We start from the raw sequence: 72,089 nt of genomic DNA, 5'->3' as shown, positions 1-72,089 counted from the left end.
TGCATTATATATTATATACAGATATGTGTGTGTGTATATATATATATATATATATATATATATATACACACATATATATATATAATATATAACGCATGAATTATAATTGAATCAATAATATAATTTTATATATATATATATATATATATATATATATATATATGTGTGTGTGTGTGTGCATATTATATATATATATATATATATATATATATATATATATATATATATATATATATATATATATGCATATGCATATATATATATATATATATATATGCATGCATATATATATATATATGCATATATATATATAATATAATATAAAGTGTGTTTTGTGTAACGTTTTTTTTTTTTTTTTTGAATTTCCCTCCCTAGTTCCGCTCCCATGCAGCATTGCTGCTGCAGGGAACGGAACTAGGAAGTGATCGTACCGACGGAGGGACGGAGGAGCGGCGGGACTCTCGGCTGGCGGTCGCAGCAATGAGAGATCATCGCTGGATCGCCAGGATAAGGTAAGAGAAGCTCCGCTGCGCTCTCTGCAATCCACCCCGAGCGTGACTCGGGGTTACCGTTCCTGCAATGAAAAATCAACCCCGAGTCACGCTCGGGATTACCGCTAAGGCGGTTAAAGTGTTACTAAACCCATAACAGTAAAATGAGTCTGTATATGCAATAAAGCATGCTTGTTATGCTTACTGTGGAACCCAAGGGATTAATCATCTGCATTGTGTAAAAAAGGCTGTTTGATCCTGTCTTCTCTGATCCTCACCTTCTTCCACTGTCCCCGATCCATCTCCTGATAGAACAGAACCTTGCACATGCTCAGTATGGTGTGTATTGTTGGAGGTTTTTTTTTTTTCTTTTTCTTGGGAGAGTGCATGTGATCAGCACAGAGCCAGTTAGCACTGTCCAGACAGAGGATCAGGGGTCCTGCAGCCTCATAGGACAGCCAGAGTAGAATGAAAACTCCTCCCACAAGCTTTAACCAGACACTGATAGAAGTCACAAGACTTTATACTGCTGATGAGAAAAGGTATTTAGCAGTGTTATATTTACTAAAATAATTGCATTTCCATGTTCTGTGTACTGTGGGAGACCAGATACAGGTGGTTCCCAGGTTACAAACAACATAGGATCTGTAAGTTTGTACTTAAAGCGGTAGTATACCGCTTTTTGTAACTTTTAACTACAGGTAAGCCTATAATAAGGCTTACCTGTAGGTACAATTAATATCTCCTAAACCTGCATGGTTTAGGAGATATTTGCACTGCATGCAGCCGCTGACGTGAGCGGCGCATGCGCTCTGAAGGTCCGGCGGACCTTCAGAGTTTCCTTGCCGAGAAGTGCTGGAAAATGACTCCCACGCGCATGCGTGGGAGGGACGTCATCGCGGCTCTGGCCACTCACAGCGCCGGAGCCGGAAGAGATGCCAAGGGATCATGTCCCACAGCGGTGTCCGGGGGTCCATGTCGGGGCTTTGGTCTAAGGTAAGTATTTCATAATGAGCTAGTATGCGATGCATACTAGCTCATTATGCCTTTGTCTTGCAGGGTTTTTTTTTTGTTTTTTTAGTATACTACCTCTTTAAGTTGGATTTGTTTGTAAGTCGGAATAGGTAACTTTTTTTAAGTATAGCTACAGCCAAAAAACATTTTTTAACATTTTTTTGGATAGCACAGGGAATGGTTAACATCCCAGCAAGGTTGGTTTTGCTGTCTGTGCCCCATTTCAGAAGATTTCACCTCACTTTCTGTCCCTATGGCAATTGGATTTTGAAAATTTTGGGTTGTTGTGGAAACCAGGATTGGTGATAAACCTCTATTGGAGACACCTTTTTCCCATGATAACTCTTCCACTAGTGAATTTCCCTCCCTAGGAGTAGATTTCTCCTCTCTTCCTGTTGTCTCCCTCCATTTATAAGTAGAAGTTGTTTGTAAGTTGGATGTTTGTAACCCGGGGACCGCCTGTATAGTGAATGCAGGGTCCTGGGTTTAGTAACACTTTAAGTGGTTTTGTTTTAGCTAATTATTAAGTGAAGAGAAGGCCATACATTTTGCAAAAAAGTACATTTATAGGTTCTCCCAATGAGGTCTATAGGGGTCACAAATTTACAACTCAGCTCCAAAGAAGCTCAAACAATTTTTCAAACTGCAAGCAACATGCTTTGGTGTGAAGAAGCGCCATTGAATATAATGTGAATCTTATTGTTGATCATTGAAGCACCTCAGGAGACACATTTCAAATCACACATGGGCCTAGGCCTAAAACTCTGCCACTTTGTAGGATGCTTGCCATGGTTCTGTCAGAGTTGGAACAGATTCATATTCATATACACCTTACTGACATACACTTTATTATGTCACTAGTTCTGCTCTACTTTGAAACAAATTTCCAAAGAATTACTAAAATGTTCTTTATGAAATCCAGGGAAGGTTTCCAAACACAAACTTCCTGCCCAGTAACCCTATACAAGAAAACTGCCAACTGTCTTTTTTTCTGCTGAGTGTAAAAAAGCAGTTTACAGCATAAGTACTAATGGACGGCACCGTGAAAAGAAATACGTGTCAGATATTGATATTTCTTTAGAAGTACAGTGTTGTAAACATTATTAGAAGCTCTCACGCCATGTCATTATTTGTAACCTTTTCGCTTAAAGCGGAGTTCCAGCCGTTTACTCACCTGTCCAACGGTCCAGCGATGCGGCCGTCGGAAGCCTCGATCCTCTCCCTCGGCGCCGGCATCACTGCTGTGGGCACCCGGCTGTTACAGTTTGCGGCTTCACAGCCGGGTACCCACTGTGCATGCGCGAGTCGCGCTGCGTGCCGTGATTGGCCGGCAATCTTCTGGGACCTCTGACGTGTCCCAGAAGATTGCAGGGAGGGAGGGGGAGAGGAGAACTTCTGCTCAGGGCGCCGCGGCGCTCCGAGCGGAAGTGGGAGCGGGTACCTGTCAAAACTAGGTACCCGCTCCCCCCCCCCAAAAAAATGACATGCCAAATGTGGCATGTCGGGGGGTCAGGACTCCCTAAAGCGGAAGTTCCACTTTTGGGTGGAACTCCGCTTTAAGGCCCCTTTCACACAGGAAGTCTGTTCAGATCCGCCTGTCCATCTTTCAGGTGGATCTGAATGGATGCCCCATACATCTCTATGGGGCATCGGATGTCAGCAGAGACATGTCCGCTGACATCCAATCCGATCCGTCAAAACCGGACGGATGGAAACCCTATTTTCCATCTGTCCGGCAGATCGGATCGGATGAGAATGGACAGATGGTTTGTTCTCATCCGATTCCCCCAGAGAGAAGAATGGGGACCTGACAGCTCTGTCTCTGCACACAGCATGGAGACAGAGCTGCCATCCGCCTGCTCAGCAGGAGATCGGCGGATCGATCCCCCGCTGAGAAAAACAGGGTCCGCCTGACGGACTCCCTGTGTGAAAGAAAAACCTTAGGCTTAAGGCCTCAATCTCGCTGGCACTGTCAAACCTGCAATTATATGTAGTTAGAGCAGTGTTTCCCAACCTTTTTTCAGTCAAGGCACCCTTTAAAAATTATGGACAGTCTCAAGCCGCCCCATTCTAAAATGTAAAAACGTTAGAGGTGATTTATTCTTCCAAAGCAAATACACTTTTGTAAACTGGTACTGACTAGTATTCCAATGTTTCTCTTCTCCCTCAGTTTTTCTCTATCATTCAGCAAATGTGAGGGGCAGGGGAGGGTCAAACAAGGATGCTATGCAGGCGACTGACATCCTCAGTATCAACTGATTATGCCAATGGTCGTTAAGACGCCGGCAGTTAGAAGGTTGTATTTGTGGACAATGAAAACCTTTTTTTGAAAACAAATTTTGGGCAATTTTTAGCCATTTTGCCAAGGCACCCCTGAAGAAACCTTTGGCACCCCAGGGTGCCTGGGCACACTGCTTAAAAAAGGCTGATTTAGACAATATTTCTAAATGTACTGGAACTAAAACATGCTCATAGGACTTTATTTTCAACACATGCAAATCTTTCTGATGAAACAAAAACTGCTAAAAAAGAAGCAATCTTTTTTGTTCAACTATGAATGTGTAATGTACATATTATTAACACAATGGATGTGACAGTGTAGTACTTGCGTTTTACGTTGATATAATAAAATTATTGTGTTGTTCTCTCTGTTTTTCTGAAAAGAGTTAAAGAATAATTCTTGGCATGGATATTTTATATCCATGCATCTCATAAAATTAGAATATCATCAAAACGTTAATTTATTTCAGTAATTCAATTCAAAAAGTGAAACTCACATATTTTATATAGATTCATTACACACAGAGTGATATATTTCAAGAATTTCTTTCTTTTATTTTGATGATTGTGGTTTACAGCTAGTAAAAACCCCAAATGCAGTATTTCAGAAAAACTGAATATTACATACAAAAAAAAATAATTTTTAATACAGAAATGTTGGCTTAGTAAAAGTATGTCCATGTACAGTTTAGTATGCACTCAATCGTGGTATCACTGTGCTTGATTGGGCAGCAAACTCGCCTGACCTAATTCCCATAGAGAATCTGTGGGGTATTGTCAAGTGGAAGATGAGACACCAGACCCAACAATGAAGATGAGCTGAAGGCTGCTATCAAAGAAACCTGGGCTTCCATAACACCTCAGCACTGCCACAGGCTGATCGCCTCCATGCCATGCCACATTGATGCAGTAATTCATGCAAAAGGAGCCCTGACCAAGTATTGAGTGCATACTATACTGTACATTGGCATACTTTTCAGTAAGCCAACACTTCTGAATAAAAAAGAACTTTTTTTTTTATTGGTCTTATGTAATATTCTATATATACTGAACTTTGGGTTTTCACTAGCTGTAAGCCACAATCATCAAAACTAAAAGAAAGAAATGCTTGAAATATATCACTGTGTGTTTAACACATCTACAGTATATAAAATATACTAGTTTCAGTTTTTGAAATGAATTACTGAAATAAATTATCTTTTTATTGATATTCTAATTTTATGAGATGCCCCTGTATAGTTACATTCATTCATCATGTATCATTGTAACTATGTACAGTATGTAACATACCAGCCGAGGACGTCTTGTGACAAAACGCGTACAGCGCCATTGTATCACTTTTGGTGCCGGTACTCGCGTGGAACGCATTGCGTTCCAAGGACTTCCTGTATCGCTTGTTATCTCTTCTATATTGTGAGTACCCATTTTTTATGCACTTTACCATTAAAGGCTTTACAATATTACACTATTAGCCTTTTTCTTACCCCATATGACCTACCTGCCCTACCCTGTCCTGATTGGCTGACGAACACCTGCGGACCACTGGAGGACCTACCCTCTTTGAGTGTGGACCCTCACAGGATCCTGAATACCCTGTAAAGAGCCCCTGTCTATCCCAGGACCCCAAGGAGGACCCCTGGTATATCCATACCTACAAAGGGAACCAGGATCCACTTGAGTGATCGTTATCCTCAATTTATACCCGCTCTATACCCCTGTATGAGGTGGGTATATCCGGTGAGTGGGCTACTTACCCTAGGGGTCACTGAGCACCTCACCACCTACCCACCACGGGTCACCTCCGACATCTATATTTGAAGTCACCCATATTCATTTATACTTCATTTACATTTGTTTATGGACTTTCACCCAGTCACTTTAATTGATTTTCTTCGGATTTGTGTACTGGACTATTTTGTCAGTTGACATTTTGTCACTTTTAGTGCACTCATCACTTTATTGTACTTTTTGGTTGATACCATTTTATTTGATCTTGTGCACTTTGCCACTTTATTGTCATCCCTCACCATTTTGCACCTTATCACCTTTGTGATATACAAACCCGTAAATGGAACTGTGCATGCAAAGGATTGTAAACAGGCAGGCAGGTAAGTCTTTTTTTTTTTTTGCAGAAGAAACATTGCATGTCTCTTCTATAGTAAACAGCATGCCTGTTTTCAGATATTTATTTTTGTGCCTTTGGTTCCACTTTAAAGCAGGAACATCTAAACGTAGAAAAAAATATAGTTTCAAAGGCATAAGCGTTGTTTCTACATTTCAGATCACTTCTCCAGCGTTTAGAAAAGCTGAACACAGGACTGCCAATGTGAATGGGGCCTTAGGCTTCTGTATGCATGCACAAGTATCCCCAGATCCTAGCAAATATTTATTTTCCTTTCTCAAGACGAATGCCCTTGAAGGAAATTATGCGGTACGGGAGGAGCGCTGAGAGAAGTTACTGGCAGGTGCAGGAATAAACAGTGACACACAGCCCAGCAGCATCAACATTGTCTGTGTCTGCCATTCACTCTACACAAGTACAAAAAAACAGAAACACAAACTTGTCATTTTTATGTGACACCCACTTTTGTCTTTGTGCAGCACACCTCACACCAGGCCCTCCTCTTTCCAGCCCACTTGCATGGGCGGCTAGCTAGGGACAAAGCTTTAAAAGCTCATCAGTACGAAAGAGATCACAAAAGGGCTAGCTGGCTTCATCAGCTGCATTCAATGACACTGGGTGGAGGAACCCGTCTCCGTCCCATAACCTCCCCATACAAGAGGGTATTCTGTCCAGCCACCACACCCACAACACTGCACAGACACTGCCTTTGGTTGTTCAATTGAAACATTAAGTAATAGAACATGGGTGATTGTTTAAAGGTGCCCATAGACCTTTTGTCAATTGGAGCTGTGCTGGCAGGGCCATACAGGGCCATACATAAATTTCAGCTGAGCCGACAGGAATTGGCCAAAATTCGAGTGGTGTACGGCCAACTTAGACAAGCCTTGTCTATTTATTCTCAAAAGGAGTCTGGGGGCCAATAGTGTTACAACTACCGTTACTCACTCCCCAGCGCTTATGGATCAATAAAATTGTTATACAAGAAAAATAGAACCCTAAATTGGATATAGCTGCTGCTATAAAATGAACAAGATACTATACAACATATGTGTTAAACTACTCATATAAAAGGGCGTGATCCTCCTGAAAAGTAAATTACATTAGCAGCGCTTAATAAAGTCTTTGGAGTCCCAATTGCAATTCACAATCCTAAAAAATCAATATATTCCCTGGTATAAATACACATCAATCTCCAGAGGTCAAACTGACTATTTATCCTGCTGATAAGCTGGTGCTCTTCCTCTTCTCTGCTTCACAGGCCTAACCAAGATTGGACTCCTTCAAAAAATAGTTGTTGCCTGATTCGTTGGCTTCAACTATATGTTTATTCTGGGTCAGTGACCCATAGGGGTTGCTTTACTAAAGGCAAATAGACTGTGCACTCTGCAAGTGCAGTTGCTCCAGAGCTTAATAAATGAGCAGAAGCTCATGACTTCCATCATCCAATCATGTGCAAGCAAAAATGCTATTTTGTTTTTTATTTTCCTTGCATGTGATTGAGTATTCTTTGAAAAGTGAAGCTACTCTCAAAATCTTGGGTTTTATTGCCCCATATTATGATTCAAGAAGCAGGGCCTGGACTGGCCAATGGGATACCGGGATATTTCCCGGTGGGCCGCTTTAATAGGGCCGCCCGCAGCGCCGCTTTATGTATTTCCGGTACACCAGCCCGCTGCATTGATTGGGGCCGCTCGCTGCTGATGATGGCCGCTGTGCAGGCTGCACTGCCCGGCCCCCGCTGTGCTCCAGAATGACGGTCCATGACCGTCCATCTCTTTCTACGTCAGCCGATGTGAGCGGCATGATGTCACGGGGCAGCTGCGCCTGTGCCCTGCGCGGTGGACGGCGGTGCTGGTGCATCAAGTTACTGAGGCGAGCTGACTGGCTGTCATGGCGTCGACGATCCCTCCCCCTCCCAGTCTCCCACACAGACTACGAAACTTCATGGCCATCAGCATCAGCATGTGATCGCAGGTGAGGGGTGAGCCTGAGGTCACAGAGTCATGAGAGTGAGTGTCTGAGTGAGCAGTGCGGTTTTATCCATGCTATGGCTGAGTGTCCCATTTTCTAGGGCTTTTTTTTTCTTGGTAACGGTAAGGAGCCTGAACTCTGCCTCCATTGTGGGTGTGTGTGTGATCTCTGCTCTGGATATCCAGTGTGGTGCGTCAGACATCTGTACCATGCCCGCACAGCGCCAGACATCTGTACCATGCCCACACAGCGCCAGACATCTGTACCATGCCCGCACAGAGCCAGACATCTCCTGTACCATGCCCGCACAGAGCCAGACATCTCCTGTACCATGCCCGCACAGCGCCAGACATCTGTACCATGCCCGCACAGCGCCAGACATCTGTACCATGCCCGCACAGAGCCAGACATCTCCTGTACCATACCCGTACAGAGCCAGACATCTCCTGTACCATGCCCGCACAGCGCCTGACGTCTGTACTATGCCCGCACAGCGCCTGACGTCTGTACCATGCCCGAACAGCGCCTGACGTCTGTACAATGCCCGCACAGCGCCTGACGTCTGTACCATGCCAGCACAGCGCCTGACATCTGTACCATGCCCGCACAGCCCCTGATGTCTGTACCATGCCCGCACAGCGCCTGACATCTGTACCATGCCCGCACAGCCCCTGACGTCTGTACCATGTCCCCACAGCCTCTGACATCTCCTGTACCATGTCCGCACAGCCTTTGACATCTCCTGTACCATGTCCACACTCTCTGACATCTCCTGTACCATGTCCGCACAGCCTGTGACATCTCCTGTACCATGTCCGCACAGCCCCTGACATCTCCTGTACCATGTCCGCACAGCCTGTGACATCTCCTGTACCATGTCCGCACAGCCTGTGACATCTCCTGTACCATGTCCGCACAGCCTCTGACATCTCCTGTACCATGTCCGCACAGCCTGTGACATCTCCTGTACCATGTCCGCACAGCCTGTGACATCTCCTGTACCATGTCCGCACAGCCTGTGACATCTCCTGTACCATGTCCGCACAGCCTGTGACATCTCCTGTACCATGTCCACACAGCCTATGACATCTCCTGTACCATGTCCGCACAGCCTGTGACATCTCCTGTACCATGTCCGCAGCCCCTGCACCTCCTTTATCGTGTCCGCACTTTTACCGCTTTTAACCGGAATTTGCTCATATATATATGAAGCACTACATGCTTTCATATCGTTCTTATCTATATATAATACACTCTTCAAATGTGCTTTAAAATGCATGATTTTCCCTTTTATGAACAAGAAAATAATGGCGCTATGCTGTTGGGTCGGTATAATAATGCTATGGGGCTGGTATGAAATTTTTTCCAGGGCTGAATTTTATTCCCAGTCCGGCCCTGTCAAGAAGTGATCGTATGAATGACCACCTTCCAGTGTTTATATACCCATGTTAAAACACAAACCATGTTATTCCTGTTCACTTCTGTTGGTGGCCAAATGCTCATCTGTGATCTCAGAGAAGACCTAACCCAATTTCCAAGATTCTCTGTCATTCTGTTTCTCCCCATTTATGTACTATTTCCTATTGTCTATACAAAGCATGCAAGGATTGTTCGCTGCTCTGCACAATGATCCTTTCACTTGTACTATTCTCAAAATATTATTAAAAACTATTGAAACAGAAAAGTGAAACTAGGGGGCGTGGTTTGGCCTCGCTAGCGGATGGCTGCCTGAGAACGGAGCTCCCGCCGCCACGAGCACAACACTTCACCCGATGGAGACACATCAGCCCGCACTAGCCACCGATTGATGGGGTCAAGGTCCCGCAACTCCTCTGCCACCAGATCTCGCTTCCCGAGGGAATCCGGAACGAGATTGAGCCATAACAAGCCTGGGACTCAGCACACCCAGATGGCAAGTATGGCGGCTACATCATATGCACAGGTGCTCGCTCAGCCATCCCATCCACCTTCATTCTCTCATGCTTCCGCACAGGGGGAACCCTTTTCCTGGCACTACCAGAAGGCCCGTATTCATCATTGTTCCCCAACTCACGGGTACTATAATGCAGGGAAGCTCTTTTCCAGGGGAACCTGAAGATGTTCACACAGTCTGAAAGAATTTCATGCTCTCTAGCTACTATGTTCTCGTCAGCTCCACACTCTAGTATAGATCCAACCGACTAGGCCAAAACATTCTTCTCAGGCAGTGACCATGACTAAGCCAAGCGTAAGCAGTCCCCTGATTTATTGCCAGCAACGGTCATGCTAGCTCAGGGCACCTCCCATCATTCTCCTGCAACAGGAAAGTGATGGGGTACCCAATACTTGTGTTAGAGAGGTACTCCACAATTTTGGTTTCTCATGTACTCCCAGCCTGAGACTCACCTCATGAAATAAATGATTGTCCATTCAATCAGTCTTTTAAGGTATTGTATTGTGAACATGAACAAGGTGCAAGGTTCTCTCCAGTAACATTGTATATCACCTTCTTCTTCCTATGACATAACAGTGACACTCTTCATTAAAAGTTCAAGTTTAACAAGGAGGTGCCAGACAGTTTTTCCATCTTCCTTATGTTCCCTGAAAATGGGCTCTGTTTCTTTCCTGTTCTGGGCTTGCTCCAAAGGAGTGCATTCTGCAATCTGCATGATAGCTCACCACAGGGTACCATTTCCCAGAAGTCTCTCTGTTAGCTCACGTGGGCCCTGACTAATAAATGGAAAAGGCAGCCCAGCCTTCATTATACACCCAGAGGCAGGACTTCCTATAAAGGTGTACTAACCCATACTTTTAATTACATCATTAGTGTTTTCTTAGCTGTCTAGTCCAGCTGTATTGGATTTTTTAACATGTTTAAAGTGATTGTAAAGGTTGTGATTTTTTTTTTTAACAAACATGTCATACTTATCTTCTCTGTGCAATGGTTTTACACAAAGCAGCCTTGATCCACCTCTTTTTGGGCTCCCTGCAGACGCTGCAGGCACCTCCACCCAGCTTAGCAAGCTGCTTGCTCTAGGGGCACTCGTGCGTGCTCGCTCCCAAGTCACCTCTGTGTGTCTATGAGACACACAGAACATTGCTCGACCCACCCCCTGCTCCCTCTTCACTGACTGTGATTGCCAGCAGAAGGTGCCAATGGCTCCCGCTGCTGTGTCTCAGCCAATGAGGAGGCAGAGAACCTGGGAGAGCTTTTGCTCTTGTGCACATCAATTGATCAAGATCATGCTCTGGTGAGTATGGGGGGGGGGGGGGCTGCTGGAGTTGCTGCACACTGAAGGTTTTTTACCTTCATGCATAAAATGCATGAAGGTAAAAAACCTTCAGGCTGTTGAACCACTTTAAGGGCCAGTTCACACTAGCCACCTTTTAGAACAATCTGTTTTAGTGTGTAGGCTAGTGTATATCAGTTCAGTTCAGCAGGGTTCAGCCAAGACGTGAACCATGTATGGGCAGGATAATTGTACCCAAGTTGATCCAACGATTGACATGGGTACAAACAGCATGTCAGATTTTTTGGATTTGATTATTGGCTATAGCTGCTAGCAATAATCACTGTGTTCTACCAGTGGGGAGAGCTTCCCTCCTCCCTAATGTACTGCATTCCACCTGTGAACAGTTAGTTACACAGTTACATAGTTGGTAAGGTTGAATAAAGACATCAATTTATCCAGTTCAACCTGTGTGTGTGTATGAGTTTGTATGTATTTATGCCTCTACCATTTCCCATATACCTGTATATTGAGTTCCACATCTTCACTGCTCTAACAATAAAGAATCCCCTATGTAATTTAGGGTTAAACTGCTTCTCGTCCAAATTCATTGACTGACCATGTGTCTTTCCTAAGTGATCTTAGACTAAATAGTTTTTTTCCCTATGCTAGGGATCGCCACTTAGATATTTGTATATTGCAATCATATCTTCTCTTAAGCGTCTCTTCTCCTGGGAAAAGAGTTTATTGTATTTTGTTGTTCCTCATTACTGAGGTCTTCCATTGCCATGCAGTTGCCCACCCCTTTATTTTATCAAGGCCTTCCTGTAAGGTTATTTTATCCTATTGGGAAGTTATTACCCTGCTTAGCTTTGCATTGTCAGCAAACACTGAGACTGAACTATTTATTCCAACCTCTACATCATTTATTTACAAGGTAAACAGAATTAGTCCCAGGACAGAGCCCTTGGGCATCACGCTCACAACTCCAGACCATTAAGAAGATGCTCTATTTATCACCACGCTTTGGACATGCTCCTGTAACCAGTTTTCTATCCACAAACATACACTATCGTCATTGGCAACAGACCTCAATTTGTTAATTAATGGTTTATAGGGTACTGTATCAAATGCTTTGGTGAAGTTCAGATACACCTCAACCACAGGTAACCAGGATACAATTTACCACACCATGGAATGGTAAAAGTTTGCTTTGTGAAGAATGATCCTTCATAAATCCAAGCTAGTTTCTACTAATGATGCTATGTTTATTAGCACATTCTTGGATGTAGTCCTTTATCATCCCTCCAATGGTTTACATAATATTGATGTTAGGCTGACTGGTCTGTAGTTTCCAGGTATGTGGCTTTTTGCCAATCAGGCGGTACCACTCCAGTCAGTAAACTGTCCTTATAGATTAGGAATAATAGTTCTTTATGTTCTTTGAGGACTCTTGGGTATAAATCAATCATCTGGTCCTCGTGATTTATTCAGATTAAGTTTTTCAAATCTTTTTTAAACATTGGCTTCTGTAAGCCATTAGGGAACATTTTGTGCTGTTTTCATAATAATAACAACTTTCTTTCTTTTTACTCTCCCTCTGTTATGTGTCTCTCAATGTCTATTTTCGCTGCCCTGTTTGCAATTTTTTTTTTGCATCCTTTGTAGTGTTGGAATGTTGATGGTGACCCCTAAACGTTTTTTTAAAGGATAATATTTTCTCTTTAATATGGCTTTTTACACTCAAATTTAGCCACCCAGGTTTAACATTAGTTCTTTTATATTTGTTGCCCATTTGAATATACTGGTGGAAGCCTTTATTTGTATGTTCTTAAAGCGATCCCACTTTTTCTTTGTGAATTTTCTGTCTGGAATATCCTCCTATTTAATGTTGTAAAGTATGGAGCGCAGTTTGGTAAAGTTGGCTCTCTTGAAATGTAATGTTCTTGTTCTACCCTCATTTCTCAATTTCCTATGATTTACAGTGAACCTAATTACCATGTGATCACTGTTTCCTAAGTTATCTCTTAGGCCCCGTTCACACTGGGGCGACGCTACTTCGCCGGGCGACCTCACAGGTCGCGGCACGCTGCTCGCACCGCGACCTCGGAGCGGCCGGCACGGACTTCATAACATTGAAGTCTATGCAGGTCGCTCCGGGTCGCCCCAAAGAAGCTCCGGACCCTTTTTCTAAGATGGAGCGACTTGTGTCGCTCCTATTAGAACGGGTCCATAGCTTCTGTATGGCAGGCGACCTACGGCGACCTGTCAGGCGACCAGGTCGCCTGACAGGTCGCCCCAGTGTGAACGGGGGCTTACTTCCATACCTGCAATAAGCTCTTTGTTATTTGTAATTAGTAGGTCATCCACCTACTAATTTCTAGTTTGGGCATCCACCAATTCACACATGAAATTGTCCTGCAAGACATTCAAGATGAGTTCCATCTGCCCAGTCAATATCCAGATATTTGAAGACCTCCATGATAATAACATTACCCTTCGCCGCCAACCATTTCTATCTGTAGAAGGAGATTGATCTATTCTTCATCCTTCAGGTTAGGGGGCCTGTAGCATACACTGACTTTTAATTTTTTTCCCCCTTGATGTTCTAGGCACAAGTACACCACCTCCTGTCCTTCTGATACAGGGTTTACCCCTGGACGGTCGCAAGCCAGTCATGTGAGCTGTCAAACCAGGTTTCTGATACTCCTACGAAGTCAAAATCCTCCTTATGTATCAATAGTTCTAGTTCTGTCATTTTATTCATCGAACCTTTTATTTGTGAACATGCCTTTCAATTTTGTACTAGTGCATATTATTTTCTCCTTATATGTTCTGGGGCTGCAATAATGTTCTGGAAAAGGAGTGGGTAAGGTTCTGCTTAGCAATGTAAATATGCCTCTGGAAGGGTTATAATTGTGTACCATAAAGTGCTTTATGCTCAAATAAATAAGGTTCTGTAGGTGCATAACCAGTGTTTGGTAACTTTAAATGCAGGTAAACACAAAATAAAAGCAACAAATTACCCGTGATCAAAAAAAGTGACTGGTACTCTTCAAAGTGCTTCACAACTGTGCTTTGTGCACAAAAGACTGCTGGTAGAATAAAAATGTGTAAAAAATGAAAAATAAAAATAGAAAAGGAACTATACAATTTTGAACTATGGGCGATTGTTCCTCGTGTTTTTACATGTAAAACGAGGTAAAAGGAAAAAGGTATACTACCATATATGAAGCTTAGGTCTGTCACTCCAGCCACTGGGTGTCATTCGGATGTGGATCCCAGGTCTGCTGTCCTAAACATTGATTGCTGTAGATGCTGGTTACCCCCAAGAGGGGCGAGCTCTGTACTGAGTGAGGCACAAGAGGGGGAGCACGTTTGTGGAACATCAGCACCCAGCACTTATGTAAAGAATTAGTTGGAGCACTTTAAAGAGCACCTGTCACTTTATGAGTATGATGAACTTTGAAGGAACTGTTTTTAATGCATTTTTATTTTTCATTTTTTACACATTTTTATTCTGCCAGCAGTCTTTTGTGTACAAAGCACAGTTGTGAAACACATTAAGGAGCAGAAGTCACTTTTTTGGATCACTGTTTTTATCACAGGTAATTTATTTATTTATAGTAATTTGTTGCTTTTATTTTGTATTTACCTGCATTCACTGATTATGTACCTACAACACCCTATTTATTTATTTGAACATAAAGCACTTTCTGGTACACAATTATAACCCTTCCAGAGGCATATTTACATTGCTAAGCAGCGCCTTACCCACTATACTCCTTTTCCACTACCAAAAACATTCCCCTTTTTTAGGGGTGTCTTTGTTTTTTGTTAGGGCAGCAGCTTCTAAGGTTTTACCCAACACCACACATTGCGCGGTATTAGCCTTTAGCTTTTTGATGCAATAATGTTCTGTCAGGCTACGCGCTTTGGTCCTAGGTACTCTAGCTATGCTACCAACACTGACCACAGTAGCACCCTCTGATTTTTGCTAGCTGCCTGGAATAGCTTCCTCTGATCCCTCCCCCCATCACCTGCTTTAAAGGTTCCTTTAACTTTTTGGCCATCACCCCACCAACAGAGCTGCACACTCTCCATTTTGGTGCAGGCCACCTCTGCTATAGAGCCAGTCCAACCAAGAGGTCAGCCCAGTTCTCTAGAAACCCACAACCCTCCTTTCTGCACCAGTTCCACAGTTTTTTGTTAGGTTCCCTAAGCTCCTGCTGCCATTCTGGTGTGGCTCAAGGTACAAGTAATATTTCTGAGAATACTGCCTTGGAGAGCTTTTTCTTTAATATACTGGAGAACCTAAGTCCCAGAAATATACGTTTTTAGGATGCTCCATCTTCCTCTAACTTTGTCACTGGTACTCATGTGTACTATGACAGCTAGGTCCTCCTCAGCCCCACACAACAATCTGTCCATCTGATCCACTATGTGCAGAACCCGGGTGCCCGTTAAACAACATACCGTTCAGCAATCATGGTCTTTGTTACAGACTGCCCTATGTACTGAGTAAAACATCAGCCACCACACATAATGTAAATTTACTCTTATAGATGGATTTTTTTTACCATTGGTATGGGCAAACTGACAGTAAATTGCAGCCCTAGCATGTAAATTATACCCTTCACAATTATTTATACAGCCAATCTTTATTGAGCAAAGTAATTTAGCAGCTTGGACCAATGTAAGTATGTATGTTCCATACCTATTGAATCCCCATGGAAACTGCAAATCACATGGAAGCTGCAAAACACAGGTGTCATTTAGGGAATACTTTACATTTTGTCTAAGAATTAAAGGCCTTCTCTGGCGGGTGAGGTAAGGTATTGATATCACAATCTCCATCTTATTTAATCAAAGGGCGCTTTGCGTTCGTTGAGAAAATGGAAAGTAATCTTTGAATGGTGCTCATGGCAAACAAGCTTAGTAAACTGTAGCCATATGGCACGGGACCCGGAAGCCAGCTTTGCCTACTACAGTGCTTTCCAGCCTCCGGGGGGGATCCAACAGGCATTGCACATACTTACATTGGTCCAAGCTTTTTTCCAAACATGTAAACATTTTCATACGAGGAATTCAGATCTAACCTTTTCTATTTATTAACGTGGTTGATCTAAGCGTACTATTTGTATAGGCTGCTGTAAGCTTTACTGCTTTGGTGGGCCCATTGACACGATCACACTTAGCAGCCAAAAAGTATCTACAAATTCTCTGATTTACACTATCCCTTCTAAATAGAACTGCCAAATGATCAGTCTGGACCTGTGTTCTGCTTCTCGAAGAGCAGTGGTGTGTTTGGGAACAGTTCAGCAATATTGCCCTCAACATGGCCTGACTTGAAATTGAGGATGATTTTAGACAAATGTGACCAAAAACAAGACTTTGGTTAGAGTTCCACTGTAATTCATCCACATTTGTCTGACTGTAAAACTGCCCTAAACATGCTGGTTAACGCACTTAGGGAACATTATAAATAACGTTAATAAGCTAGGGAATGGTTGCTTTGGGGGGGTCACCATTTGTGTTTAGGTCTCTGTAGAAAGACTGGGGGGGGGGGGGACAGCAGACATCTCCAACTAGGAGCTAGAGTAAATGGTTGATCACACAATGTTTTCTATTCCCCCACATAAGCCTTGGAAAAGATGTCTAGGAGGGCTGGATCCAAATGGGAAGGTCACTGTTCACCGACAGCATCTTTCTGTTAATTGGGTATCCCACAGGGTCCCCAGGAATGGCTGAGCAAAGTGTAAATGGATGAGAGTGCCATAAGTTAGCGCCAGTCCATAGAAGTTTATCATTCTTGTTAAAACATCAGATGTTCAAACCAATGCATTTCACTTCTACATAAGCCCCAGCCAGCTATGTAAATTTCGTAGTAGACCTGAAAAGCACAAGTGAAAGAGGAGGTGAGGTTTTCAGTAAGATATCTTTAGACTCTGCAGTTCTGGTAGCATTTTGTCATCACTTCCTCAAATTCTAAAAAGCATTTTTAATGCTTTTGGAATTCTAAAAATTCTAAAAAAAATGTCAGAAAATCATCCACTTATAGGTATAAGCCATTGGCTTTCATATTGCAAATTCTATAACTAGCAAATTAAGTTTCACTTCTCCTGCTACATTTTACGCATTGGAAATTAAAAGAAGACCAGCTATGAAAATAATGCCTTTGGCATACATTGTTGGCAGAAACAGTCTTGAATTCCTAATGTAGAGGTAAACTCCAGGTACAATAGATAATATTTAGTTTGCTAAAGCAGTGCAAATCACACACAAGTGCCATGTTTGTATCCATAAAATGCATTTTTTTTAACCACTTTTTGCATTATAGCACATCTGATCTCCTCCAGACTCTTTTAGCCAGTAAATGTCTACATGCCCTTGCTCCAGTCCCTGTTGCCCTTGCTCCAGTCCCTGTTACAAATCAGAGTTTTGGACCATTAAAGCTCAAAATATAGTTTCAATAACTAAATCAAGAAATATGATACTACGGTACATTGTCTGCTGAGGAGACTGAATTTGGTACTCTAGCTCATAAATAAAAGTGTCCCTGAAAATCATGTAAGAATGTTGGTAACTATGCATCCCATTGAACTTGGGTGGTGAGAGAAGCTATGTCACATTAAAGTGACACTAAACTCTGGCGTAAAATATAAAATCCTATTCAAATATGTTTTCTCAACTCTTAGCAGCCCCCCCCCCCCCTTTCCCCAGCTGGTACCCACAGCAGTTCCTGATCTAAACTTGATTAGTTGGATTGAAGGGTAGGTGGAGACATTGGGTGTCTATCAGACCCCTGATGTCTCCATAAAGAGTACCTGTCACTTGCCCAATGCTATAACATAGGGGGCTTCTTAGCCCCCTTGTTATAGCAATAAAGGTAAACTGAGGTTACTGAGCCCACAATAGTAATATCAGTCTGTATATGCAGTAAAGCATGCTTGTTATACTCACTGTGGAACCAAATGGATTAATCCTCTGCATTGTGTAAAAAGGCTGTTTGATCCTATCTTCTCTGATCATCCCCTTCTTTTACTGTCCCCAATCCATCTCTTGATAGAACAGAGCCTTGGGGGCACTCTGCACATGCTCAGTTTGGTGTGTAATGATAGAGAGTATTTTTTTTTATTTTTTGGGATAGTGCATGTGATCAGCACAGGGCCAATTAGCACTGCCCAGACAGAGGGTTAGGGGTCCTGCAGCCTCACAGGACAATTGGGGGGAAATGAAAACTCCTCCTAAAAGCTTTAACCAGTGCTCTGCTGGACATTGATAGAAGTCACAAGACTGCTATATACTGCAGATGAGAAAAGGTATTTATCATTTTATATTTACTAAAATAATTGCATTTCCATGCTCTGTGTACTTTGGGAGACCAGATATAGTGAATGCAGGGTCCTGGGTTTACTAACACTTTAAATAAAAAAAATTTAAAAATAAAGCATGTAGCCTGGTCGCAAGGCTAGTATTGTTCAGACTGTTGTTCTGTTGTTAAAGCTTTACAAAGTACTGACTTGTGAATTATGGGAGATATAGTTCTGGGAGGAGAGAGGACTATGAACTGACTGTGTGATTGAACTCTTCTCCCAGGGAGCAGTGTGATTTGCAGGGCTCGCTGGGGGTGTCTATATAAAGGGGGGCAGGACCAACACTCGCTCTTTTGCCTCAAGGACAGCGTGTTGTGAGGAGGGATAGAGCCGCTGCGGAGCGCAGAAGGATAGGCCGGAGGCCTAGCGGGCAGACACCAGAGTTAAAGTGAACGGTGTGCAGAAGGATCTCGGTAGCGTGACCGAGCGGGGGGACGCCCTGAGAGGCCATAAGTGTCGCTGAGGAGAGGGGGACACTGTTGGAGAGGACTGTGGAACGCAGAGTTCGTCACATTGGGTGAGAGAAATCCAATCTAAAGTATCAGCTATTCTTCTAGACTGAGCAAAGGCGGATCTGCAGAGCAGTTCTAGTGGAAGGCTATACTAATTCTAACAGTCGCCACAGGACACTGTAGCTTCGGATAGTGCATGGCGGATCGGAAGGCCTTGCCCCTCCTTCCCAGGGCTAGATTGACTACTAACTGTGGAGTACAGAAATCTATTTTCTTCCTTTCCTGTTTGGATCACAATTATTCATTATTTTCGTGTGGATTACAATTAATCAATCACCTTTACTGTGAATTACAAATACTTTCTTTGGATTGGCTGAGGACACCCTTGCCGGTGAAGAGTAGCGAGGCCTCGCTCATCCAGGAGACTCTTGCAATCTAGTGTAAAGGGAGCCCATTATAGGGTACAGAGTGCACTCTGATAGTTAACTAAGTGCAATCACATCAGAACTGCTAAGAAGTTATTAATAGTTAGAGTTATTCTTTAATACTGTCAAACATTGATTTGTGGTCACTCTCGCATTACACTTAAGAAATAGTTTATTCACAAAGTCTAAAGTATCAATCCTCCAGTATATACTAAAATATACTGTATATGCTAGGATTGTTTCTTTAATCCTGAGTGCTGAACCTTACTCAGTCACAGGTTGAGGATTCAGGATCCATTTTGTCATTAATGTTCTTGTGTTAACTGTTCTATTGACACTGTTTGTGCATTTTACTAAGCTCAAGTTAAAGAATAGCAAATCTGATTCTTTATTGCAAACTCTGGTAGTTTCTAATCATTTACAATGACAGAACCTATAGTGTCAAGTGTCTTGGACAACATTCAGGGTAATCGAAGTGAGGAGGATGTGTCTACACTTAGCCACTCCCCAGGGGGCAGGGCTACAAGTGTAAAAAGAATTCAAATTAAATAAATAAAAACAGTTTTAGTCTCTGTAAACGGACAAAAAATCAGTCAAATACACTTTCTGAAATCCACGTAGAGATAAAATATCAGTTTTAATCGGGCTTACTCCCTATTTCTGTATCATTTTAGAGACTGTTAGACCATTGTATTGAAGGCGTCCTTTATTGCCTAAATTGAATATACTGAAGAATTCAAGCGGCGGCTCTCAGAAGAAGAAATGGAGGGCACTGCACTCTGAGTGGTTCACGTTGAACTCTTGTAATTGAACTCTTTTTAGTAAAAATGCATTACCTCTAAAAGCTAACCACACATACCAGAGAACAGATAATCTCATTGTTTAGGAATGTGGCAACACATTTTATTCTTACAGTGGGCTCATCACTTTTAGATACTTGGTTCCATTAAAATGATGTGAGAGGTCAGAAATATAAATTTCATGTTTATCGGTAAAACAGAACTTTATCACAACAAATCAAACCAATTTTATTGACAAAGACGTATAACACTAGCAGAGGCAAACCTCAGTCCCCAGTTTCTGATATAAGCACACCTGAAATACAATAAACGGATCATGCTTGACCAGTAGCAAGCCATATTTTACTCAGAATATTTTTAGCAAATCACTTTTATCAATCACAGTAGCCATATAGTCCACTGCTGTATTTTGGCGTAGGCCGACAAGGCCTAGGGCGGCACTTTGCAGGGGGTGCAGCAAAAAAGCGCCCCCACATAAAAAAACCCTGATCTGTTCTTTGAGTCCTATCTGAAGATATCTTGTGTGCCGCAGCCTTGTCGGCTCCTCCCACCACTCACCTGGTCCTAGCCTGCCTCCTGTGTCCCGCCGCCTCCCACACACACAGTCCGGCTTTCAGTGAAGGGGCATACTTGTCAGGGAGGGAGGGACTGATGCCCCCATAGAGCCACAGTGCACTTCAAACAGTGGGTGGGGCGGAGCCTAATGCTCCGCCTACCCTCCTCCGTGCAGCATGTGGGATACTAATTTCTCCCTGCTGCGGGGCGGGGTCTATGTCGAGCAGGAGGAGAGAGAGGAGGACAAGGGAACCCCCAGCCAAACCACCAGGACATCCGACAGCAGGTAGGAGTCACGATTATAGGTTACCACTACCACCACTGCTATTGGCATTTGGCATTGCTGCAATTACAAATAATAATTCCATTTAATTTTTTCAGTAAATGTATGTATGTTCAACAGATATGGAGCAGTTTGCAGTACAGTACATAAACTTTCACTGCATGTGAACTGTTAAATGAGTTTGCATTGGTTTCAGCACGTGCAAAGTACTCCAAGTTTTAACCATTTCTGGACTGGAAGATTCCCCCCCTTAATGACAAGGCCATTTTTTGCAATTCAGGACTGCATTACTTTAACGGACAATTGCGCGGTCGTCCTACGACACTGTACCCTAAAAAAATTGATGTCCTTTTTTTCACCACAAATAGCTTTCTTTTGGTGGTGTCTCTTTTTGAGACAAGCCTACACTATAGAGGGATATACTTTGTTCATATTTCATGTCTGAGGCTTACAACCACTTTAAGTGTATAATTCAACCCGGCATGCCAAGTTGACAGGCACTGTCTGCCTGCCTTGGCCATTCGAGTCAAACATGAGCCAATGGCTTGGCTCACATTTGTGGCTTAGCCACACTCTGGTGAAGAGCGATCCACCACAGATTGCTTTTAATAGGACAGTCTAGTGTGAACCTAGCATAAGGGAGGCATTGGAACATGTCCCCATGTTGGTTCCAGGCTTCACATGCCTTTTTTTTTTACAATAGCTTATTAGCCCTACAAATAGCCAGAATTGATAAATAACATTCAGTAGGGTTTGTTGCAAAGTTCATGGATTTCAAGCAATATTCCCAAACTGAACCCAAGCAGATTCACTTATGACCCCATCCCTTTGCTCACTGTGCTTTATCCTCAGCACATCCATGTGCATGCACTACACCTGATTGTCCCCCTAATGCTGCCCTTTCCCCATCTGAATTCTGCTGAATTCAGGCGACCACAACCATAGGCGTGCGCACGGGATGTGCTGGGTGTGCCCAGGCACACCCTAATCACCCTCGTGCCCTGTCTGTGCTTTCACTGCTGCCTGCTGGTGCTAGAGCTGGTGCTGCAACATGTGGGAAGTCAGAGGTGTTTGTTTAGGGACTAAGCCGCGGAATAATTTCAGCCGCATTTTCCGGTGCGGCTTCTATAGTTCCGGCTGCAGGTCCCGCCGGAGTGATATACAGCTGAACTCCGCCTCCCCTCTGGCCTTTCTTTCCCCGCTTTGGAAGTTTGGCAGAAGCAGCGGAGGATAGCGGCAGGAGGGTGGCAGCTAGAGGTGAGCAGTGTCAGTGTGTGAGACTGAACACTGAGCAGGGCTGCCTGCCAATTCGAATCAATATGAACCCTAGGTTGGCACAAAAAAGTGTGTGTGTGTTTATATATATATATATATATATACAGTGCCTTGCGAAAGTATTCGGTCCCCTTGAACTTTGCGACCTTTTGCCACATTTCAGGCTTTAAATATAAAGATATAAAACTGTAATTTTTGGTGAAGAATCAACAACAAGTGGGACACAATCATGAAGTGGAACGAAATTTATTGGATATTTCAAACTTTGTTAACAAATAAAAAACTGAAAAATTAGGCGTGCAAAATTATTCAGCCCCTTTACTTTCAGTGCAGCAAACTGTCGCCAGAAGTTCACTGAGGATCTCTGAATGATCCAATGTTGACCTAAATGACTAATGATGATAAATAGAATCCACCATCAAGTCTCCGTATAAATGCACCTGCACTGTGATAGTCTCAGAGGTCCGTTTAAAGCGCAGAGAGCATCATGAAGAACAAGGAACACACCAGGCAGGTCCGAGATACTGTTGCGGAGAAGTTTAAAGCCGGATTTAGATACAAAAAGATTTCCCAAGCTTTAAACATCCCAAGGAACACTGTGCAAGCGATAATATTGAAATGGAAGGAGTATCAGACCACTGCAAATCTACGAAGACCTGGCCGTCCCTCTAAACTTTCAGCTCATACAAGGAGAAGACTGATCAGAGATGCAGCCAAGAGGCCCATGATCACTCTGGATGAACTGAAGAGATCTACAGCTGAGCTGGGAGACTCTGTCAATAGGACAACAATCAGTCGTATACTGCACAAATCTGGCCTTTATGGAAGAGTAGCAAGAAGAAAGCCATCCATAAAAAGTGTTGTTTAAAGTTTGCCACAAGCCACCTGGGAGACACACCAAACATGTGGAAGAAGGTGCTCTGGTCAGATGAAACCAAAATCAAACTTTTGGCAACAATGCAAAACGTTATGTTTGGCGTAAAAGCAACACAGCTCATCACCCTGAACACACCATCCCCACTGTCAAACATGGTGGTGGCAGCATCATGGTTTGGGCGTGCTTTTCTTCAGCAGGGACAGGGAAGATGGTTAAAATTGATGGGAAGATGGATGGAGCCAAATACAGGACCATTCTGGAAGAAAACCTGATGGAGTCTGCAAAAGACCTGAGACTGGGACGGAGATTTGTCTTCCAACAAGACAATGATCCAAAACATAAAGCAAAATCTACAATGGAATGGTTCACAAATAAACATATCCAGGTGTTAGAATGGCCAAGCCAAAGTCCAGACCTGAATGCAATCGAGAATCTGTGGAAAGAACTGAAAACTGCTGTTCACAAACGCTCTCCATCCAACCTCACTGAGCTCGAGCTGTTTTGCAAGGAGGAACGGGCAAAAGTTTCAGTCTCTCGATGTGCAAAACTGATAGAGACATATCCCAAGCGACTAACAGCTGTAATCACAGCAAAAGGTGGCGCTACAAAGTATTAACTTAAGGGGGCTGAATAATTTTGCACGCCCAATTTTTAAGTTTTTTATTTGTTAAAAAAGTTTGAAATATCCAATAAATCCACTTCATGATTGTGTCCCACTTGTTGTTGATTCTTCACAAAAAATTACAGTTTTATATCTTTATTTTCCCCATACATGCACTTTAAGTAGATTCTTAAATGTCATTATTTTTAATTGTTCTCACACGTGTTAAAATAACGGTAAGCTATATATATATATATATATATATATATATATATATGAAATAAATAAATATATATATTATATATATATATATATATATATTATATATATATATATATATATATATATATATATATATATATATATAATTTTTATTTTTTTCCCCTATACATGAACTTTAAGTAGATTTTTAAATGTAATTTTTTTAAAATTATTCTCACACGTGTTAAAATAATGCCTTGATATCTGATCAGATATCAAAGCGTTATTTTAACGTGTGAGAACAATATAAAAAAATGACATTTAAAAATGAACTTAACCCCTTGACCTCTGGAAGATTTTCCTACTTCACGACCAGGCCATTTTTTTTGCTATTTAACTGCGCTACTGACAATTATAAAAGTGTGTGTATATATTCATATATATATATATATATATATATATATATATATATATATATATATTCAGTTGTGTTCAAAATTATTCAACCCCCCAATGCTGTAAAGGGTTTAGGGAATTTAGTGTACATTTGTAATTGTATTTAGAATGAAATCCTACAAGGACTTCTTAAAGAACCATATGCAACTAAAATGACATCAATTGGTTTTGTAATACAGTAGTAAATGTTTCTTTTGTGAATTCTTCATTGACACAATTATTCAACCCCTTAAAGACTACCACTCTGAAGAACAGAGGTTCATTGAAGTGTTTTCAATCAGGTATTGAAAACACCTGTGGATGTCAGGGAGCAGCAATAAAGCCTAATAAGCACCAATTAGGCAGCTTTAAAATTACTGTCATACTGAGCTCCTTCTAGACATTTACTGGTGTGGTTACAAACATGGTGAAGTCAAGAGAATGGTCCAGGAAGACAAAAGAAGAGGTGATTACTCTTCACAGGAAGGGCAATGGCTATAAGAAGATTGCAAAGATGTTAAACATACCAAGAGACACCATAGGAAGCATCATTCGCAAATTCAAGGCAAAGGGGCACTGTTGAAACGCTACCTGGTCGTGGCAGAAAGAAGATGCTGACTTTGACTGCTGTGCGCTACCTGAAGCATAGAGTGGAGAAAAGTCCCCGTGTGACTGCTGAGGAACTGAGAAAAGATTTGTCAGATGTGGGTACTGAAGTTTCCGCTCAGACAATACGGTGCACACTGCGTAATGAAGGCCTCCATTCCAGAACTCCCAGGCGCACCTCCTTGCTGTCTCCAAAGAATAAGAAGAGTCGACTGCAGTATGCCAAAAGTCATGTGGACAAACCACAGAAGTTTTGGGATAGTGTTCTGTGGACTGATGAAACAAAATTAGAACTGTTTGGGCCCATGGATCAACGCTATGTTTGGAGGAGGAAGAACAAGGCCTATGAAGAAAAGAACACCTTGCCTACTGTGAAGCATGGCGGGGGGTCAATCATGCTTTGGGGCTGTTTTGCTTCTGCAGGTACAGGGAAGCTTCAGCGTGTGCAAGGTACCATGAATTCTCTTCAGTACCAGGAGATATTGGATGACAATGTGATGCAGTCCGTCACAAACCTGAGGCTTGGGAGACGTTGGACCTTTCAACAGGACAATGATCCAGTGCCATCCTAAGAGCATTAAAGGCCCCAGGCAATGCAGAGCACTGGGGCCCTGCCTACACAATCACCCACGAGAATAAAAATGCAAATTAATCAATAAGGCGATATTTCTTGGTACAACAGTGCCAGGCTAATGACAGCTTCCAAGTTGGGCGGCTGGGTCCGGTGAACACGCAGATGGGAGTCACTCGACTGTCCAGTGTGCGCCTGTTCCCGTGGAGGCAGACAGGCATTCCTGCAGTTGTGGGCTCCCCCTCCATGGCCCAAGTGGCCTGATAGTAGCGCAAGGCCGACAGGCGCTTGCCACCTCCTAAGTTCAGCGGCGGGAATCGGGACTAATGCTTGGCTGGGTCGCTGGGCAGGTGGGGCCCCCTGGGCAAGTGGGGCCCCCGGGCAACTGCCCAGCATGCCCATTCGGTAAGATGGCCCTGCAATGATCCCAAGCATACCTCCAAGTCCACTAGAGCATGGTTGCAGATTAAAGGCTGGAACATTTTGGAGTGGCCATCACAGTCACTAGACTTAAATCCGATTGAGAACCTCTGGTGGGACTTAAAGAAAGCAGTTGCAGTGCACAAGCCTAAGAATGTGACTGAACTGGAGGCTTTTGCCCATGACGAATGGGCGAAGATACGCTGCAAGACACTTGTGTCAAGCTATGCTTCACGTTTAAAAGCTGTTATAACTGTAAAAGGATGTTGTACTAAGTACTAAGATTGAATGTCCCTTGGGGGTTGAATAAAACTGATAATGATGTGAGCACAGAAAAGACATTTGTGGTTATTTCATTATAAATGTTATGTTATATTTGTCTGACCTACACGTGCCACTTTGATTTAATTGTAAGCAGGATGACTGAATGATCAAAATCAATGTCAAACTGGCCAAAACAATCAATTTCAGTGGGGGTTGAATAATTTTGAACACAACTGTATATATATATATATATATATATATATATATATATATATATATATATATATATACAGTGCCTTGCAAAAGTATTCGCCCCCCTTGAACTTTGCGACCTTTTGCCACATTTCAGGCTTTAAACATAAAGATATAAAACTGTAATTTTTTGTGAAGAATCAACAACAAGTGGGACACAATCATGAAGTGGAACGAAATATTTTGGATATTTCAAACTTTGTTAACAAATAAAAAACTGAAAAATTGGGCGTGCAAAATTATTTAGCCCCTTTACTTTCAATGCAGCAAACTCTCTCCAGAAGTTCAGTGAGGATCTCTGAATGATGCAATGTTGACCTAAATGACACTGTATATACACGAAAGGCACTGTATATACACATATACACACACACACACACACGCACATGTGTTTGAGCTTTGGTTTGAGGTGCACAGCCTAATGCCATAGGCTGCGCACGCCTATGACCACAACAGACAGATACCAAGGTAGATGCAGGTAATTTCAAATGCTAGATTTAAATATTATTTAGTTTTTCCCTTAATAAATACATAATTGCATTTATTGATGTTTGGAATGCAAATTTAATTGACAACTGTACCAGTGGTGACCTCCTGGTTTGATACCCATCTCTGCCCCCATTCTTCAATCTTCACTACATATCCCTGCTCAGTGTCACACCACCTTTCTTCATAAAGTGTCCTGGCCAGGTCCTCTTCATTCTGCCAGGTGTGCTGAGGCCCTATTTGATCCTATGCATAGAGCCTTAACAGGACCACTGGTGGTCGTCATCAGTACAGCTCCTGATAGGAAGGAATAAGACCACAGTATGCATGTGCTGTTTGAATAGAATGAGGTGAGGAAAATATCAGACTTGTGGGGTGAGGCCATGGACAACTTGTAGCAAAGGTGCAGTTGCCCTTTAAAGTGAATGTATAGGTAAAACTTTTTGTTTAATTTGTTTTAGAGTGAGGAAGATTTAGACCCTTTACCAAGTTTTTATTGTTGTCTATGTCCCTGCAGGAGAAGATTCATTCGAATTGTTCTGTCCCACCCATATGTATTTTTCTGTTGATGTATAGAACTCAACCATGTTACTATTGTTCTGCTGTATCCTTTCATCTAGTGGTGGTTTAGGGCCAGTACAAACTGTTTACCTATGTGATTTGATATCTTCCTCTGTCCTCCTTTTCTTTTGAATTTTTGTTAGTTCGGTCCTAACTAGACCCTTGTTGGCAGATAGTGATCTCTGCTGCCTCAGTAAAGATAGGAGTTAACTGCACCCCCAGGTTTTTCTTGGCCGCGCTTTCTTGGGTCTGACCCACTGGTCCTGTATGCTATAAAAGGGACGAGTGCCCGGTGCCCGGATCTTGTGGGGAAGAGAGGAGAGACTTACCCTCTCAATCAGCGGGGGGGATGCTCTGCCTGATGTCGTTGTATGAGTCTGGATTGCCCTCATCTTGCAGAAGCTGGAGTTAAATTCCAGTTATGGACTCAACCAATATTGGACTTTGCTTGAACAGGTATGCTGGGGCAGTCACAAGCCTGAGTTAGGGACTAGAGGCGTTAGGGAAATTTTTCCCCCCTCTTCCAGACTGTTGTCTGTCGATTTCGTCACGTTAATTCATTCAAGTAAATGTTTTGAAACCTTGCCTTTGCCTGGTCTAGAGTTACTAAAGGGATGCAATGTAAGTAATTGGCACATATAGTCTACAGCTCGGGTCACTAGGCACACTGGAGTATGAAGACCTCAATACAAGAGAAGGTGAAAAAACAAGTGATTACCAAGGGTAACGCAGGTTTCTCTAGAAGCCTGTCATAAAGCGTGTGGCAAGTGAGATAGCCTCTTGTAGGGAGGGAGATGTTGTTGGCACTCCTTTGTAGCAATGGGAGCAGATCTGCATCACCGGGGCCCTCATCCTGTACACAGGTACAGAAGAGAAAGACTTAAGTGAAGTGCACGCATGGAGTCCACGCTAGGTGCACAGCGGGATCCCATACCATTACTAGGTTACAAGGGTGAGGTAGCGATGATATGTTGGACAGGGCATTGGCTCTGTATGTCCCTCCTAAATGCACAAGTGACCGTGTTGATGCTTAATACATCAAAAAAGTTTGCTACAGTTCGTTCATCTGCTGGTTTGTGAGCATGGCTCAAGTAAAGGTTCCCCATATGTATGGCAGTAACCCTGTACAAGATGCGTAGAGTAACCCAAAAGATCCCACCTTGGGGTAGGCCTCTAATGTGACCCTTGCTAGTTGCCCAATGAGGAGGGAAACATGGAGGATGTGACAACCAACCTGTCACATGACCTGCCATCCCTACCCTACAACCTCCCTGCTTCTTCCATATTCTCTCAAGCAGTGTTAGTTTTTCACAGAGACAAGGCTTAGGAATGTCATTATCTTCTTACACGTCAAAAGATTTGAAAAACATCCTCTGCACACATCTGAAGAAAATTTGAATTAGACTCTTTCTTATTGAAGTGTTAAAGTGTAACTAGTAACTATAGGTAAAACCTTTTTTTTTCATTTTGGATAGAGTTGGGAAGGGTTATAACCCCTGTCAGAATTTTTAGCCACCTGTGCCCCAGTGGGGAGATTTCCTTGTTCGAAGGAACATGGAAGAAGCAGTGAGGGCTCCAAAGCCAAAACTGGAAGTGAGAGGAAATGCCTCCAAATTGAAGGAATCCCTGGTTGTCACCAAAATCAACAGAATTAGTGTTCCTATTGGAAAATATCCCCTGTAGTACTGTTCTTGGGACAAGCCAAAATTTGGGATTTTATTTTCCTTTCACTTTTGATGAGAACAGTAAACATGACAAATAGAGAGGGTGAATATTCCTAATGGGAACACAGACAGCAATAAAAACTTGAGAGGTGTACTAATTCTTCTCCACTTTATTTAAAAATGAAGTTTTGCCTTTAGCTGCCTGTAGATGATGTCAAATCAGCAGGTGATCATATTGTCCAAACAAACTGAATCTATGGAGGTATGTCAATGCATAAAGTGGAATTTCAAACAAAACGCCAATGCTTGTTCTGGTGACCACTGTCACTGAAAAAGTAACTTTTTTTTGTCACCAGAACAAGAAGTAAGGTTCCAATCATAAAAGGAATATACTCCGCACTAAGGAAAAGATGTAGTATAAGTAGGCTGCGGCCTCCCTTAACTATAGCCAAAAGGCTATGTAGGTATAAGCAGAAAGAAAGAGGGAAACGGCACTGTCTACTAGTAGAATACTCCAATCAGTAGTGATAGTTAAGGAGATAGGTGGTTGTAATAAAAGTAGGTTGTGGACATCCAGAGTGTCCCCCCAATGTTAGAAAATGCGGGGAAATAGTAATAAATACTGCAAGTACGCGTTTAGTCATCTAACGTCTTCAGCAGCCAAAGACGTTATATGGCAAAACGCGTACAGCACCGTCACATCACTTCCGGTTCCGGCATTGAGCTCCAAGGACCTATACACCGCTCGTTTTGTACTGCTTGATTGTGAGTACCCATTTTACCTGTGATTTGTAATAAAGGTTGTTTATACAGTATCACACTATATGCCCTCTCCTTACTCCACATGACATTTCCATTTAAATATTTGTCCCGCTGAGTACTGGATGATATTCCTGGAGTACCGGAGGCAATACCCTACAGGACCCCTGGACATCCTTTAGAGGAACCACTTGACTATCCCGGAGCCCTACAGGGATCTCCCGGCACACCCTTACTTCAGGATATCTTGAGGGAACCAGGATCCACCTGAGGGATCTCTCCTGCCATTATTTATACCCACTCTATACCCCTGTGTGGGGTGGGTATCTCTGGTGAGTTTGCTACCTACCCTAGGGGCCACCAAGCACCTCACCATATTACCCACCACGGGGTCCCCACTGTTATTGAAGCATGAAGATTTGTCACCTATATACAGTATATATGGACTGTGGTGATCTCTTCTTAGATCGCACGTTCACTGGGACCTTTTAATTATTATTGGAATGCACATTTATCTGCATATATTCTGAGTTGGAGGACTGTGGGACGTTTTTGGATTTCAGTTATTTCCTTAAGCCTGCATGATTCTACACTATTGATGATTTATTATTGTCACATTTTTGCGCTACTTTTATTTGTTATATAGTGGGTTTTGCCTGCTTTACCAATAATATCCTATGCTCTTTTTCTCCAAGTAGCTGCATACATTATTTATTATTATCTCCTCAAGCGCATTGGTCTCATTGTATGGTGTTTTACACACTGTGAGATTTTGATTTAGTATATATGGACTGTTTCCGTTAGCTGACACTCAGTCACTGTATCTGATCATCATATGTGCACATGTCACTTTATTGAATACTTTTTTCAGTTGATATTTTTTCACCTTACTGGACATCTCCATGTGCACAGTGTCACTTTAGTATATTATTATTTTTTACCATCAGATTGCACTTTATCACCATATTTGATATTTATGTGTGCACTTGGTCACTATATCTCCATTTATTTCGTTACCATGGATATATTTTGTCACTAAGCACTTTATAGTGTTATTTATTTTTCCATTCATAATTTGCTCTACCGTTTCACAACACATGATATTTTAGATTATGCATGTATTTATTTTTTGTAATTTATCTACTACTGTACTAGCCATTTTACCTATCCTTGTATTCGTTGCATATTTATCGCTACTTGCAGTATTTATTACTATTGCCCCGCATTTTCTAACATTGGGGGGACACTCTGGATGTCCACAACATACTTTTATTACAACCACCTATCTCCTTACCTATCTCTACTGATTGGAGTATTCTACTAGTAGACAGCGCCCTTTCCCTCTAAGGTTCCAATCATACTCCTGTTTCAGTAACAAGTGTCTAAGAGCAAATTTCTCTTGTCTTCTGTTGTGTGTTTGGAACAAGGAGTGTACTGAAGGCCATGTAGACAAGTCCTTATTTAGCGAAGACTTATTTCTTTAATATCTGCTATCTTGGTAAGGAGGAGGGAAGAGCAAAAACAGGGGCTAGTTTTAAATGAAATGTTTTTCCAGCAATAGTAATGTAGTTTCAGAAACTGTCAGGCTGTCAATGTACTGGAAATGCTTTCCATATGGTGTTGTCCAATAAGACTGTAAAGAGTTCACTTCAGTCTACGGGCAGGCAGGCGGGAACACATGGCCCCAATTCCTGTGTACAGTTATCTCAGCACTCTTGGTCCCAGAAGGCCACTTAGCATAGTAATGGCCAAGTGTCTTCTGCTCATCTCTCTTGCTCTCTCTTAGATGGCACTGCCCAGGAGACCACTTTCTCTTTCCTCTGTTTCTCCTCATTAAGCAGACCAGGGGTGGATCCAAAAGGGGGGGGGGGTATTCAGCTCCACTGATGCTCTGACCCCGCCCCTTGCAGCCCTATGTACTCGGGTGTAGAAGGAGAGGAGATTTGAGTGGGTGCCCCACCCCCGGACCTCTAAAAGTGCATGATGGCCAGGTATGTCTTTCCCCCATAGACTGCCTAACTGCTGTCCTGGAACCCTAAACTGTTCAACTGCAAAGCTGTGCATTTCTGAAACGTCTCTGACCATCTCCTGTACTATGTCCTCAGTCTCTGACCATCTCCTGTAATATGTCTGCAACCTCTGACCATTTCCTGTATTATGGCTGCAGTCTCTGACTATCTCCTGTACTATGTCGCCAGCCTCTAACCGTCTCCTGTACTATGTCTGCAGTCTCTGACCATCTTCTGTACTATATACGCAGCCTCTGACCATCTTCTGTTGTATGTCTGCTGCCTCTGACCTTTTTCTGTACTATGTCTGCAGTCTCCTGTACTATATCTGCAGTCTCTAACCATCTCCTGTAGTATGTCTGCAGTCTTTGACCATCTCCTGTACTATGTCTGCAGTCTCTGACCCTCTCCTGTACTATGTCTGCAGTCTCTGACCATCTCCTGTACTATGTCTGCAGTCTCTGACCCTCTCCTGTGCTATGTCTGCAGTCTCTGACCATCACCTGTACTATGTTTGCAGTCTCTGACTATCTCCTGTACTATGTCTGCAGTTTCAGACCATCTCCTGTACTATGTCTGTAGTCTCAGACCGTCTCTTGTACTATGTCCGCAGCCTCTGACCTTCTTCTGTATTATGTCTGCAGTCTCTGACCATCTCCTTTACTATGTCTGCAGTTTCCTGTACTATGTCTGCAGTCTCTGACCATCTCCTGTAGTATGTCTGCTGCCTCTGACCATTTCTAGTACTTTGTCTGCGGTCTCTGACCATCTCCTGTACTATGTATCCAGTCCCTGACCATCTCCTGTAGTATGTCTGCAGTCTCTGACCATCTCCTGTAGTATGTCTGCAGTCTCAGTCCATCTCCTGTACTGTGTCTGCAGTCTCTGACCATCTCCTGGAGTGTGTCTTCAGTCTCTGACCATCTCCTGTACAGTGTCTGCAGTCACTGAAAGTCTCCTGTTGTACAGTATGTCCACTATCTCTGACCGTCTCCTGTACTAAGTCCGCAGTCTCTGACCATTTCCTGTAGTATGTCCTCAGCCTCTGACCATCTTCTGTAGTATGTCTGCAGTCTCTGACCATGTCCTGTACTATGTCTGCAGTCTCTGAAAGTTTCCTGTTGTATGTCCGCTATCTCTGACTGTCTCCTGTACTATGTTTGCAGTCTTTGACCATGTCCTGTAGGATGTCTGCAGTCTCTAAACATCTCCTGTAATATGTCTGCAGTCTCTGACCGTCTCCTGTACTATGTGCGCAGCCTTTGGCTGCCTCCTGTAGTATGTCTGCAGTCTCTGACCATCTCCTGTAGTGTGTCTGCAGTCTCTTACCGTCTCCTGTACTGTGTTTGCAGTCTCTGTCCATTTTCTGTAGAATGTCTGCAGTCTCTGACCATCTCCTGTACTATGTTTGCAGTTTCTGAAAGTCTCCTGTTGTATGTCCGCTATCTCTGACCATCTCCTGTACTATGTCTGCAGTATTTGACTGTCTCCTGTACTATTTCCACAGCCTCTGACCGTCTTCTGTAGTATGTCTGCAATCTCTGACCATCTCCTGTAGTATGTCCACAGTTTCTAAACGTCTCCTGTAGTATGTAGAGGTTACAAGACATCATTTCTGCTTGCTGATTGGTTCTTAGCAGTTACAGCACATCTACACTGTTCACTGATTGGTTGTTAGAGGTTACAGTACATCATTACTGCTCCCTAATTGGTTGATAGAGGTTACAGCACCTCATTACTGCTTACTGTTTGGTTGCTAGACATTACAGCAGATCACTAATGTTTACTTATTGGTTGCTACAAGTTCCTGCACATCATTACAACTCACTGAGCAATCCCAAATAACTGAGCAAGTAAAGTGGCACTTTTTTACACATACTACAGCAAATGTTTAGAGACTGCCGATATCCTACAGGAGACGGTCAGAGGCTGCTAGCATAGTTCAGGAGACGGTAAGAGACTGCATACAAACTACAGCAGGGGCATAACTACAGGGGTTGTAATTGCAACCGGGCCCCATGCTCCAGGGGGCCTGTGCTGTTCCCCTGTACAGCTGGATAGGAGAGGCGGCGGGAGCAGCATGTAGAGAAATCACTGTCCTCCCTTTTCTTACTGTAGCTGCAGGAGAAAAATGGAGGAGATTGGTTCCTCTGTATGCTGCCCTGCCACTCCTCCTATCCAGTTCACTTGTTTAGCAGCAAGTGCAGTATATATCAACCAGTGCAGTGTATATATCAGCTAGTGCAGTATATATATATATATATATATATATATATATATATATATATATATATATATACAGTATGTCACAAAAGTGAGTACACCCCTCACATTTTTGTAAATATTTTATTTTATCTTTTCATGTGACAACACTGAAGAAATTACACTTTGCTACAATGTAAAGCAGTGAGTGTACAGCTTGTAAAACAGGGTAAATTTTCTGTCCCCTCAAAATAACTCAACACACAGCCATTGATGTCTAAACCGCTGGCAACAAAAGTGAGTACACCCCTACGTAAAAATGTCCAAATTGGGCCCAGCTAGCCATTTTTCCTCCCCCAGTGTCATGTGACTCGTTAGTGTTACAAGGTCTCAGGTGTGAATGGGGAGCAGGTGTGTTAAATTTGGTGTTATCGCTCTCACTCTCTCATATTGGTCACTGGAAGTTCAACATGGCGCCTCATGGCAAAGAACTCTCTGAGGATCTGAAAAAAAGAATTGTTGCTCTACATAAAGATGGCTTAGGCTATAAGAAGATTGCCAAGACCTTGAAACTGAGTTGCAGCACGGTGGCCAAGACCATACAGTGGTTTAACGAACAGGTTCCACTCAGAACAGGCCTTGCCATGGTCGACCAAAGAAGTTGAGTGCACGGGCTCAGCATATATACACTTGCAGTGTATATATCAGCCATTGCAGTGTAGTGTAGGGCTGATTCTTATGTTACACAGTATACTGCAGTCAGTTTAGTGCTGTGCTTTGAATGTAGTGTAACACAGTGTAGTGCAGTCAGTTTAGTGTTGTGCTGTGATTGTAGTGAGGCCACTGAAGTGTGTTGTATACAACACGTCTGTGTCACTCCACTGATCCCCTTTTTTTTCATTGATATATATATATTTTTTCTTTTCAATGTTTTTTTTTTTTTTTTTTAGCAGCATCAGGTTCTGTTGCTACAATATTTGTACTCCCCCTTCTTTGTTACCGGTGCTATTGCTTCCTCCTGCGTCAGCAGCAATTTTTTATGTGTCGCAGCAGCACTAATAATATTAAGGACATAGTTGCTGTACCCCCTTGTGCACTTGTGCATCTCAGGCGCTATTCCTTCTGCTTCAGAAGTGGGTGTTTTTTTAGTGGCACACCAGCACTAATAATATTTAGAGCATAATTGCTGCCCCCCCCCCCCCCTTGTGCATCTCAGGCGCTATTCCTTCTGCTCCAGAAGTGGGTGTTTTTGTTGGTGGCACACCAGCACTAATTATATTAGGGGAATAGTTGCTGAACCCCTTTTTGCATCTCAGGCGCTATTCCTTCTGCTTCAGAAGTGGGTGTTTTTTTTGGTGGCGCACCAGCACTAATTATATTAGGGGCATAGTTGCTGTACCCCCTTGTGCATCTCAGGTGCTATTCCTTCTGCTTCAGAAGTGGGTGTTTTTGTTTGGTGGCGCACCAGCACTAATTATATTAGGGGCATAGTTGCTGTACCCCCTTGTGCATCTCAGGCGCTATTCCTTCTGCTTCAGAAGTGGGTGTCTTTTTTTTGGTGGCGCACCAGCACTAATAATATTTAGAGCATAATTGCTGCCCCCCCCCCGGTGCATCTCAGGCGCTATTCCTTCTGCTCCAGAAGTGGGTGTTTTTTGTTGGTGGCACACCAGCACTAATTATTTTAGGGGCATAGTTGCTATACCCCCCTTGTGCATCTCAGGCGCTATTCCTTCTGCTTCAGAAGTGGGTGTTTTTTTTGGTGGCGCACCAGCACTAATAATTTTTAGAGCATAATTGCTGCCCCCCTTGTGCATCTCAGGCGCTATTCCTTCTGCTCCAGAAGTGGGTGTTTTTGTTGGTGGCACACCAGCACTAATTATATTAGGGGCATAGTTGCTGTACCCCTTTGTGCATCTCAGGCGCTATTCCTTCTGCTTCAGAAGTGGGTGTTTTTTTTTGGTGGTGCACCAGCACTAATAATATTTAGAGCATAATTGCTGCCCCCCCCCCCCCCTTGTGCATCTCAGGCGCTATTCCTTCTGCTCCAGAAGTGGGTGTTTTTGTTGGTGGCACACCAGCACTTATTATATTAGGGGCATAGTTGCTGTACCCCCTTGTGCATCTCAGGCGCTATTCCTTCTGCTTCAGAAGTGGGTGTTTTTTTTGGTGGCGCACCAGCACTAATAATATTTAGAGCATAATAGCTGCCCCCCCCCCTTGTGCATCTCAGGCGCTATTCCTTCTGCTCCAGAAGTGGGTGTTTTTGTTGGTGGCGCACCAGCACTAATTATATTAGGGGCATAGTTGCTGTACCCCCTTGTGCATCTGAGGTGCGCTTGTCCTTTTTTTCCGGTACTAGCCATGTTATTGAGCCACAACATGCAGAAGAGTTGGTGGAGTGGATAACTAAGCCGGCCTCATCCTCCTCATCCTCTGTCACACAGGCTCATACTAGTTTGCCTTCCCCCGCAGCTGCCAAATCGGCCCTTTCCATAGGCTCCTTGTCTACAGCTATTACTTCCGTAGCCTCACCATCATGCACGGAGGAGTGACCTGAATTATTTGATCATTGTGTCAGTTACATGATGCTGGAGGATACCCAGCAATTTGAATGCTCCAATGTTGGTTTCCAAGTTGAGGAAGAGAATAACGTGAGCCTAGAAGGAGGGGGGGTGACAATGACGGAGAAGAAACTAGCAGTCATGTTGTCACAGCTGCAGCATACTGCCAAGTTTGCTCTAGTGGCGAGGAGGGAGGGGATGATGATGTCACTGACTGTACTTGGGTGCCTGAGAGAATAGAGGAAAGAGAGGAGGAGAAGGTGGCACAACTCCAATGAGGCAGGATGTGCTCCAGGGGCCGCCTTAAGGGCAGCCACCCTATTGCATCACACCAGAGCTCCGCAGGTGCAGGGTGCTGCTAACTCCCCGCTGACTTCCAAAAGTTCATTGGTCTGGGCTTTTTTCAACACATGTGCAGTAGACCGCAGCGTTGCTGTTTGCAACCTATGTCTGAAGCGGATCAAGCGTGGCCAGAAAACCAGCCGCTTGGGCACCCCATGCTTAACAAGACATATAACCACCTGCCATGCAGTCCATTGGCAACTGCACCTGAAAGACCAACATCATAAAAAAACTTCACTTTGCTCCTCACCTGGGATTTCTACCTCTACTATACCTCATGTCTTCTCAAAAACCTGCACCGAGATGGATGGTGGTATGGCAATGAGTGCCACAGATACTTGCACCCAATCTGCTAGCAGTACACCACCTGTTGATTTCACTACAAGGCAAATTTCGCTACCCCATTTGCTGAACCATAAAAAAAAATACTGTCCCAGCCATCCACATGCTCAGCGTCTAAATGCTAGCTTGGCCAAATTGCTAGTACTACAACTGCTGCCTTTTCATCTTCTAGACTCTGCTCCCTTTTGTGAATTTGCAGAATGTGCTGTACCACAGTGGAAGGTTCCAAAAATACATTTATTTTCACGTAAGGTCGTTTCAGCTCTCTACCATCATGTAAAAGGAAGTGATTTGGCCTCGTTGGACAGAGCAGTCAGCAGGAAGGTTCACATTACTGCTTACTCTTGATCCAACAGTTATGGGTAGGGACGTTACATTTCTTTCACGGGGTAACTATGCTGGCAGCTGGGAAGGATGCAGGACAGGGTGTGCTCTGCCACCATGCCTCCAAAAAGCTGGTGCTGATTCTGCCACATCTGTCTACTCCAGCCCCTCCTCTTCTTCTTCCTCTATGTCCTCTTCTGCTGAATTGTCCTCTGAACCAGCAGTACTCCCTAAGTGTTCAAGGAGATACGCAAGCAGTCAGGTTAAAAGATGCCATGCAGTGCTTCAGTTGGTCTGTCTTGGAGACAGGAGCCCCGCCCGGGCAGAGATTCTGTCAGGTGGTTGACGCCATGGCAGCTTGAGCCAGGAATGATTGTATGTGACAATGGCACCAACCGTCTCTCCGCCCACCGACATGGACACTTGACACATGTTCCATGCTTGGCACATGTCCTGAATCTGGTGGTGCAGTGTTTCTTGAACAGGTACCCGGGCTTACAAAATCTTCTGAAGCAGGCCAGAAAAGTCTGTGGCCATTTCCGGCGGTCATATAATGCCAGTGCTTGGCTATCTGACATTCAACAGGAATTCAACCTGGCCACCAACTGCCTCATTTGTGACATGCCCACCAGGTGGAAGTCAACATTGGCAATGCTGCAGTGGCTGCACACACAGCAGAGGGCCATCAATGAGTAACTGTGTGAGTATGGCACAAGGACAGGCTCAGGGGAGCTTGGCTTCTTTTCGCCATGCCAGTGGCTGCTGATAAAGGATGCATGCACTGTCATTTCACCATTTGAGGAGGCCACAAGGATGGTGAGCCGTGACAATGCATGCATCAGTGACACTGTCCCTCTAGTCTTCTTGTTGGAGCACATGCTTCGAGGAATCATGGACACAGCATTTGAGGCAGAACAGAGGGAGGAAGAGGAGGACTTCCTTTCTTCACATGGTCCCGTTTATGCAGGTATCATTCCTGTGGGGCCACAAAACACACAGGAGGAAAAGGAGGAGGATTATACCAGTATGGATGTAGAGGATAACATGCAGTAGTCTTCAAGGGATGGTTTTCATTCCCCAGAAACCCCAGGAGTTATATGTGACTGGGGAGAGGTTGCTCCTGACAATGTCATCCTTAGTGACCCAGAGGACTCAGAATCTCATGCTTCCTCAAACTTACACAGCATGGGCTCCCTAAATCTGCAAAGCCTGCGAAAGGACCAGAGGGTTCTTGGTATCAAGGAGAGGGATTATTACTGGTTGGCAACCCTTCTTGATCCACGTTACAAGGGTAAAGTTGCAGAGCTCATCCTGCCTTCACAGAGGGAGCAGAGGATGAAACATCTTGAGGACGCCTTGAAGAAAAATTTGTGTAACACCTTTCCAGACACTGGGAGGTTAACGTTCTTTGGACGTATTTCTGAGGCATCAGTCAGCCAAAGGAGGAGCGGTGGAGAAGACAGGCGGCTGACTGATGCCTTTAAACAATTTCTTAGTCCTCAGCGCCCAAGGCTGTTAAGTTTAAGCAACCATTGGCAGTGTCTTCATCATATGGTGCATGATTATCTAGGGGCAAGAGCAGGCTTGGAGACCTTTCCAACTGAGCATCCACTGGGTTACTGGGTCTTGAGGATAGACCACTGGCCAGAACTTGCTCAATATGCAATCAAGCTACTGGCCTGTCCTGCTACTGGAGGTTTTGTGACGGATAAAAGAGTGCGTCTGTCCACAGATTCTGTTGACCAGCTGACATTTATCAAAATGAATCAGTCCTGGATTAACAGCAGCTATCAAGCCCCTGATGCTGATGTAACTGATTGAATTTGCAAGGGGTCTGGCATTCCTTGAAGACTGCATATGCTGCCTATCCTATTCCTGAATCTTGATTATGCTAGTTTCCAACAATGTTTTGGTTTAGGGCACCACCAACACCCAAGGTTAAATTTTTCTGCACCTGTATAACAGGTGCATGCGATTTCAATTTTTTTCACATTTTCAACAGCAGGGACTGTTCCTGCACCCAGCAAGAGTAACTGCGAGGGCTTGTGATGTTCAGGCACCACCAACAACCAAGGCCCAATTTTATTGCACCTGTATGACAGGTGCATGGGATTTGAATTTTGTATCAGATTTTTAACAGCAGGGCATATTACTGCCCCCAGCAAGAGTAACTGTGAGGGGTTGCGGTGTTCAGGCACCACAAACAGCCCAAGGTCCAATTTTTCTGCACCTGTATGACAAGTACATGCGATTTCAATTTTGTATCTAATTTTTAACAGCAGGGCCCGTTCCTGCACCCAGCAAGAGTAACTGCAAAGGGTTGTGGTATTCAGGCACCACCAACACCCAAGGCCCAATTTTTCTGCACCTGTATGACAAGTAAATGTAATTTCAATTTTTTATCAAATTTTTTACAGAAGGGCTCGTTGCTGCGCCCTGAGCCTGCGTGTTTTTTTTTATAATTTTGGTGTACCAGATCCAAATCCATACCAAACCCGAATGGACTGGGGGGGACCCTAGGCTGTTTTTTTTTTTTTTTCATTTTTTTTATCTGTATTGCCGAGAGCTGATAACACATTACAGCTGCGAGCAAGTTTAAATTACATTTTTTCCTTTAGAAATTTCAGTATTGCTGCAACAGGCTACATACATCGCACAAATGTGCCACTTTACAGGCACGATATTTAAAGGAATTTTTCATTTTTATTGTTACTCTTTAACCAGTTCTGGACTGAAAGGATTTGCCCCCTTAATGACCAGGCCATTTTTTGCGATTCCACACTGTGTTACTTTAACGGAAAATTACGTGGTCATGCGACACTGTACCGAAACAAAATTAATGTCCTTTTTGTCCCCAAATAGAGCTTTCTTTTGGTGTTATTTGATCACCTGTGCAATTTTTATTTTTTGAGCTATAAACAAAAAAAGAGTGACAATTCTGATAAATAAAACAATATTTTTACATTCTGCTATTTAACATTCCCGAAAAATTTTTAAAAATCAAATGTTTTCAACCATTTAGGCCAATTTGTATTTTTCTACATATTTTTGGCAATTAGCGTATTTTGATTGGTTTGCACAAAAGTTACTCCGTCTACATAATAGGGGAAAGATTTATGTCATTTTTATTTATTTATTTATTTTACTAACAATGGCGGTGATCTGCGATTTTTGGTGGGACTGCGACATTGAGGTGGACAGATCGGACCCCTAACTGACATTTTTTTGGGTGGATCAGTGATATTACTACGCTAATGAGTGCTAAAAATATGCACTGTTACTGTAATAATGACACTGGAAGAGAAAGGGTTAACCTAGTGGGTGATCAAATGGTTAAATGTAAGCCTAGGGGCATGTTTACTAACCGTGGGGGGAGGGGTTTGTGAAATGACCATAGAGACCCGTGATTGTATATAGAAGGTGTTTACAACAGCTGACCGTTCTTCTCTCTCAGTGGGGAGCGATCGCGGGTGGCCGGCGGCACCGTGCATCAGCATCCCCGCTGCCTAGTGGAAGCGCGCTCTCGCCCCCCTAGCACCAGTCGAGCGACCGACATAGTCCTACGTTGGTTTGCGCAGGAGGGGCTGCTGGAACTGGTTAAGCACCATTAAAATCACTGCTCGTGTAAAAACGATTGTTTTAAAAAAAAATTTTTGCACTGGTACATGTCCCCCAGGGCAGTACGCACTTTTTTTTGGGCAATAACGTGCATTTAGGCCTTTAAAATGAGGAGTTTTGATTTTTCAGGTTCGAATTCCGTAGACTTTAATGGAGTTTGAATGTTCAAACTAACTTTTCCCTGTTCGTGTTCTGGTGCAAACCGAACAGGGGGGCGGGGGGGGGGGATTTGTTCGGCCCATCCCTAATCTCTATTAACAACATGGTGATTTTATATACATTACCTTTTTTATTTTTTTCCTTTTTTTTTTTGTTCATTTTTTCACAAGCATGCACAGTGTTTTTCTGTCTGTGTAGGCTAGGACTGCCACCTCATTCCTTTAAAACCAAACACATATTAATTACATAGATTCTGTGACTGATTAAGGTTGTAATTAAACTCATTTGGTGCCTTATCTGCATTAAACTAGATTCAGAACCTGTGTAATTAATATGTGTTCGGGTTTAAAGGGATGGGATGGCAACTCTAGTGTAGGCTGTCAGTCTGTAACTGTCACAGATAACCAGAGTGTTTTTCCCAGAGAATCATCTCACCATGACCTGTACATACCTAATCAGAGTTTTGTTGGAGAAATATTTTAATAATGTAACAAAGTATACACGTGAACCAAGTATTTCTAAATCCCTGAACCTGAATGAACCTAAATGGACCGAATAATAAGACAAAAGATGTCAGGGCAGAAGCGACCCTCAAAGTTACATTCCAATCACACATCTAACATTTAACTCATTCTGGCCACCAACCACTTGTTTTCAGCTTCTGTAGATGGCTAAATCCCTATGGCTGTAGTTTTATCTTCTGAGTATTGCTGAATCTCCTTGAATTTTTATTACAGGGAAACTGGAATCTTAACATTCTTTAAAATATAATGAATCAATTTTTAGCTCATGCACACTAGTTTAAAGAGCTGAAGATCACAATGGGCAAGCTTTTAGCAAGCTTCAGCAGATATTTAGTGAGCTATTTGATGAATCAATTTTTAGCTCATGCACACTAGTTTAAAGAGCTGAAGATCACAATGGGCAAGCTTTTAGCAAGCTTCAGCAGGTATTTAGTGAGCTATTGGTAAAATCCTGCATAGCTCAGACCAACCGCCCCCTCAAAGATTGTCAATTGCCTATTGAAATCTGCTACATTTTTTGTTAAAGTTACAGACAGAACACTCTTTAATGGAACCTAACACGAGAGCTGCCATTGTTAACCTGTTTTTGTTAGTCCTGGATTGGTATTGTTCCTTTATTAATTGGCGAGCCATGAACCTGTAACAATCATGTACATAGGAGGTGTAGGGACTCCTAATCTATGCATGCCTGTTCCATATCAGTGACTTACAAAGTAGTAAAGCAAGGATAAGGATGACAGACCTAGAGTTCCCGAGTTGCTTAGTTGCAGGGCTGGAGAGCGGGCATGTGATCGCGCAGCCGACAGCACGCACACGTCCGAGACCCGCTCCCGTGAGCCGCCGTATGGGTACGGCGGATTGCGCAGGATAACCTTGCACAGGAGAGCCAGCCTGCCTCAGTATATCTGCGGCAGCTGGTCGGGAATGGTTAAACATTCTTCTAGAAGCACATTTGTAAGGTCAGGCACTGATGTTGGATGGAAAGGCCTGGCTCCCAGTCTCCGCTCTAATTTATCCCAAAGGTGTTCTATTGGGTTTAACTCAGGACTCTGTGCAGGCCAGTCAAGTTCCTCCACCCCAGACTCTTTCATCCATGTCTTTATGGACCTTGCTTTGTGCACTGGTGTGCAGTCATGTTGGAACAGGAAGGGGCCATCCCCAAACTATTCCTTTTTTTTTTTTTCTTTTCCCTCCCTCCCCCTCAACAAGAGGAAAAGATTCCAAAACTTGAAAGTCCTCTGGAAAAGTAAACTTCACTATTTTCCCCTCCTTTCTTACTCACAGACATGCCGGGTAACCCCAAAAATACTGCAAGTTATGTTGTTTCAATACCTCTATCAGGGGTTTTAAAGTTCGTTTTCTGAGTAGAGTATCTTGAGCAAGGTCTGGGAATACCTGTATGTCAGTTCCTTCATATTTTAAACGGGGTCTAGCTTTCAATTTCTCCCAGATCCGTGCTCTTGTTTCGAACCTGAAGAATCGGACAATGACATCTCTGACTTTTTCTCTTGGTAAATTCTGTGGATTCCTAATTCTATGGACTCTTTCCATCTCTATTTTTTCTGTCTCTGCCCTTCCCATTAGGGGATTAAATAGCCTTTCAATTATCTTTTCTAGATTTTCTTCCTTTTCGGACTCGGGCAGTCCTCTTATCCTCAAGTTTTTTCTTCTATTCCTATTTTCTTGATCTTCCATCTTATATGACATATTTCTGAAATCGAATTGGGTCTTCTTTATTTGTTCTTTCAGTGTTTTAATTTCTTTCCCATGTTTATCTATTTTCCTTTCTATTTCTACAACTCTTGTCAGGATCTGGCCCATATCACCATGCAACGTTGCGATCTCCATTTTAATAGTGCGCTCTAGGTTTGCAAACATCTCTGCCATTCCCCTTTTGTAGGGAGTTGGTCTTTTGGTCTTAGGTCCCCCTCTCTTTCTGGTTCCTCTCCTTCCTCCAGCTGAGCACTATCTTTGGAGAGGTTTGGGTTGTCTCCTCTAATAGTGTTTGTTCCCTTTTGGTTTCGGGGCTTTTTACTGTCTGCGTCTTGTTTTGGTTTTACTACCGGTTGCTTTTCCATACTAGAGGTGTCTCCTGTCCCCTCTGTTGTCATGAATTTTTTAATATTCCCGGGACTCGCAGTCACCTTTGCCATTTTCCCTCCCCCTCTTTTGTCAATTTATCTTTCATTTTCTTCTTCACTACTTAAATCCTCTTCTCCAATCTGCTCTCCTTCTTCCAGCAGTTGTGTTCCTCTCTTTTGCTTTTTTAGGGACTATGCCCCGTCAGTAGAGGGGGAAGAAGAGGGGGGGGGGGAAGAGAAAAAAAAACCCAGGGCAAAGAAAAGGAATTCAATTATATGTCAAGTGAAGAAATAGTTCCAGCAGCATGAGGCTGAATGAGTGCCCCTATCCGTTTTCCCTGTCCATCCACAGCCCTCAATCCCTCAAGGAAAGTCCACTTCAGACACAGTCTGTAGCACTGTCAACATTCCATTTGCAGCTTATCAGTATATGAGCTTGTTAACACCATTGATGCCTTTCTGTTTAAAGCATATAGTTCTCTTATCTCCTTTAAGCAACACTAAATCAGTCTTTCCACTCTTTAAGTGTTTACCAATCTTCGCAGGGGGGAATTATCCCTATCACCTCCTCAGCCGCAGGCAGCGTCCTCAGTGGAATCCATTCTCCTCTCCCCCCCCTCCTCTCGCCGACCTCAGCTGCAGCCGCGGTCTCCGGTCTGCCTCCACTCCCAGCCGTTCCGCACAAGCTGCTCTTCACAGGTCGATCAATCGACCGGTCTGACTCCTTTGCCATTGGGCCCCCTTGACCTCCTGACTCTCCTCCCATCCGTCACCCAAGGGAGGAGGGGGCAGCCGTTTCCCGTCTCTCTGCTAGTCTCCGCAGCGGCTCCGAACCTGAAGCCAGGCACCAGCGCAATGTGTACTGGTAAGAGGGGGTATGGAGGTGGAGGGAAGGGGGACCAGGCTACCGGTCAATAGTTATCACTGAGGGTAATCTTTCCGGGTCATTTCTCCCGAATGGGACACTTCCCCGACGCTCAGCTCCTGCTCTCAGCCAGCGCCATTACCAGGCTCCTCCCCCCCATCCCCAGACTATTCCAACAAAGTTGGGAGCATGAAATTGTCTGAAATGTCTTGGTATGCTGAAGCCTTAAGACTTCCCTTCACTGGAACTAAGGGCCAAGCCCAACCCCTGAAAAACAACCCCACACCAAAAAAAACCCTCCACCAAAAGATTTCGGCCAGTGCACAAAGCAAGGTCCATAAAGAGCACTGAGCCTTGATGTTCACAAATTGTGAACATTTGTTTTCTTGTTTTGTTTCCCACTTCTGTCCGCCTCTGGACTTTTGTGGCTAAATTTAGCAAGAAATGGTACAACCAAAAGGGATTAAGAGAAGTTGAGAAGATCTGTATAGTTTTCAATTTTTCAAGTTTCTGACTTGTTTGATAGTCTGTACATATAAAAAGTAGCTATGTGTATATATCAGACCACATGTTTCCTCTAATAGCTCACTTTAACAGTAGTGTTTACAATATTCATATGGCTAAAAAGGTGGAGTTTGTGCAAAAGAATTTCATTAATCAGATGATTACAGCATGATGGCTTAAGCAGTATTAAACCCAAAAGCAATCATTTATTATATTGCAGCTTACCAAATCTTAGATGTGTTGGTTGCATTCATCCTTTTTTAGGCTTTCTTTCCTTTATTTCCACCTGGTAATTTGGCCAGTAAAGGCCCGTACACACGATAAGATATGGTGCTTCCGACAGCCGACTCCGACTTTTCGGCCGAAAAAATTCTGGTGTGCAGGCTATATAATTTTTTTCGTCCGTCAACACAACCTTTCGTGCAGTCTGTATAGAATTCGTCAGACAAAAATCTAAAATCTGAACACACATGATCGGAAGCTAATAACGACCCGGAAGAATTTGTGTCCGAAAACTAGCCATTGTATCAAGAAAGAACTTTCGTCTCGTGGCAGGCAAATTAATTTTTGAAATGCGGTGCACATGCTCATCTTGGTTAATGTGAGAAGAAGGAAGCTGCTGCTCATAATTGTATACTTTATAATTAAAGAGGCATGTGTTCTGTTATGATGATGATAATGATTTGGCTATTCTGCATGTTGCATGGTGTTTTTTTATAATGTTAACCATTATCAATGGTTTATGAATTGAAAATATCTAACTATTTATGTGTCCCTTTATACATTTTTTCATTAATGTATAATACATATATTGCTGCCTGCTCCCAATATGCTCAATTCTTTACAATAAAGATAGGCAAGTAGTTTATTAACCATTTTATTTAGTTTTAAAATAAATGTATCCAAAAATAAACATAGAGATCCTATCATTTTTAAAAATAGAACTGAAAACAAAGGTGCATTCCGTGCTCAAATAACTTAGAAATAAATAATAATCTGGAACAGAAAAAACACATTATAAATTCAAATCATTTATAAATGTGAATAAGTATAGTCTTGTGACCATGGGGGTAGGTGCGGATCGGGTGCATATTGCCACTGACTGCCATGTGGCTGTGGTGGCTGTGGTGGAGGTGGAGGGGGTGGCTGGTAGTCTGACAGGTGTGTGTGTCCGTGGATTTCTCCTCAGACACCTTTATTCAGCACCTGCAGTAAGAGGACCTCTGCCATTTGTCGTTGGTCCTCTGTCATCAGCCGTAATTTATTGGCTGTAAGAAAGCCAAATGAGTCAGCCTCATGTGGCTTTCTTTGCAGGGCCATAGAGGCCTGGCTTAGGAAGGAAGCAGTGACCTCCTCCAAGTTTTTGGTTTTTTTTTCTTCTTTTTCAGGAGGCTGTGTTCTTCCTGACTGCTCAGATGACGCCTGGCTTCCACTCGGCTCCTCCACATTGACACTTTCCTGTGTAGGAAATGAGTACATTATTATAATGTTATAGTGTATATAAAATGTTACGTTTGATTATTTTAACAAAATAACAGACTTTACATTAAGGATAAATTATTGCCTTGCTAATATTTGTTTAGCATCATTATCTTTATTGCAGACAATATATTGTTAAATGCTATACCTGTGTCAAGGTTGGCTCCAGTACATCTTCCTCCTGGGTTTCAGCACATGAGCCCTCTGCCGAAGTGGAAAGGAGAGTAGAGAGCAATGGTCTGGGTTCTGACTGTTCTGTCAGGAAGCGCAGGCTCTCGAAGTACCAGAGCCTTGGTACATATATATCATCAGCACCAGCTCCTGACCTTTCAGAATTGCGGATTTTGTTCAGCTCCCTTTTAAAGGTGCTGCGCAGATTTGATATTTTGTTTCTGACATAATGAATGTCAGCATTGGGGCAGATTGGTTTACACAAATCCACCAATTTTAGCAGAGCAGCATTTCTAATTTGTTTATTAGAGTAATCTTTACTCTTCACCCTCCACAAACACGGCATCTGTCTGTATTCCTCAATAAATTGAGGTAAGAAATCCGGTGACGTAAATTTGTCAACCATGATGCCTGCAAGACACAACACAAAACATAGTCAAAGATCATGGTTTTTTTCACATAAGATAGGCCTAATATAAGCTAGGTTCGCCGATCGATCGTGCTCCTGTGACAGATCTGTCCGATGGCGAATCGTCGAGCGAACGATCTGGCGGCCTTTAAATACAGCGCATGCGTCAACTCCACCTCCAGTGGCGCGCTGATGCAGGGGCGTGTACGTGCCGAATATTAAGCTGCATGCGACACACAGACACGTGAGTCGGCTGAAGATTTGTGTAGGAGATGGCAGATTCGGGGAGTTGCAGTCAAGGCCGCAGCGGTGGGCTCAGAAAAAAACCAAAGCCACACCTATGAGCAAGGGTGAGATGGTTGAGATGGTGGCCATACTGGAGAAAAACGATTATGACGGCAAGCTGGGGATCCAGAAAAGACAGAATTCTTGATAAGGTCAATTCATCTCTCAAAAATATTTATGGTGTGGATCGTTCGAAGGACCAAATCAGAAAAAGATGGTCAGATCTGAAACATCGGGAACAAGAACAGCTAGGTCACATCCATCATATAGTGAAAAGAAGTAAGCAATAGTTGTGTTTAAGCAATATGTATTGTGTATATTTGGTGTATGTTCTATAGAAATGTATAGATACTAATGTCTCTGAAAACTTTACTTAATAATTAAAATTGTCATGTATGTATTTTATTGATATATTTATGATTTATTTGTATAATAAATGAAAAAACAGGAATCCACAATAAACTATATATGCATATTATTGCTACGAATTTTCGTTAATAATAACTCATATTTGCTCCATATTGTATTTTTCACCTTTAAATAGGAAAAAAAGAAAAATGAAAATAAAACAAAGACAACATATGAGGAGAAGGGAATCTACCATGCCTGCTCCATCCACATTGGATGAAAACAATGAAGACATGGTCCCTGATGCAATGACACATTCCCAAAAAAAAGGTAATTGTTTCCTATGCTCAGTAAATCATTAATGTCCCTACTTTTTAGGAGGTAACCATGTACATGTCAGAATATTTTATGTGAAAACAGCTGTCAAGCAGTGCACCGTGTCATAGGAAAATTCCCCTCTGGGAATTTTCTGACATGCCACATTTTTATTATGTAGAAAATGATCAACCAAAAGACACTGTGACCACTATGGAGGAAAGCAATGTGGCAAGTAGTCCAGAGTGCAGCATGGTGGGTGGAGTCAAGTGTTGAGCAAATCAGCTTACCACCACAGCAACATCAAGGTTGGTAGCCACATAATGTTTAGAAATGGGAGCCGAAAAAGATGTGATTTTGGAATGATTCTTTAACCTTCTGTTGTTGTATTTCAGACAAAATGGACATTCCAGATGTCCCCGAAGTTCCCTCATTTGAGCCATGGGATCTGTCACCTACAGCCGTATCAGATCTTGAATTATTTGCTCCAAGATCCCCTCACATGACTCAGAGTGAGTTTCCAAAAAAGAACCAAACAGAAACAAGTGTTGTTGAGCCTGTTTTGTGCCCAAGTAAGTATTATTCTAATGTTGGTTCTAGAGTATTTGTATTTTTGTGTATTTGATTTAAAGCTGAAAAGGAACTACCTGTTTGCTACATTAGCAAGGTGTGAAGCCATACAGTGCTAATGTACATAGTAGAAAGTGCATTACCATAAGGGAGGAAGAGGTGTAGTGAGCTGTTTGTGCCAACAGGTGGAATTGTTTATGAGCCACAGACACCAGTGCAAAGAGAACATAATGTTTACACTGTGTACTTTAATAGTATTATAGGTGTCATAAGGGCAAGCATGTTACACATAACAATGCACAGGGTAGGTACTAACTATTAATTATTTTATGATGAACTTGACCCCAAATGTTTAGATATTATGACTAGGGTTGAGCGAACACGGACTGTATTATTCGTGTTCGTACCGAATAATTGGATTTTTGTTACCCGAACACGGACCCGAAAACTTTACTGTATGTTCGGGTAAAAATCCGTGTTTGGTCATTTTATTTCCGGGTTTTGTATGCATTGGCGCGCTTTTCATGGCGGGCTTTCAACAGCCAATCAACAAGCGTTTAACTGGTGTGCCTTAAACCATCCCAGCCATGCCTACAAATGTATTAGTAGCTGTGATTGGCCATCTGAAGCATGTGACCAAGTCTTTATAAGTCCGAGGCAGCGCCGCTGCGTCATTCTGCTGTGTTAGTTCAGGGACAGAGCACACATCATACGTGCTGGCTGCTGATTAGGGACAGACAGGCAAAAAAAAACATTTGTGTCCGGATAGAATTGAGGGACAGGTCGGAGTGTGTTAGGCAGGGCGAGTTGTAGGACATTTTAGGGAGAGGCTGCTGATTTTTAGGGTCAGTTTTCTACAATCGATTTTGCAGTGACCGATCTTATCAATCCTTTTAGGGAGAGAGGCTGCTGATTTTTAGGGTCAGACAGTGTGTTCTACAATCAATATAGCTGTGTGGGGGGTTTGCAGTGACCGATCTTATCAATCCTTTTTGGGAGAGGCTGGAGATAGGCAGGTGTCAGTGGTCCACATCGATTTTGCTGTGTGTGGGGTGCAGTGAACACAATCTTTTTTGCCCACTGAGGAGGAGGGAGAAAAGTCTTTTTCTATCAGTCACTGTGTGCAGCATTTGTCCTTCAGCTGTGCTGTGCTGACTCTGATCATACACTGCTGTGTTCAGTGTTCAGTTCACATGTGCTATTATTGAGTGGTTTCAAAAATCATACACTTTTTTCTATTCCACTATTCAATATACAGCCTTGGGTTAAAAAAAAATTAAATTGTGGCCTGCAGCAGAGCTGAATGATATAAGACACTGCTGTTCACATCATGTGCTATTGATAAATCACACCAATCTTATATCATATTTTCTATTCCGCTATTCAATAAAAACCTTTGGGTATCAATTAAATTGCGGGATAGTCTGTGTTGGTAGGTGTGAGATACACCTTTCCAAGTTTTTGGGGTTCATCTCATACTTCTGAAGATTTGAGGGTGCTGCCTGTTCCAAACTCCTCCTACTCCTCATCCTGCCTTTTAGGGGTAAAAACAATAGTAATTGGGGCCTAGTCTGGTTGTGTACGTGTGAGATACATACACTTTTTTTGATCATATTTTCTATTCCGCTATTCAATAAAAACCTTTGGGCATCAATTAAATTGCGGGATAGTCTGTGTTGGTAGGTGTGAGATACACCTTTCGAATGTTTTTGGGGTTCATCTCATACTTCTGAAGATTTGAGGGTGCTGCCTGTTCCAAACTCCTCCTACTCCTCATCCTGCCTTTTAGGGGTACAAACAATAGTAATTGGGGCTTGGTCAGGTTGTGTACGTGTGAGATACATACACTTTTTTTGATCATATTTTCTATTCCGCTATTCAATCAAAACCTTTGGGTATCAATTAAATTGCGGGATAGTCTGTGTTGGTAGGTGTAAGATACACCTTTCCAAGTTTTTGGGGTTCATCTCATACTTCTGAAGATTTGAGGGTGCTGCCTGTTCCAAACTCCTCCTACTCCTCATCCTGCCTTTAGGGGTACAAACAATAGTAATTGGGGCCTAGTCTGCTTGTGTACGTGTGAGATACATACACTTTTTTTGATCATATTTTCTATTCCGCTATTCAATAAAAACCTTTGGGTATAAACAATTAAATTGCGGGATAGTCTGTGTTGGTACGTGTGAGATACACCTTTCCAAGTTTTTGGGGTTCATCTCATACTTCTGAAGATTTGAGGGTGCTGCCTGTTCCAAACTCCTCCTACTCCTCATCCTGCCTTTAGGGGTACAAACAATAGTAATTGGGGCCTAGTCTGGTTGTGTACGTGTGAGAAACATACACTTTTTTTGATCATATTTTCTTTTCCGCTATTCAATAAAAACCTTTGGGTATAAACAATTAAATTGCGGGATAGTCTGTGTTGGTACGTGTGAGATACACCTTTCCAAGTTTTTGGGGTTCATCTCATACTTCTGAAGATTTGAGGGTGCTGCCTGTTCCAAACTCCTCCTACTCCTCATCCTGCCTTTTAGGGGTACAAACAATAGTAATTGGGGCCATGTCTGGTTGTGTACGTGTGAGATACATACACTTTTTTTGATCATATTTTCTATTCCGCTATTCAATAAAAACCTTTGGGCATCAATTAAATTAAAGGGATAGTCTGTGTTGGTAGGAGTGAGATACACCTTTCAAATGTTTTTGGGGTTCATCTCATACTTCTGAAGATTTGAGGGTGCTGCCTGTTCCAAACTCCTCCTACTCCTCATCCTGCCTTTTAGGGGTACAAACAATAGTAATTGGGGCTTGGTCTGGTTGTGTACGTGTGAGATACATACACTTTTTTTGATCATATTTTCTATTCCGCTATTCAATAAAAACCTTTGGGTATCAATTAAATTGCGGGATAGTCTGTGTTGGTAGGTGTAAGATACACCTTTCCAAGTTTTTGGGGTTCATCTCATACTTCTGAAGATTTGAGGGTGCTGCCTGTTCCAAACTCCTCCTACTCCTCATCCTGCCTTTAGGGGTACAAACAATAGTAATTGGGGCCTAGTCTGGTTGTGTACGTGTGAGATACATACACTTTTTTTGATCATATTTTCTATTCCGCTATTCAATAAAAACCTTTGGGTATAAACAATTAAATTGCGGGATAGTCTGTGTTGGTACGTGTGAGATACACCTTTCCAAGTTTTTGGGGTTCATCTCATACTTCTGAAGATTTGAGGGTGCTGCCTGTTCCAAAATCCTCCTACTCCTCATCCTGCCTTTAGGGGTACAAACAATAGTAATTGGGGCTTGGTCTGGTTGTGTACGTGTGAGATACATACACTTTTTTTGATCATATTTTCTATTCCGCTATTCAATAAAAACCTTTGGGTATCAATTAAATTGCGGGATAGTCTGTGTTGGTAGGTGTAAGATACACCTTTCCAAGTTTTTGGGGTTCATCTCATACTTCTGAAGATTTGAGGGTGCTGCCTGTTCCAAACTCCTCCTACTCCTCATCCTGCCTTTAGGGGTACAAACAATAGTAATTGGGGCCTAGTCTGGTTGTGTACGTGTGAGATACATACACTTTTTTTTAACATATTTTCTATTCCGCTATTCAATAAAAACCTTTGGGTATAAACAATTAAATTGCGGGATAGTCTGTGTTGGTACGTGTGAGATACACCTTTCCAAGTTTTTGGGGTTCATCTCATACTTCTGAAGATTTGAGGGTGCTGCCTGTTCCAAAATCCTCCTACTCCTCATCCTGCCTTTAGGGGTACAAACAATAGTAATTGGGGCCTAGTCTGGTTGTGTACGTGTGAGATACATACACTTTTTTTGATCATATTTTCTATTCCGCTATTCAATAAAAACCTTTGGGTATAAACAATTAAATTGCGGGATAGTCTGTGTTGGTACGTGTGAGATACACCTTTCCAAGTTTTTGGGGTTCATCTCATACTTCTGAAGATTTGAGGGTGCTGCCTGTTCCAAACTCCTCCTACTCCTCATCCTGCCTTTAGGGGTACAAACAGTAGTAATTGGGGCCTAGTGTGGTTCTGTACATGTGAGATACATACACTTTTTTTGATCATATTTTCTATTCCGCTATTCAATAAAAACCTTTGGGTATCAATTAAATTGCGGGATAGTCTGTGTTGGTAGGTGTAAGATACACCTTTCCAAGTTTTTGGGGTTCATCTCATACTTCTGAAGATTTGAGGGTGCTGCCTGTTCCAAACTCCTCCTACTCCTCATCCTGCCTTTAGGGGTACAAACAATAGTAATTGGGGCCTAGTCTGCTTGTGTACGTGTGAGATACATACACTTTTTTGATCATATTTTCTATTCCGCTATTCAATAAAAACCTTTGGGTATCAATTAAATTGCGGGATAGTCTGTGTTGGTACGTGTGAGATACACCTTTCCAAGTTTTTGGGGTTCATCTCATACTTCTGAAGATTTGAGGGTGCTGCCTGTTCCAAACTCCTCCTACTCCTCATCCTGCCTTTAGGGGTACAAACAATAGTAATTGGGGCCTAGTCTGGTTGTGTACGTGTGAGATACCTACACTTTTTTTGATCATATTTTCTATTCCGCTATTTAATAAAAACCTTTGGGTATAAACAATTAAATTGCGGGATAGTCTGTGTCGGTACGTGTGAGATACACCTTTCCAATTTTTGGGACGCATCTCATACTGCCGAGGATTTGAGGGTGCTTCAGTCTGCCTCCTGCCTGTTCCGAACTCCTCATACTCCTCATCCTGCCTTTAGGGTACAAAAAATTGTAATCGGGGCCTAGATTGTGTTTGTACGTGTGAGATACACCGTTTTGTAAAATATGTCCTATTCCGCTATTCAATATACACCCTGTTTGAGTGTAAAAAATTAAATTGCGGGATAGTCTGTATCGGTACATGTGTGATACACCTTTTTAAATTTGTTTGGCGCATCTCCTTCTACCGCCGAGGATTGCAGGGCGCTTCAGTTTGCCTCCTGTTCCCAACTCCTCCTACTCCTCTTCCTCATCCTGACTTTAGGGTACAAAAAATTGTAATCGGGGCCTAGTCTGTGTTTGTACGTGTGAGATACACCGTATTATAAAATTTTTCCTATTCCGCTATTCAATATACACCCTTTTGGAGTGTAAAAAATTAAATTACGGCATAGTCTGTAACGGTACGTGTGAGATACACCTTTTAAATTTGTTTGGCGCATCTCCTTCCACCGCCAAGGATTGCAGGGCGCTTCAGTTTGCCTCCTGTTCCCAACTCCTCCTACTCCTCTTCCTCATCCTCCCTTTAGGGTACAAAAAATTTTAATCGGGGCCTAGTCTGTGTTTGTACGTGTGAGATACACCGTTTTTTATCCTTTTTCCTATTCCGCTATTCAATATACACCCTTTTGGGGTAAAAAACATTAAATTGCGGCATAGTTTGCATATTTGACTGTGAGATACACCCGTGCGATACTGTTGTTGTTTTGTTCCGCTATTCAATAAACACCTTTCTAGGGCAAGATCATAAATTACAGAAATATGAGGAGACCGTCAAATAGGGGCCGTGGCCTGGGTCGTGGTGCTGCTGGTAGAGCTCCTGTTGCAAGGAGAGGACGTGGTCGATCTGTGCCAGCTACACGCACAAGTGAAACACCTTCCTCAAGTGTTAGTAGGTGACAGAACCTGCATCAGTATTTGGTAGGGCATCATACGCCTCTAGAAGTGATGAGGCCAGAAGAAGTAGAGGCGATAGTAGATTGGTTTGCTGCTGACAGTGCCTCCAGTTCCTTCACATTGTCTCCCACCCAGTCTACTGCAGAAAGGTCAGAGTTGGCACCTGCAGCCGATGTCCAACCGTCTTTCACCTCACCCCCTTGCAAATCAGGCAAGCAGTCTGAGCCCCAAGCCATACAGCAGTCTCTTCTTCTTTTTGAGGACTCTGTCAGCAGGGTTTCCCAGGGCCATCCACCTTGCCCTGCCCCAGAAGTGGAAGAGATTTAGTGCAGCGATGCCCAACCACTTATTTCTCAAGATGAGTACATGCAAGGACCATCGCAGCACGTCTCCGATGAAACGCAGGTGCCAACTGCAGCGGCGTTCAGAATTGTGGAGACCGACAAGGAGGGCAGGGGTGAAGACTGGGTGGAAGATGATGTGGAGGACGATGAGGTCCTCGACCCCACATGGAATGAAGGTCATGCAGTAGACCTGAGTAGTTTGGAGGAAGAGGCGGTGGTCGCACAGAGTCATCAGCACAGCAGAAGAGGGAGCAGGGTGCAGAAGCGGAGCGGCCATGCCCTAGACACTACGCCTGCTACTGCCCAACGCAGCAAGGGAACGAGCGCAACAAAGCCAGTTCAAAGGAGTTCTCTAGCGTGGAAGTTCTTTAGAAAATGTGCTGATGACAGGACACGAGTGGTTTGCACCCTGTGCAATCAGAGCCTGAAGCGAGGCATAAACCTTCTCAACCTGAGCACAACCTGCATGATCAGGCATCTAAGTGCAAAGCACGAGCTGCAGTGGAGTAGACACCTTCAAAACCAAGAAACGTCTCTGGCTCATCCTGCTTCCTCTTCTGCTGAAGTCTCGGCCGCTCCATCCACATCTGTAGTGATATCGGCACCTGCCACCCCGCAAACAGACGATCTGTCAGCAACACCACCACCTGGGTCACCAACCATCTCCACAATGTCCAGTGGAAGCGTTCAGCTTTCCATCTCCCAAACACTTGAGAGGAAGAGGAAGTACCCCCTTACCCACCAGCGATCCCTGGAACTGAATGCCAGCATTTCAAAATTCTTGGCCTTTGAAATGCTGTCATTCCGTCTGGTGGAGATGCACAGTTTTAAAAACCTTATGTCGGTGGCTGTCCCACAGTACGTCGTGCCCAGCCGCCACTACTTTTCCAGGCAAGCCATCCCTTCCCTGCACAACCAAGTGGGGGAAAAAAATCAGGTGTGCACTGCGCAACGCCATCTGTGGCAAGGTCCACCTAATTACCGATACGTGGACCAGTAAGCACGGTCAGGGGCGTTATATCTCCCTAACGGCACACTGGGTAAATGCAGTGGCGGATGGGCCTGAGGCGGATAGCAATTTGGTGCATGTCCTTCCACCACCGAGGATTGCTGGGCGCTTCAGTTTGCCTCCTGTTCCTAACTCCTCCTACTCCGCTTCCTCATCCTCTACCACCTCCTCATCCGGTCAGCGTAACACCTTCACCACCAACTTCAGCACGGCCAGGGGTAAACGACAGCAGGCAGTTTTAAAACTTGCCTGTTTGGGGGAAAAACCACACACCGCGCAGGAGTTGTGGAGGAGCATGGAACAGCAGACAAATGAGTGGTTGCTGCCTGCGAGCCTCAAGCCTGGCCTGGTGGTGTGCGATAACGGGCGAAATCTCATAGCAGCTCTGGGCCTAGCCGGTTTGACGCACATCCCTTGCCTGGCGCATGTGCTGAATTTGGTGGTGCAGAGGTTCCTTAAAAATTATCCCGATATGTCAGAGCTGCTGCAGAAAGTGCGGGCCGTCTGTGCGCACTTTCGGCGTTCTCACCCTGCTGCTGCTCGCCTGTCAGCGCTGCAGCGTAACTTCGGCCTTCCCGCTCACCACCTCATATGTGACGTGCCCACAAGGTGGAACTCCACCTTGCACATGCTGGAAAGACTGTGCGAGCAGCAGAAGGCCATAGTGGAGTTTCAGCTGCAGCACGCACGCGTGAGTCGCTCTGCGGAACAGCACCACTTCACCACAAATAACTTGGCCTACATGCGAGACCTGTGTGCCTTGTTGCGCTGTTTTGAGTACTCCACCAACATGGCCAGTGCCGATGACGCCGTTGTCAGCTTAACTATCCCACTTCTATGCCTCCTTGAAAAAACAATTTGGGCGATGATGGAAGAGGATGTGGCACAGGATGAGGAGGAGGAGGAGGATGAAGAGGTAACATTTCCAAGGCTTTCAGGGCAGTCATTCGCAAGGGGCTCTGAGGGTGGGTTCCTGCACACACAAACGCCAGGGACACAATTGTCCAGCAGGGGCACAGTTCTGGAGGATGAGGAGGATGAGGAGGAGGAGATGGAGGAGGAGATGGAACCATGTTCACAGCAGGGCGGCACCCAGACCAGCTCATGGCCATCACTGGTGCGTGGCTGGGGGGATACAGAGGGCACAGACGATACACCTCCCACAGAGGACAGCCTTTCGTTGCCTCTGGGCAGCCTGGCACACATGAGCGATTACATGCTGCAGTGTCTCCACAACGACCGCCGAGTTGCCCACATTCTAACTTGTGCTGATTACTGGGTGGCCACGCTGCTGGATCCCCGTTACAAGGACAACGTACCGTCCTTAATTCACTCACTGGAGCGCGATCACAAGATGCGCGAGTACAAGCGCACGCTGGTAGACGCGATGCTGCTGGCATTCCCACCAGACAGCGGGGCCACAGTGGAAGCACAAGGCAGAGGAGGAGGAGGAGGAGGAGGAAGAGGTTGCCAACGCAACCAGGGCACCGCCAGCACCTCAGAAGGCAGGGTTAGCATGGCCGAAATGTGGAAAAGCTTTGTCGGCACGCCACAACAAACAGCAGCACCAGCAGCTCATATGGAACGTCTTAGCAGGAGGCAGCATTTCACCAACATGGTGGAGCAGTATGTGTGCGCACTCCTACATGTAGTGAATGATGGGTCTGCCCCCTTCAACTTCTGGGTCTTCAAATTGGGCACATGGCCTGAGCTTGCCCTTTACGCCTTGGAGGTGCTGGCGTGCCCTGCAGCCAGTGTATTATCTGAACGGGTATTTAGCACGGCTGGGGGCGTTATCACAGACAAGCGCAGCCGCCTGTCCAGAGACAATGTGGACAAGCTCACGTTCATTAAAATGAACCAGGCATGGATCCCACGGGACTTTTCCGTACCTTGTGCAGAATAGCGATGGATACCGACCTTACCCAGCCATTGTTCTATTTTTGCTCTTGCTTTTGTTCTCACTCTTTTGGGGTGTACCCTCATTTAAAATTTCTGAAAAAAAGCAGTGTTGGCTAAATCGTCCTCCTCAGTACAAGATTAACATAGGGGCCCTGATACATTACTCTCCCTGCTGGCAAAGTGAAATAGAGCAGAGCAGGTCCGAGGGAGATCTTTCCCATCTCCTCACTGGCAAACAGAGCGATAATGCTATGTGCCCTAGGTGATTAGGGTGTGCCCAGGTACACCCGGCACACCCTGTGCGCACGCCTATGACACCGCCACATCCACCACCACCTCAACCTCCCTCCTACTCCATATGGGCCTCGTCCTTCAGAGATGAAGAACATTGTTTTATTTTTCTGTTTTTTTTTTTTTTGTTGTTTTAAGTTATTTCCCTATCCACATTTGTTTGCAGAGCACTTGCCATGCTCTTAACTACGTTTTGCTGCCATTTGCAGCACTCTAGCCCTTTCCATTGGTGTTTTAGAGCCATTTTAGTGCCTGAAAGTTCGGGTCCCCATTGACTTCAATGGGGTTCGGTGTCCGGGAACAGTTCGGCAAAAGTCTGGGACACGGAACACCGCCGAACACGGACATCCAGGTGTCCGCTCAACTCTAATTATGACCTCATCTAGTTGCTTGTCATTTACTTACTATATATTTTTTTTTATTAACAGGTCATGTTATTCCTAGTTGTACAATTGCCAGGATGACTGTTGATGTTTTGCAGTGTTGCTCAGAAAAAATAAAGGAGGCTGCTACAGCTTTACAACGCAAAATGCGTATCTTTGTTGACCTGCTAGCAAAATTTTAAGGTTACTTGTATTTTTTTTTTTTTTTTTTGGTTATTTGGGATATTTTTGCTTTTCCCAATGTTATTTCAAGATTTTATGGCCTATTTTTTGGCCACTAACTGATCATGTGCAAGAGGTGTCCCAAAGTTTTGTACATTTTTATACAGGGCTCCTCTGCATATGATAACGTTTTACAAGTACTAAATAAGAAGAGTTGAAGAACTGTTTTTAGGAATATTTTTTTACATGTCTACTGAACAAAGTTCCCTGAAATTATAAGCAATCTAGATGTTCTCACCAAAGAGAGTCTGGTGTTTAAGCACTTTACAACACCCTAACCCTAACCCTTACCCTTACCCTAACCCTAACCCTAACCCTTACCCTTACCCTTACCCTAACCCTAACCCTTACCCTTACCCTAACCCTTACCCTAACCCTTACCCTTAACCTAACCCTAACCCTTACCCTAACCCTAACCTTTACCCTTACCCTAACCCTTACCCTTACCCTAACCCTAACCCTTACCCTAACCCTTACCCTAACCCTTACCCTAACCCCAAGCCTGTGAATGTGTGTTAACCACTTTACCACCGGAGGATTTTTCTGCTTTACATCTAGGCCACTTTTTGCAACTTGGCACAGTGTGACTTAAACTGACAATTGCGTGGTCATGCAACGCCCTACCCAAATGAAATTTACGTCCATTTTTTCCCACAAGCAGAGCTTTCTTTTGGTGGTATTTGATCACCTCTGCACTTTTCATTTTTTGCGATATTAATAAAAAGAGAGCGACAATTTTGAAAAAATAACAATATTTTTCTACTTAGACAGTTAAAAAATATACAATATATTAATTTTTTGAATTTAGCTACATGTCTTTGACAAAAAAATTCTCAATGAGCGTATTTTTAACGGCTTTAAGACCGGAAGATTTTACCCCATTCCTGACCAGGCCATATTTTGCGATTCGGCACTGCGTTACTTTAACGGACAATTGCACGGTCGTACGACACTGTACCCAAATTAATTTATGTCTTTTTTTCCCCCACATATAGAGCTTTCTTTTGGTGGTATTTGATCACCCGTGCGATTTTTACTTTTTGCGCTATAAACAAAAAAAGAGCGACAATTTTGAAAACATAACAATATTTTTCACATTTTTTTATATAAAATTCCCCAAAAAAACTGTAAAAATCTAAATTTTTTAACATTTTCGGCCAATTTGTTTTCTGCTACATATGTTTGGTAAAAAAAATTGCAATAAGCGTATTTTGATTGGTTTGCGCAAAAATTTTCGCAGCTACTAACTACGGGAAATTTATGTCATTTTTATTTTTTAACTAGTAATGGCGGCGATCTGGCGGCGATCTGCGTTTTTTATGCGGGACTGCGACATTGCCGCCGGACCCCTAACTGACATTTTTGACACTTTTGGGGGTACCAGTGACATTACTACAGTAATCAGTGCTATAAATATGCACTGTTACTGTAATAATGACACCGGCAGGGAAGGGGTTACCTTTATTGGTGATCAAGGGGGTAAATGTATGCCTGGTGCTTACTGACGTGTGTGGGGGGAGGGGATTGTGTGACACAGACACAGATCGCAGGTTCAGCTATGCTGAATCCTGTAATCTGTAGGGGTGATCGAACGGTTCGGGTCGACCATCGGTTCGGCCCGAACATTGGGTGTTCGAGGTTCGGCCGAATTTAGAACTTTTTGCCCAAAAAGTTCGGAATTCGGCAACCAGAACCGACCAAAATGCAATGCTTCAGGAAATGGGCTTTAAAAGCCCGTGATTGGACCAGACCCATTAGCAAAAGCCAATTGAGGGGGCAGGAGAATGCTAGGAATGTGATTGGAGTGACTAGGGGGTCCCTAGACCAATCATTAGTGAATACGCCCCCCAGTATATAAGATAGCCCCCGCCATATTCCTAGCATTGTTATACTGGACATGGAAGAGAGTGGAAGCAGTTCTGTTAATTTTACTTTAAAAGTGTCATTTAGCATTTATTAGTGTGAGGAAAGGGATATCTAGTGTAGTTAGAGTGCTCCTTTACACTTAAGTTAGCTTCAACAATTTATTTTCTGTAGGGAAAGTATGAAGTGTCAGGGGACCGTAATGTAGTGTAGGGTGAACTGACAGTGACTGCTATGGAAGGGTGACAAAACCCTTCCATAGCAGGGTGACCGCTATAGAGAAATGATCATTTCTCTGAGTTGCTTCGGCACAGGCATATGGCTTCTCACCAACCAAGCATTTTTTATGCTGCAGGGGTTGCCACTGCCAGTGCTTTTTTGAGGACATGTTTGATGTCAGACATGACATCTGAACATGTGTATAGGGGGTATATATACACATATATGTCTGTATATATACCCCTAGACATATATAGGTGTGATAGTAGCAGAAATATATGCTTGCGCTAATGAAATCATTTACAGTAATATATTTCTGCTACTATCACACCTATATATGTCTAGGTGTCTATATACATATAAGTATGTGTGTATATATACACCACTATACACAAGTTCAGATGTTTTGCCTGCCTCAAAAGAACCCAAAAAAATGCCCAAAAAAACGCTAGCGTCAAAAAAAAAAATGCCCAGGTGTGTTTTTGCTGGCATTTTTTGGGGGTTTTTGGAGGCAGGCAAAACATCTAAACTTGTGTATAGTGGTTTATATACACACATACATATATGTATATACACACCTAGACATATATAGGTGTGATAGTAGTAGAAATATATGCTTGCGCTAATGAAATCATTTACAGTAATATATTTCTGCTACTATCACACCTATATATGGCTAGGTGTCTATATACATATAAGTATGTGTGTATATATACCACTATACACAAGTTCAGATGTTTTGCCTGCCTCAAAAGAACCCAAAAAAATGCCAAAAAAAACACTAGCGTCAAAAAAAAAAAATGCCCAGGTGTGTTTTTGCTGGCATTTTTTGGGGGTTTTTGGAGGCAGGCAAAACATCAGAACTTGTGCACAGTACCACTATACACAAGTTCAGATGTTTTTCCTGACTGCAAAGAACCCAAAAAAATGCCTGCTATTAAACCGGCAAGGTGTGAAAACCGAGAAGCCATACTCCTGTGCTGAAAGTGTTCTAATACAAACGATCTTTTTTTTTTTTATGGGTCTGGACATGCTACAGAGCTGAAACTTCACATGTACACTTTTTAGACCCCCCAGATATGAAATCCAAAGTAAAAATCCAAAAATCTTTATTTTTTTTACTTTTTTCAATAATTGGCTTTTTTATCAAAAATGACAATTTTTAAGAACTTTTTTTGTGTGATTTTGTGTCTGGGGGGTCTAAAAGGTGTACCTGTGAAGTTTCAGCTCTGTAGCATGTCCAGAACCAGAAAAAAAAGATCATATAGGTGTAAAAGGAGGGTCCCACATCCCTGTTCTACTGAAAAATTATCTTTTTTTTTTTCATGGTTCTGGACATGCTACAGAGCTGAAACTTCACATGTACACGTACAGATACTAAAAAGTCAAAATAAAAAAAATCTCTCTGTTTTTTTTTTTTTAATTTTTCAATAATTGGCTTTTTTATCAAAAATGACAATTTTTAAGAACTTTTTATGTGTGATTAATAGTTAATGGGGCATGACCCAGAACCCTAGGCACTTTTTAGGGGCATTTATTGGGTTTTAGGGCTTAAAATTTGTGTTTTTTGATTACCGAAGTTCGGGTCCCATTGATTTCAATGGGGTTCTGAAATCCGGGCCGAACTTTCGGGAAGTTCGGATGTTCTGCCCGAACCTAACTTTTCAAAAGTTCGATCATCCTTAGTAATCTGTCTTTGCCTGTCACATAGGAGATCCGCCCGCTTTGTTTGTTTGATCACCGCCTCTCCTCCCTTGGCCCGACTCCCGCTGTGTCTGAATACAGCGGGAGTGAGCCTTGGGCGGCGCGTACACGCTGCCAAGAAGGGGAGGAGTCCAGCGATGTAGGTCTACGTCGCTGGACGATAACGAGCCACTTTGCCGCAGTACCAGCTCAGTGAGCGGTCGGCAAGTGGTTAATAAAAAATGTTTCCACTCAACAATGTGTGTTATAATATTTCTTTGCCTTGCCGTGGGGGGGGGGGGCAGGTCTAAAGCTGTGTAAGGTGGCACAAAATGTATGATGGCTGTCCTGTTCACATAGTTGAATGGTAATTAAAGCATTTTAGCTTGTGTGTATATTTATCAGCCTGCCAGAATGAGTGTTCTTTCTGGACCAGTGGCCATCTAGTGATATTCACTAGTACACTGAGTGCACAACAGAGATGTATAGTAACGAAGTAGAACTACTTCACTACTGTACTTAAGTACCGAAATGCGGTATCTGTACTTTCCTAGAGTAGAATTTTTTTCTCCTACTTCTACTTTTACTTCACTACATTTTTTCGATGATTTCGATACTTCTACTCCGATATTTTTTTTTTGTGCTGCATAGTTACTTGTTACTTTTAAAAAAATTACCACTGCCAGAACAGTAGATGGCAGGTTTCATGAAGCTCAAAAAAATGTGTATAATGTCATTTGTAAATCAGCGCATATGAAAATAAAGGCTGTGTATAATAAAAGCTGCTATACCAAATCTTTCCAATAAAAAGAAAATATGAAACAAACAAATAAATGGTGCTACAGCGCTTAAAGTGCATCAAGAAACTACTAACAAACACAGGTTAATCATTTGAATAAATCATTTGAAATAATAAAAAACAATATGATGTTCAAACTTTTGACTTCTTTCTTTAATAACTACATAACACAGTACTTCTACTTCTACTTTCAGTACTTGAGTAGAATTTTTTTTTCAAAACTACTGGTACTTTTACTTTTAGTACTTAAGTAGCAAATTTTTTGAAAAAACTACTTGCAATACTTAAGTAAAAAAAATGTTGAATACTTTAGTACTTCTACTTAAGTAACTTTTTTTGCGAGCACTTCCACTTCTACTCAAGTCACTTTTTGATCGAGCACTTGTACTTTTACTCAAGTAGAAATTTCGAGTACTTTATACAAGTCTGGTGCACAATGATATCTGTCGACTGAGTGGCAATCAGTCTACACATATCCAGGTTCTATTTACGGAGTAGCACTCACAGGATTCTATATGTCAGTGTGATAGGTACTAGCACTCAGTGTACTGAGATCAGTGTAATATATAGTCAATCGCAGCTTTGTTTGTTCATTTCCTTTTAGATTACCTATATATAACACTTATATCTCTACACTGAGCGAGTTTCACATAACACTGACATCTCCTTACATTAGTGGGCAGTGAGAAGGATGTCATAAATTAACACAACATAACAGGTGGAGCTAAGTTGTTATTACACTAATGGGTTAAGACAAAAACACAAACAATGTATGGGGACCTTCTGGCCAATGACTACCAATGTAAGGTGACATTGGGTGGACCTTGGGTAGGACCTACTTTACAATGTGAGAGGGCTTATCGAATTTACCTAGGGGCCGAAGGCCCTGGTCTTTTGGCCACCTAGCAATGCCCCAGAGCTTTGAAATGTCATATTTTGCATATTAAATTGTATAAAAATTATATTAATCAAGATACTTGACATATGTACCCAAATGCACACGTTTCTTACAAAATTTGGATTATCTTTAGTGAAACATGTGGTGCTTAAAAATAATTACGATATAGTGACCTCGTGAATCAGTTAAGGTCTAATTTCACTATTGGAGCAAGTGGTAAACCAAACACACATGGTAAAAATCTAATTTTAACAACAGTAGATAAACACACTGATGAATGTATTAACCCTCAAAAAGTCACACATATATAACACATGATCAACAAAAAACATGTTAATTTTGGCATGTATCCAAAATATGAAAATACACACTCTTGAATAAATGCAACATTTTTTAATTGCACAAAAAATACAATATTTATACAAATTAGACTGTATCGGGCAGGAATTGCTGCCAAGGAACGGCCCCTTTACCCACAAAATAGTCAACATATTTTTGTCTAACATCACGGGCACTTCTGGAGGCCAAGCCAGAACGGGCTACTTCCATTGGTGTCATTGGATGGACAGGCCCACGTGCTTCAGCCTCTACACTAGAGCTTACATATGTCTCTGCATACCTGCGCAAAATATTATGCAAGATGAAGCAGCAGAGGACCACATGATTGATTTTGTATAATGCCAGATTGATGGAGCTGAGGAAAAGTCTAAACCTATTTGACATAATCCCAAAGGCATTCTCCACCACTCTTCTAGCACGGGATAGCCGGTAATTGAAAATCCTTTGCTCGGGGGTGAGGTTTCTCAGAGGAAATGGCTAGTGTTGAGCGAACACGGACTGTATTATTCGTGTTCGTACCGAATAATTGGATTTTTTGTACCCGAACACGGACACGGACACTTTACTGTATGTTCGGGTAAAAATCCGTGTTCGGTCGTTTTATTTCCGGGTTTTGCATGCTTTGGCGCTCTTTTCATGGCGGGCTTTCAACAGCCAATCAACAATCGTTTAACTGGTGTGCCTTAAGCCATCCCAGCCATGCCTGCAAATGTCTCAGTAGCTGTGATTGGCCGTCTGAAGCATGTGACCAAGTCTTTATAAGTTCGAGGCAGCCGCAGCGGCGTCATTATGCTGCTTAGATTCAGGGACAGAGCACACATCAACGTGCTGGCTGCTGATTAGGGAAAGATAGGCAGGAAAAAACCATTTGTGTCCGGATAGAATTGAGGGACAGGTCGGAGTGTTTAGGCAGGGCGAGTTGTAGGCATTTTAGGGATAGAGTCTGCTGAATTATATAGGGTCAGTGTCTTCTACAAACTACAATCGATATTGCTGTGTGGGGGGTGGGGTCTGCACTCAATCCTGATCTACGATCTCTTCTCAATCCTGTTAGGGACAGAGTCTGCTGAATTTTAGGGAAACTGTGTTCTACAAACTACAATCGATATTGCTGTGTGGTGTGGGATTGGAGATAGGCAGGTGTCAGTGATCCACATCCATTTTTCTGTGTGTGAGCTGCAGTGAACACAATCTTTTTGGGCTGCAGTGAACACAATCTTTTTGGGCTGCAGTGAACACAATCTTTTTGGGCTGCAGTGAACACAATCTTTTTGGGCTGCAGTGAACACAATCTTTTTGGGGTGCAGTGAACAAAATCTTTTTGGGGTGCAGTGAACACAATCCTTTTTGGTGTGCAGTGAACACAATCTTTGTGGGGTGCAGTGAACAAAATCCTTTGTGGGGTGCAGTGAACACAATCTTTTTGGGGTGCAGTGAACAAAATCCTTTTTGGGGTGCAGTGAACAACATCCTTTTTGGGGTGCAGTGAACACAATCTTTTTGGGGTGCAGTGAACAAAATCCTTTGTGGGGTGCAGTGAACACAATCTTTTTGGGGTGCAGTGAACACAATCTTTTTGGGGTGGAGTGAACAACATCCTTTTTGGGGTGCAGTGAACAAAATCCTTTTTGGGGTGCAGTGAACACAATCTTTTTGGGGTGCAGTGAACACAATCTTTGTGGGGTGCAGTGAACACAATCTTTTTGGGGTGGAGTGAACAACATCCTTTTTGGGGTGCAGTGAACAACATCCTTTTTGGGGTGCAGTGAACACAATCTTTTTGGGGTGCAGTGAACACAATCTTTGTGGGGTACAGTGAACAGAATCTTTGTGGGGTGCAGTGAACACAATCTTTGGGGGGTACAGTGAACACAATCTTTGTGAGGTGCAGTGAACACAATCTTTGTGGGGTGCAGTGAACACAATCATTGTGGGGTGCAGTGAACTCAATCTTTGTGGGGTACAGTGAACACAATCTCATACTGAAGGTTTGAGGGTGCTGCCTGTTCCATACTCCCCCTACTCCTCATCTAGCCTTTTAGGGGTACAAACAATAGTAATTGGGGCCTAGTGTGGTTGTGTACGTGTGATATACATACACTTTTTTGGGATCATATTTTCTATTCCGCTATTTAATCAAAAACCTTTGGGGATCAGTTAAATTGGGGGATAGTCTGTGTTGGTACGTGTGAGAGAGATCCACCTTTCCAAGTTGTTGGGGTTCATCTCATACTTCTGAAGGTTTGAGGGTGCTGCCTGTTCCATACTCCCCCTACTCCTAGCCTTTTAGGGGTACAAACAATAGTAATTGGGGCCTAGTGTGGTTGTGTACGTGTGATATACATACACTTTTTTGGGATCATATTTTCTATTCCGCTATTTAATCAAAAACCTTTGGGGATCAGTTAAATTGGGGGATAGTCTGTGTTGGTACGTGTGAGAGAGATCCACCTTTCCAAGTTGTTGGGGTTCATCTCATACTTCTGAAGGTTTGAGGGTGCTGCCTGTTCCATACTCCCCCTACTCCTAGCCTTTTAGGGGTACAAACAATAGTAATTGGGGCCTAGTGTGGTTGTGTACGTGTGATATACATACACTTTTTTGGGATCATATTTTCTATTCCGCTATTTAATCAAAAACCTTTGGGGATCAGTAAAATTGGGGGATAGTCTGTGTTGGTACGTGTGAGAGAGATCCACCTTTCCAAGTTGTTGGGGTTCATCTCATACTTCTGAAGGTTTGAGGGTGCTGCCTGTTCCATACTCCCCCTACTCCTAGCCTTTTAGGGGTACAAACAATAGTAATTGGGGCCTAGTGTGGTTGTGTACGTGTGATATACATACACTTTTTTGGGATCATATTTTCTATTCCGCTATTTAATCAAAAACCTTTGGGGATCAGTTAAATTGGGGGATAGTCTGTGTTGGTACGTGTGAGAGAGATCCACCTTTCCAAGTTGTTGGGGTTCATCTCATACTTCTGAAGGTTTGAGGGTGCTGCCTGTTCCATACTCCCCCTACTCCTAGCCTTTTAGGGGTACAAACAATAGTAATTGGGGCCTAGTGTGGTTGTGTACGTGTGATATACATACACTTTTTTGGGATCATATTTTCTATTCCGCTATTTAATCAAAAACCTTTGGGGATCAGTTAAATTGGGGGATAGTCTGTGTTGGTACGTGTGAGAGAGATCCACCTTTCCAAGTTGTTGAGGTTCATCTCATACTTCTGAAGGTTTGAGGGTGCTGCCTGTTCCATACTCCCCCTACTCCTAGCCTTTTAGGGGTACAAACAATAGTAATTGGGGCCTAGTGTGGTTGTGTACGTGTGATATACATACACTTTTTTGGGATCATATTTTCTATTCCGCTATTTAATCAAAAACCTTTGGGGATCAGTTAAATTGGGGGATAGTCTGTGTTGGTACGTGTGAGAGAGATCCACCTTTCCAAGTTGTTGGGGTTCATCTCATACTTCTGAAGGTTTGAGGGTGCTGCCTGTTCCATACTCCCCCTACTCCTAGCCTTTTAGGGGTACAAACAATAGTAATTGGGGCCTAGTGTGGTTGTGTACGTGTGATATACATACACTTTTTTGGGATCATATTTTCTATTCCGCTATTTAATCAAAAACCTTTGGGGATCAGTTAAATTGGGGGATAGTCTGTGTTGGTACGTGTGAGAGAGATCCACCTTTCCAAGTTGTTGGGGTTCATCTCATACTTCTGAAGGTTTGAGGGTGCTGCCTGTTCCATACTTCCCCTACTCCTAGCCTTTTAGGGGTACAAACAATAGTAATTGGGGCCTAGTGTGGTTGTGTACGTGTGATATACATACACTTTTTTGGGATCATATTTTCTATTCCGCTATTTAATCAAAAACCTTTGGGGATCAGTTAAATTGGGGGATAGTCTGTGTTGGTACGTGTGAGAGAGATCCACCTTTCCAAGTTGTTGGGGTTCATCTCATACTTCTGAAGGTTTGAGGGTGCTGCCTGTTCCATACTCCCCCTACTCCTAGCCTTTTAGGGGTACAAACAATAGTAATTGGGGCCTAGTGTGGTTGTGTACGTGTGATATACATACACTTTTTTGGGATCATATTTTCTATTCCGCTATTTAATCAAAAACCTTTGGGGATCAGTTAAATTGGGGGATAGTCTGTGTTGGTACGTGTGAGAGAGATCCACCTTTCCAAGTTGTTGGGGTTCATCTCATACTTCTGAAGGTTTGAGGGTGCTGCCTGTTCCATACTCCCCCTACTCCTAGCCTTTTAGGGGTACAAACAATAGTAATTGGGGCCTAGTGTGGTTGTGTACGTGTGATATACATACACTTTTTTGGGATCATATTTTCTATTCCGCTATTTAATCAAAAACCTTTGGGGATCAGTTAAATTGGGGGATAGTCTGTGTTGGTACGTGTGAGAGAGATCCACCTTTCCAAGTTGTTGAGGTTCATCTCATACTTCTGAAGGTTTGAGGGTGCTGCCTGTTCCATACCCCCCCTACTCCTCATCTAGCCTTTTAGGGGTACAAACAATAGTAATTGGGGCCTAGTGTGGTTGTGTACGTGCGAGATACATACACTTTTTTTGATCATATTTCCTATTCCGCTATTCAATAAAAACCTTTGAGGATCAATTGAATTGCGGGATAGTCTGTGTCGGTACGTGTGAGAGAGATCCACCTTTCCAAGTTGTTGGGGTTCATCTCATACTTCTGAAGGTTTGAGGGTGCTGCCTGTTCCATACCCCCCCTACTCCTCATCTAGCCTTTTAGGGGTACAAACAATAGTAATTGGGGCCTAGTGTGGTTGTGTACGTGCGAGATACATACACTTTTTTTGATCATATTTCCTATTCCGCTATTCAATAAAAACCTTTGAGGATCAATTGAATTGCGGGATAGTCTGTGTCGGTACGTGTGAGAGAGATCCACCTTTCCAAGTTGTTGGGGTTCATCTCATACTTCTGAAGGTTTGAGGGTGCTGCCTGTTCCATACTCCCCCTACTCCTCATCTAGCCTTTTAGGGGTACAAACAATAGTAATTGGGGCCTAGTGTGGTTGTGTACGTGTGATATACATACACTTTTTTTGGATCATATTTTCTATTCCGCTATTCAATAAAAACCTTTCTAGGGCAAGATCTTAAATTACAGAAATATGAGGAGACCGTCAAATAAGGGCCGTGGCCTGGGTCGTGGTGCTGCTGGTAGAGCTCCTGTTGCAAGGAGAGGACATGGTCGATCTGTGCCAGCTACACGCACAAGTGAAACACCTTCCTCAAGTGTGAGTAGGCGACAGAACCTGCATCAGTATTTGGTAGGGCATCAAACGCCCCTAGAAGTGATGAGGCCAGAACAAGTTGAGGCGATAGTAGATTGGTTTGCTGCTGACAGTGCCTCCAGTTCCTTCACATTGTCTCCCACCCAGTCTACTGCAGAAAGGTCAGAGTTGGCACCTGCAGCCAATGTCCAACCGTCTTTCACCTCACCCCCTTGCAAATCAGGCCAGCAGTCTGAGCCCCAAGCCATACAGCAGTCTCTTATTCTTTTTGAGGACTCTGTCAGCAGGGTTTCCCAGGGCCATCCACCTAGCCCTGCCCCAGAAGTGGAAGAGATTGAGTGCAGCGATGCCCAACCACTTATTTCTCAAGATGAGTACATGCAAGGATCATCGCAGCACGTCTCCGATGATGACGAAACGCAGGTGCCAACTGCTGCGGCGTTCAGCATTGTGGAGACCGACAAGGAGGGCAGGGGTGAAGACTGGGTGGAAGATGATGTGGAGGACGATGAGGTCCTCGACCCCACATGGAATGAACGTCATGCAGGTGAACTGAGTAGTTTGGAGGAAGAGGCGGTGGTCGCACAGAGCCACCAGCACAGCAGAAGAGGGAGCAGGGTGCAGAAGCGGAGCGGCCGTGCCCTAGACACTACGCCCGCTACTGCCCAACGCAGCAAGGGAACGAGCGCACCAAAGTCAGCTCAAAGGAGTTCTCTAGCGTGGAAGTTCTTTAGAAAATGTGCTGATGACAGGACACGAGTGGTTTGCACCCTGTGCAATCAGAGCTTGAAGCGAGGCATGAACCTTCTCAACCTGAGCACAACCTGCATGATCAGGCATCTAAGTGCAAAGCACGAGCTGCAGTGGAGTACACACCTTCAAAACCAAGAAACGTCTCTGGCTCATCCTGCTTCCTCTTCTGCTGCAGTCTCGGCCGCTCCAGCCACATCTGTAGTGATACTGGCACCTGCCACCCCGCAAACAGACGATCTGTCAGCAACACCACCACCTGGGTCACCAACAACCATCTCCACAATGTCCCGTGGAAGCGTTCAGCTTTCCATCTCCCAAACACTTGAGAGGAAGAGGAAGTACCCCCCTACCCACCCGCGATCCCTGGCCCTGAATGCCAGCATTTCAAAATTATTGGCCTTTGAAATGCTGTCATTCCGTCTGGTGGAGACGCACAGTTTTAAAAACCTTATGTCGGTGGCTGTCCCACAGTACGTCGTGCCCAGCCGCCACTACTTTTCCAGGCAAGCCATCCCTTCCCTGCACAACCAAGTGGGGGAAAAAATCAGGTGTGCACTGCGCAACGCCATCTGTGCCAAGGTCCACCTAACTACGGATACGTGGACCAGTAAGCACGGTCAGGGGCGTTATATCTCCCTAACGGCACACTGGGTAAATGCAGTGGCGGATGGGCCTGAGGCGGATAGCAATTTGGCGCATGTCCTTCCACCACCGAGGATTGCAGGGCGCTTCAGTTTGCCTCCTGTTCCTAACTCCTCCTACTCCGCTTCCTCATCCTCTACCGCCTCCTCATCCGGACAGCGTAACACCTTCACCACCAACTTCAGCACGGCCAGGGGTAAACGACAGCAGGCAGTTTTACAACTTGCCTGTTTGGGGGACAAACCACACACCGCGCAGGAGTTGTGGAGGAGCATGGAACAGCAGACAAATGAGTGGTTGCTGCCAGCGAGCCTCAAGCCCGGCCTGGTGGTGTGCGATAACGGGCGAAATCTCATAGCAGCTCTGGGCCTAGCCGGTTTGACGCACATCCCTTGCCTGGCGCATGTGCTGAATTTGGTGGTGCAGAGGTTCCTTAAAAACTACCCCGATATGTCAGAGCTGCTGCAGAAAGTGCGGGCCGTTTGTGCGCACTTTCGGCGTTCTCACCCTGCTGCTGCTCGCCTGGCAGCGCTGCAGCGTAACTTCGGCCTTCCCGCTCACCGCCTCATATGTGACGTGCCCACAAGGTGGAACTCCACCTTGCACATGCTGGAAAGACTGTGCGAGCAGCAGCAGGCCATAGTGGAGTTTCAGCTGCAGCACGCACGCGTGAGTCGCTCTGCGGAACAGCACCACTTCACCACCAATAACTGGGCCTCC

The sequence above is a fragment of the Pelophylax lessonae genome (genome assembly GCF_965119305.1).
Source record: "Pelophylax lessonae genome assembly, chromosome: 2".
Taxonomy (NCBI): domain Eukaryota; kingdom Metazoa; phylum Chordata; class Amphibia; order Anura; family Ranidae; genus Pelophylax; species Pelophylax lessonae.
This window is presented reverse-complemented; position numbering follows the sequence as displayed.